This window comes from Schistocerca serialis, chromosome 3 (genome assembly GCF_023864345.2).
Source record: "Schistocerca serialis cubense isolate TAMUIC-IGC-003099 chromosome 3, iqSchSeri2.2, whole genome shotgun sequence".
Taxonomy (NCBI): Eukaryota; Metazoa; Arthropoda; class Insecta; order Orthoptera; family Acrididae; genus Schistocerca; species Schistocerca serialis.
Genome location: NC_064640.1, coordinates 675,995,193 through 676,067,281, shown reverse-complemented (window position 1 = coordinate 676,067,281; position 72,089 = coordinate 675,995,193).

The window sequence follows — 72,089 nt, the reverse complement described above, 5'->3', positions numbered from 1 at the left end:
ATTTTAGGGCCCTTACTTTTTCTTGTGTATATCAATGACCTTTCATCAGTAACATTACCAGAAGCCAAGTTCGTTTTGATTGCCGATGATACAAACATTGCAATAAATAGCAAATCAAGTGTAGTCTTAGAAAGGTCAGCTAATAAAATATTTGTGGACATTAATCACTGGTCCCTAGCCAATTCTTTATCACTAAACTTTGAAAAAACACACTACATGCAGTTCAGGACTTGCAAGGGGTGTCCCACGAGTATATGCCTTACATACGATGACAAGCAGATAGAAGAAGTGGACAGTGTTAAATTCTTGGGATTACAGCTTGATAATAAATTCAACTGGGAAGAGCACACCGCAGAACTGCTGAACCGTCTTAACAAATCTCTATTTGCAATGCAAATTGTGTCAGACATATGGGATATAAAAATGAAAAAGCTGGCATACTACGCTTAATTTCATTCCATAATGTCACATGGGATTATTTTTTGGGGCAATTCATCAAGCCAAGCTAAAGTTTTCTGGGCACAAAAACGTGCAGTAAGAGTTATATGTGGTGTTGACTCAAGAACATCCTGCAGAAGCCTGTTTAGGCAACTAGGGATACTAACTACTGCTTCCCAATATATTTATTCCTTCATGAAATTTGTCATTAAAATATATCACTTTTTCAAACCAACAGCTCAATTCATGGAATCAGTACTAGAAATAAGAATAATCTTCACAAGGATTTAAAGTCACTTACAAGGGGAGGCCGCCAATTGTGAAATTCAGATTCGATTCATACTGCGCATAATAAAAGCTCATGGCCAGAGGTGTGATGTGGCAAAGCACCAAGATGCACTTCTCAGCCGTTGTCGAGAAAATCGACAGTTAAAAGAAACCGTTGCGGTGAAATACTCTCTACGATTAATACTTCCCTACAGCGTCGTGGCGCAGCGGTAAGCGCTCGGGTTCGTAATCTGAAGGTCGCCGGGGTACAAAGGCTCAGAAAAGCTAAATTGCTAAACTACAACAATAAACGGTGCAAGAAACAACTAAAAAAACCTCTGACTGACAGACTTTTCGAAAAATATTAAAAAAATTAAAAAAAAAATACCAAATGAAATAATTACCTGGACAGTACAGTAACAGAAAAATAAAAATAAAGAATGGATTGTCTCGTCTCTACAAGTAAAATGTAAACTGTATTTTGTAAAACGAATTTGTTATTTTGTAAATAAAAGTCTATATACGTTAAAAAAAAAAAAGATCGAATCTCGCGCCATGCAATTTTTTTTTAGTATTGTTTTTCATAATTAAAAATTTTATATATATATATAATATATATAATATATAATATATATAATATATATATATATATATAATTCCCGGCAATCAGTTGCAACAATTATGCATATAATAAGTTGTTGAAAGTCGTTTGTCGTGGAAAAACTGGCGACTTCGAACATCATTATGTTCTCCGCAAACAAAGTTGTATTTCACAAATGTTATTGATTGTCTTCATAATGTTAACCACTTGTAGTTAACGGAAGACGCAGAAACGATACTCCGAAACGAATACGTATAGCGTAAGTCAAACGTTCGAATTAGAATAGAGACCCCACGAACACAAATTTGCTGTGGGGGTATGAAATATAAACTCCGTTACTCGCTCGTTACACTTGAATGACAGATGTTGAATGGGCCGAAACGAGCCGCCGCATAACAGCGTAGTTGCCTGCTAACTTCGAAAGAAGGTAGATGCGGTCCCTAGCGCAACTTATAACATTGTCGAAAATCAGTGCGGACGGGAGAGCTTTGGTACACCCTGTTAAAAAAAACGGAAAAATGGAGGCGGCACAATTGGAGAGCGATCCGCCTTCACCAACATGCATAAGCAATTCATTAATACTTATATATATATATATATATATATATATATATTTGAATTACAAAAAACTAATAATAAAAAAATTGCATGGCCCGAGATTCGATCCGGCAACCTATGGATTACGAACCCGAGCGCTTACCGCTGCGCCACGACGCTGTAGGGATTTATTAATCGTCGAGAGTATTTCACCACAACGGTATCTTTCAACTGTCGATTTTCTCGACAACGGCTGAGAAGTGCATCTTGGTGCTTTGCCACATTACACCTCTGGCCATGAGCTTTTATTATGCGCAGTATGAATCGAATCTGAATTTCACAATTGGCGGCCTCCCCTTGTTAGTCTTGTACAAAAAGGTGTGCATTATTCAGGACCATACATTTTCAATAACTTGCCAGCAGCCATAAAAAGCTTAACAACCAATGAATATCAGTTTAAGAGAAGCCTAAAGGATTTATTGGTGGGCAACTCCTTCTACTCCATTGATGAATTTCTCAGTAGAACCAACTTATATATATATATATATATATATATATATATATATATATATATATATATATATATATGAAAAAGCCGGCATACTATGCTTAATTTCATTCCATAATGTCATATGGGATTATTTTTTGGGGCAATTCATCAATATACACACACACACACACACACACTTATTTACAATGAACACATTACTGCACTGAAACTGTGCAGAAGTTATATATATAACTTCTGCACAGTTTCAGTGCAGTAATGTGTTCATTGTAAGTAAGTGTGTGTGTGTATGTGTGTGTGTGTGTGTGTGTGTGTGTGTGTGTCTGTGTGTGTAAGTACAATCTAACTTCTGCACCAGTTCAGTGCAGTAATGTGTTCATTGTAAATAAGTATTTAGTAGTAGTGTTACACGTTTATTACCTTATAAATAAATAAAAAACTTTTTTATTTTAAATTCAGTGCATTAGCATTTGTAAAATAATTCTTTCATACAGCGTTCATTAAAACGCGACGACCATGCCACTTGGGACCTGTGGAATGGTACATTAACTTATTTGTTTGCGTTGCAAATATTTGTCATGTATTGTTGTTTTTCTGGCATGTTCTACATCCTGGAGGACCTCCTCACTACGGATCATTTGGAATGAAAGTAGATCTAATCTAATCTTCTTCCTATTATTACTGCAAGTGCTACAATGCTGTAAGACGCGCCGGCAAATTTGACTCGGCGGCGACACGTGTCTCCCTCAGTCACCGGCCGCCCAGATGGCAGCACTCAGCTCGCAGGTCGACCGACCGGTTGGCCCTCTCACGGACAGAGGGCAGCGGGCGCCGGCCGCATTGACAGCAGATCCCGCTACCGACAATCCGGCTCGCGAAAGCGCCCATGCAGTACCAGCCTTTCTGACGGTACTCCGTAGAGATGGGCAAACTCGTTCACCCTTGGGAACTAGTTCCCTGCTGATCGTTCATTTTTGGAAACCGTTCATTTTTATTCGTTCAGCGTTCATTTGTGCTTGGTATATCGTTCTTATGAAAAACTGAAAACTAGTAGTGCAGGTGACTGAAGGATGGAGGGCACCAAGAGGGGGCACTTGCCTCCCCCCCGGAGTATAGAGTTTTTATTCATTATAGAATTCTTACACACTTTTAGAAGTAATTTCTGCGATTTTGCAGAACCTCTTGCGTGGCTGATCACAGGGAAATAATATAGGGTGGTTCACAGAAAACCGGCCCCGAGTACAGACTGCTCGCCAATTACGGAAGATGTGTTGCCTGTTACGAGCAGATACAACAAACAGACAAACATGTAATAATTAGGCAGTGAAGAAATAACAAGCTAATGCAAGCAACAATTGCGAAACAATCGATGACGATGTGTAGAGAGCTGGAGAAGAGAACATGAAAATCTCATGCGACGCGCATGGGCTATAGCTCATGTAGTCTTGTAAACCTGTTAATAGATCACAAGTGTCTTGTATAAAATTCTTCGTTTCGACTTCCACTACGTAGCTATGCTACGTTGTAAACAATAATCGTTTACACCCTATATATACTTAACATCGTCTCTGAGTTCGTAGGCGAAGTACTAAGTAGAGACTTTATGGAAGCACAAAATAAAATGTGGTTTTCTCATTCTTGAGTCACAGGCTTAGTAAAAATTAGGTTTTTATGTTGCATTATTAAAGTTAATGCAGCAATAATAATAATAATTAAGTTCGCAGTAATAAAGTTTTTGGTTTGAAAGCTCCTTCTGAAGAAATGTTTTTGAGATAATAAGTAAATACGATTTTATGGCACTCTATGTCTTTTCAAATGGAGAGGCACTGCTTTTCCAACTGAACCAAAATGACTCACAACCCACTTTTTTTTTTTTTTCAAAGAAACCAAACTAGCAGGTAATGCAAATTGGAAACAACCAAACTTAAAATAATTAGAGCCTTCCTAAATGTAATGTTTTTTATATGAAAGATACACGAAAATCGTTTTATATGAATTTTCTTACACTAAAAATTAAGCAAATTATTGAAAGTTAGCTGCTAAATCAAGTCGATAAAACCAAAAAATATATGAATAACAAGAAAAACTTGCCTTGTTATAAGTATGTCTTCTGCTGTTCATCGATATAATGAAGTGAGCTGATATGTCCTTTTGTTACCTGAAAAGAAGTACGTATTACATACAACGTAATTTTTATGTAATTTACGTAACTATAAAATACTTTTTGACTACCGGTCTTGCACGCTGAATAGCCAGAACCAAGTGCAAGAACAGTTTGGAACACTTGTAAAATAGGCGAGCGCAGTGAACGAAACGAACAACTGGATACTGAACTAACTAGGAGCAGTCGACAGTGGAACTGAGACAGGTGGTCATGCGAAGAACGACGAGTGTGGCCGAGGGAGACCGAGACTTAACCCTTTCGTGGTTGATGGGTCATATATGTCCCACTAAATTTGAGCGCCAGTTCGAGTGTCGGGATATATGTTACCCAGCTCTGCACGGTGCTGCCATCTAGGGACGACTGTACTGAACCTAAGAAAAAAATCGGGACTGCACTGTAAAGGCAATAGAGAAGCGGTGACAACTTTTGTTGACTGGCGTGTATATATGGCCGCTGCAACGCCACTTGTTTGTGTCATTCTTCAGTTTTCATCATTTCTCACTTTCCAGCGATGTCTGAAGTAAGTAATTCATCTTATTATTAACTTAATAATCATATTTTAGTACAAATACAGTGTGGAATGTACTTCTCAGCGACTGTACTATCTTATAATCGAAATAAAATTTGTGGGACACATGTGTCCCAGCAGACATTATTTGTAAAGATTAGCAAGACAATTGATTAATGGGTATTCATCCAGGAAAAAGACGGGATCAATGCCTACTTTCTTCCCAGCAAAGAGAGGAGTCTCTGTAGTGTGCCAGATGACGTCCGGTTCGTGAACGTAGGCAAACATGTACCGAAAGACAGTGGAACTAGGAAGCGATGCAGATTCTGCAGCACAAACTCTAAAGATAAGAGAACAAAAGTTGTCTGCACTGCTTGTGGTGTACCACTCTGTGCCACACCATGTTTTTCCAAGTTTCATGGCATGTAAAGTTTTGTAAGTATTGATCATGTATCATGAAAACTGAAATGTAATGAATATTTTTACACTGGCTCTACACAAATAAAAAGATTACATGCGGGTATAATTTGTAGTTATTTTATTCTCTGCAAAATCCTGTTTATGGCTAAAAAAAAATTACAAAATCAGTCAGCAGAAAAGGTATCTTGCGTTGGTTCATGGGACATGTGTGTCCCACTTCCTTTTGTGAAAAAATCGAGAACTTAAAAAATATTTTGGTGGTGAAAATATAATAATGGGACTGAAAAGAAACTGTTATCAATTTAATATTTTAAAAATCTGTAAAAAATGAATTTTATCCATGAAAGGGTTAAACGAGCACACGACCGAGGCTGGAACGAGAACTGCCGAAGTGACTGCCGCGACCGAAGTCAACTAGTGAACTATGAACCGATCGTTCCTCGTTCCCGGGTACTATAAGTAGACCGCCGCGACCGAAGTGAACCATGAACCGATCGTTCCTCGTTCCTGGGAACTATAAGTAGACCGCCACGACCGAAGTGAACTATGAACCGATCGCTCCTTGGAATACGTTGCTCGGTCCTTTCGTTCATCTTGGTGAACCGTTCCTTTGCACCCGTTCGTTCGCGAACCACCCATCTCTAGTACTCCGCCGACGTCAGAGCAGCAGCCGAGCGGCTTTTGCTGGTACCATGTCCACTTCCGCAACGAAGGGACAAAGTGTCGGCCTCCTTGCCTGCACCAAAATGCCTGACTTACGCGCACCCGACTGTAGTACAATATCAAGGCGTCTCTTCGTAGCGGAAAGGACCGGCGGTACGAATTACCTCACTCACACGGGTTCCGATTTGTCCGTTTTCCCCCGATCTAGAAGCCGGCCCCGTGGAAGATCAGTTTGCACTCCGGACAAATGTAGGAACACGCAAGACCATATTGGCACACATTAGCGAAATTTGGCCCTGAAACTGCTCCGCACATTCGCGTGGACGTTCACTGTGACTGACGTCAACGATCCATTCCTACACGCGGATTTCTTCGGCCACTACACTTTACTAGTCGTCATCGCTGACGCTCAACTGATCCATTCGACAACAAATTTGAAGACTGCGGCGGGACAGCGACGGCCGGCCGCTTTCTTCAGCGTTAAACCAAAGAAGTCCACTGGCCATACGCAGATATACTGGACAAATTTCCTACTCGTCCACATGGTGCACCGAACGACGTCAGAGCAGCAGCCGAGCGGCTTTTGCTGGTACCATGTCCACTTCCGCAACGAAGGGACAAAGTGTCGGTCTCCTTGCCTGCACAAAATGCCTGGACAAATATACTGGACAAATTTCCTCCTCGTCCACATGGTGCACCGAACGACGTCAAACATTCGACGGTCCACCACATAGTAACAGGTGTCCTGTAAATTGCACCCAGTGAAATCTGCACCCACTAAAACCCCAGTCCCAATTCCGCCAGTTTCTCGGCAGGTAGAAGAGCCGAGTGCCCGCCCTAATCCATCAGTGCTGGACGGTAGGTTCCGCCAACCAGTCACTCGAGTCGGCACACTGTGGAGATGGGTTGGCGAGACGGTCGGCGGAGCAGTTGGACTGTGAATGAGCGCCTTTCGTGGTGCACTGATAAAGAGGACTGGCGATGCTAGCATAATATCTGTAATGCCTAAATTTTTATAATCAGAAGTGGTTATAATTTTTTAAATTTTCTCTCAGATACAATAATTATACAGGGTGTTACAAAAAGGTACGGCCAAACTTTCAGGAAACGTTCCTCACACACAATGAAAGAAAATATGTTATGTGGACATGTGTCCGGAAACGCTTACTTTCCATGTTAGAGCTCATTTTATTACTTCTCTTCAAATCACATTAATCATGGAATGGAAACACACAGCAACAGAACGTACCAGCGTGACTTCAAACACTTTGTTACAGGAAATGTTCAAAATGTACTCCGTTAGCGAGGATACATGCATCCACCCTGCGTCGCATGGAATCCCTGATGCGCTGATGCAGCCCTGGAGAATGGCGTATTATATCACAGCCGTCCACAATACGAGCACGAAGAGTCTCTACATTTGGTACCGGGGTTGCGTAGGCAAGAGCTTTCAAATGCCCCCATAAATGAAAGTCAAGAGGGTTGAGGTCAGGAGAGCGTGGAGGCCATGGAATTGGTCCGCCTCTACCAATCTATCGGTCACCGAATCTGTTGTTGAGAAGCGTACGAACACTTCGACTGAAATGTGCAGGAGCTCCATCGTGCATGAACCACATGATGTGTCGTACTTATAAAGGCACATGTTCTAGCAGCACAGGTAGAGTATCCTGTATGAAATCATGATAACGTGCTCCATTCAGCGTATGTGGAAGAACATGAGGCCCAATCAAGACATCACCAACAATGCCTGCCCAAACGTTCACAGAAAATCTGTGTTGATGACGTGATTGCACAATTGCGTGCGGATTTTCGTCAGCCCACACATGTTGATTGTGAAAATTTACAATTTGATCACGTTGGAATGAAGCCTCATCCGTAAAGAGAACATTTGCACTGAAATGAGGATTGACACATTGTTGGATGAACTATTCGCAGAAGTGTACCTGAGGAGGCCAATCAGCTGCTGATAGTGCCTGCACACGCTGTACATGGTACGGAAACAACTGGTTCTCCAGTAGCACTCTCCATACAGTGACGTGGTCAACGTTACCTTGTACAGCAGCAACTTCTCTGACGCTGACATTAGGGTTATCGTCAACTGCACGAAGAATTGCCTCGTCCATTGCAGGTGTCCTCGTCGTTCTAGGTCTTCCCCAGTCGCGAGTCATAGGCTGTAATGTTCCGTGCTCCCCAAGACGCCGATCAATTGCTTCGAACGTCTTCCTGTCGGGACACCTTCGTTCTGGAAATCTGTCTCGATACAAACGTACCGCGCCACGGCTATTTCCCCGTGCTAATCCATACATCAAATGAGCATCTGCCAACTCCGCATTTGTAAACATTGCACTGACTGCAAAACCACGTTCGTGATGAACACTAACCTGTTGATGCTACGGCTCTAAGCGCTGCAGTCTGGAACCGCGAGACCGCTACGGTCGCAGGTTCGAATCCTGCCTCGGGCAAGGATGTGTGTGATGTCCTTAGGTTAGTTAGGTTTAACTAGTTCTAAGTTCTAGGGGACTAATGACATCAGAAGTTGAGTCCCATAGTGCTCAGAACCATTTGAACCATTTTTTTTTGCTAGTACTGTAGAGCAATAAGTCGCATGTCAACACAAGCACCGAAGTCAACATTACCTTCCTTCAATTGGGCCAAATGGCGGTGAATCGAGGAAGTACAGTACATACTGACGAAACTAAAATGAGCTCTAATATGGAAATTAAGCGTTTCCGGACACATGTCCACATAACATCTTTTCTTTATTTGTGTGTGAGGAATGTTTCCTGAAAGTTTGAACGTACCTTTTTGTGACACCCTGTATTTTAATTACCTATGACCAGATCTTCAGAAAATACGATGGAAAACATTAAAACCGAATTAAAAATACAGATTTTAAAAATCGTATCTCTTGTACTCGACAAATAAGATGCCTTGTCCTACTGAAGAAAACGCAATTTTACATGTGTACGGGATAAACCAGAACTTCACCGACAAAGTATCAGAGGTTGCTCAGGGATATTTTCCGAGTATTTTGGTGTAAGGGACCCGCGGTCTCCTGTGGTTCGTTACAGAGTAATTATATTTCACTTGATTTCCTAGCCCATGTATCGGCATTGCACTGTAAATATCTGCGCAACAGTACAAATGTGGATGGTATACACTGTGTGTCTTGTTTGGAAACAAGCTTGTTCCATTAACTCATGGTCCTCCCCGCTGACGTCAGTGAGGTCTATTTCACTATTGGTCCTTAAGTTTGCATTCAGTACTCCTCGGTCCAGACTCGAGCTGGTTTTTCCAGCAGCGTCAGTTGTATGTTATCAGTGATACACAATAGCACGGATAGATTTACTGTTGAAGAATCGGCCAATACGCACCACATCTGTGTTCACGGAATGAAATGGAAAAACAACAAGATACGCTGAGCTGTTCCCACAGCGACGGCAAACCCATAAAAGCAGTTGTTTATCTGTACAAAGGTGCCCATCATTAACTTGATCCTTCCATGTTATTACGTTTTCATGATTGCATATTACAGCCTTTTTCACTTTTGTGAAAGTATTTTCACGGAAACAAAGACAATTCTCATAACAAAGCCTATTAAGCCACTGCTTAAACTCCTCAATGGGCGCTGTAATTCATCTGTACCTGTGGGACCGATACGTACGGGGTTGTAGTACATTCCTAGATTTATCATTAAAGCTGGTTCTTCAAACTAACTTGGTAGGCTTTCTCGGGTTCATTTGACAGTTCAGTTTCATCGGCATCTCTGTGACACTTTCCCCTGGTCAAACAAACCTGTGGCCATTAGTGCTGCCTTTCTCTTTTTTTGTTGGATATCCCCAGATAGTCCTATTTGGTACAGGTCCCACACACTAGAGCAATATTATAGTATTGGTCGCACGAGTAATTTGTATGCAGTCTCCTTGATATACTGATTACATTTCCCTAGCATCCTACTAATGGACCAAAATCTGCCCCTACCTTATCTATGACTGAGCCTGTGTGATCCATTTCCACAATGTGGCCGGTGTCTGTCTCTATCCTGAACGTTGCAGTTCACACATGAAGACGACTCTGCAAGATGGATCCTATGGAGCGTCTCTCGAGTAATCTATTTTCTATTCACCGTCTAGTACCAGGTCGAACTTACGTCTGAATCTAGCGTTATCGCGTTGTCAGCACGCCATACTTCGAGGGTTGACTGAAAACTAATGCCTCCACGTTCGTAACTCTTCAACAGTTGGCAGCATTGGTGTGCGGCAGGTACTGGCTTATTCCGTAGCCTCTTCTCTACAGCTCCAGTTGGAGGGAAGCCTTAGTATTGAACGGTTGTGTTGTTACAGTGTAAAGTATGGAGCCCTGCGCATGCGGTTTAAGCAACGTGCCGTCATTGAGTTCTTGACAGCAAAAGGTGTTACCCCAAAGGGTATTCATCAGAGAATGAAAGCAGTTTATGGTGGTTGTGTTGATGTGAGTTTCCTGGTTCCAATAGACCTGTCTTCTACCCTCCATTAGAGTTAACGACTGACGCCCAGATTTCACAAGTTCAAAGCAACTCTCAAAATTTGTTGAACATTTGAGCCTTTTTATCCAATAAATACTGCGTTGGAAGATTGATTTTCTATTTATCATTCACAGTCATTCCCACTGTTTCAGTCCTCTTTAAAGCTAATAACAACTCTATATTGGGTGCTGAAGCCTGGCCAAACCTATTGTAACACAGTTTTGCAAATTAATGATCACAAACTTTTCTCTGACGTCATCATTGGAAACCCACTGCATACCAGTTGGGCCATAGGCTAACCCTTAAACTCGAGCAAACATTTAACCACATAGTGAAAGATTTCCGAGTGCCACATTATGTTAACATTTAGCGAAAATCCACCCCAGCCCGTAAAGTTTCTAACAGACTATCACATCTCCCATGCAGTTTTCAAGTCTTCCAAACATCCTGCTGTTGCTCATGCATGTATCAACGGTTATTGCAGTCTCTTGCACCTGAATGAATTCACATTAAAATTATTTTATGGACTGAAAAATTACAATTTTTGACAACCTTTTGGTGTGGAAACACTCTCTTTTCTTTGGTTACGAACTGAACTATTCCTAAGCAGAATGACGAAATACTAGAACTGAAAACATTGGTGAAGCTGCAGGAGAGGCTAGCTGTTTGGTATTTACATAGTCCTCATACATTCTTCTCGCTTACTACTGGTCAAAACAGACACCTGGCATACATTTCTGAGTAGCACAGAAATAAATACCATTAAATAACTAATACAACAAAGAGAATGGGAAAAGTCAGTGAAAAGGCACATAAAAAATTCTGTACGCGCAGTTCCGGTCCATGCTGTCGATCTTTCGTCAAAATGGTGCGATAAATTCGTATCAAGTGTTTCGTATTAACATGTAATTTAATTATCGGTCTCTTTAATACAATTGTTACATAGAGTAGTACTGAGAGTAGTAGCTTGAGCATTTGGAACATGACATGGAAGTACCTCTGTGACTTCACACAGCTTTGGGAATATTGTTAGACTTGCACACCTTACCGACTCCTTCGATGATACTTGATACACAGTCAACGACGATCTGGCAGTCCAGGTCTTTGTAACTATGGCAAGTAGGCCCTAATGTAATATGAACGCTCCATCGACAATAATACGTTTCCCCCACCCGATGTAGGTATGTCTTCAGTCTTCACCATTCTTATCTGACTTTTAATTTCTCTAACCCTGGATAAGGAACGGTGGCATAGATCGTCCATATATTTTAAGACTTCTGGACCTAGCATTTGATAATGAGAAATACCTGGTGGTAAACTCTTAGAACCCGAAGACATATTTCCTCAAATCATTCATAATATTTAAGTGCAACAACGAGAGACGAACATCTGTGAGGACTGTATCGCTAAGTGATTTGTGCAAGACTGCGGAAGTTGGTACGACGGGTTGGTGTAAATCATCACCAGGAGTTCTACAGATTCAAGAGTGTTTTAGTTTTGAGACGCTTCAGAGAAGAATACACTAGAAGCTTCATTTTAAGATGTTCATTTTATCAAATATTACATATGAATTGTACTCTTTTGATTATACCAGCTGATGCATTGAAGCAGAAGGACTCTTTTAGCTGTATGAAGATTTTTCTGATTGTGTCATTAGAATTTGCCTGCTCCTTGGGCGCATTAAAATTCTAGGGAAATCACCAAGCTGACATAATATCAAAATAAGTTGTTGGGGAAGTCACTGAGAGGAAATTATGCTCTCTGTAATACATAATTTTGCTGTTTAGTGAAAGGGTCAGTGCTCAAAAACGTGTCGAAAAATATTGAAGTACTGTTTTCAGACTACGAGTGTGATGAACTCTGTCGCGCAAAAACATACACCAATAAGCATATGACTGCAGTATATTTTCCGTCCCAGGACATCTACTGCGGCGGTCTAACAGTGAGTATATTGTCAATGTATGATCATGCTACACTAAGAGTTAAAAGTGCTGAGGGTAAGAGTATTTACATGCAGCACTCGACTGTTGATAACTTTTTCAATCTAGACTCAGCGATAACTAATAATTGATTGACTAAATAGATGGCTCCCAGCTGGTCGATGTGGCCCAGCAGTTCTAGGCGCTTCAGTCCGGACCCACGCTGCTGCTACGGTCGCAGGTTCGAATCCTGCCTCGGGCATGGATGTGTGTGATGTCCTTAGGTTAGTTAGGTTTAAGTAGTTCTAAGCCTAGGGGACTGATGACCTCAGATGTTAAGTCCCATAGTGCTCAAAGCCATTTTTTGAAAGGGTCACGAATGAAAAGGTCACTTGGAGGTCGGCATGCAATTCATCATCCAGATCCAGGACAAAAATTTATCTAGAAAAATCATATCTGGTGCATTTTGAAAACAAGTGTGTGAAAACGAGAAGCTGGACACACTGTCACATCGTGCAGCGCATTGGAATGTAGGGACGAACGTGTATCACCGCGCACTGCCCTCCCTACCCGCCGGCGATCACCAGCCGGCACGGTAGCTCAGCGTGTTCGGTCGGAGGGTCAGCTGCCCTCTGTAATAACAATTAAAAAAACTGCGTGAATGGATCAACGATTAATTTCAACGGGTGTTACGGGACGTCCCCCTCGAACAAATGCAACGAACAACCTGAGATAAAAAAAAAAAGAAGTAGACCGCTGGGACATCAACCTCACATCCACGATGGAGCTATGGTTCGAATCCTCATCACGTTACGTTTTTATTTTTTAGACGTTCAGTCCCTAGTTCTCATCGTTTATAAGAAGGAAATCGTTTTGTCACATGGCAATAGCCTATCACATGACAGTGGGATCCATTAAACTGCATGCATGTGTCTACAAACCACTCAGTGCACAACCATTACTGGTCCTGTCAAATTCATGTAGGGCGGCGAAGATGGAGGACCCAAACGATGAACACACCGTTATGCTTTTGCTGCTGAGTGCATCAGATAACCAGGCTGCTGCTGTTGCTCGTGATTATGCTGCACCGTACCCTCCAAGGCACCATCCCAATAAGAATGTTTTTCGCCACCTGCAGCAACGCATTCGGGAAACCAGTAATTTTTGTCGACAAGTAATCCACAGAGTTCATCCAAGGACTAAAGCGCTCGCCAGGTCTACGTCGTACGCGCAAACGACCACCACTTGCTCGTGGGCAGAATCTGCTTTCATCGCTATCCTCTGACGGCACCATTCGAGTCGTGCACGCCGATTGTTCACACGTCTGGGCTCACTTAAATGGTTCTCAGCCTTCCTGGACAATAATATCTTAAGCCAAATTTGTTTTGGACTTACAAATCAGCATTTTCAGTATGGTATAGAGATCTGGTGTGCTAGCTGTACGATCTGCCCTTACAATACGACGAACCTAGCGGGTGTCTGTGTTGCGTGGCCGTCCAGAACCTCGTCTGCGGGAGTGAAGATGTTCACGTGAGCACTGATACCAACATCGTCGCACAATTGACGCAGCACGTCCAAATTGTGTGGAAATTCCCCGAAAGGACTATCCTTCCGCTCGGAATGTCACAATTTGACCCTTTTCAAACGCGCTAAGTTTGTTGTAGGAAGCACAAGTGCTTCTCCGTGGCATGGTTACCGCTTGCTTCACACGTTTGCACCACACTGAGCTTTCTGGCTGTGAGCATTCCTATTAGGTGGTAGTAACAGATCTGGTAGCTATTCCACTACGCTGTTGGCGGACGTTGTTGAAGCTATTATCAGTACATCTAATATTCCCCAGGTGGTATATACCGTCACTGAATCAAAATCAACGTCGTCTTTTCAGGTGCACTAACTTTTCTCTCGCAGCATGCAAATGTTACTTCACTTAAACCTGCGTTAGCACTTAATAAATACAAATTTTTGGTATAAATGTGGATGAACACCTGTTATGGAAATACCATATAGATGATATTTGTAAGAAAGTCAGTGGAAATATGTATTTACTTAAATGGTTCTCAGCCTTCCTGGACAGTAATACCTTAAGTCAAATATGTGTTGGACTAATAAATCAGCATCTTCAGAATGGTATTGAGACCTGATGTGGAACACCAACAGTCTATACAAGCAGGTCAGTTAGACCACAAAAAAGGCAGAAAGAGTGGTAGCTATGCTAAACAAGAGAGAGTTTTGTAGAGAAATTTCCAGATAATATAAAACTCTTACCATCTACTCTATGTGCATCCTGCAAGCAATCATGTTTTTGAAACTGAATGCAACAACACAATGTAATGAACAGTTATGTGTATAACTATAACACACGGGAAGGGAAACTTTCACTGAATCAAAGTGATAAAAAGGCTGCAGACCTCAGTCCACGTACAATAGGGACAACCTTTTACAACTACCTGTGTTGTATCCACGGACCCAACCAACCAACCAACTCGCGCACGCGCTCCCTGACCTTGACATTGCTGGCCACAGTTCCTGTCGCGGCCGTCGGCGTCTCAGGGCGTTACCGCCGACGGAAGAGGTCGCGGCATGACAGCTCGGGTCGGCAGCGCCCTCTGCCTTTTGCATATAAGGAGGAACGCCGGCCCCGAGACGGAGTCTATTGTCGATTGTCTATTGCTAGCCTTTCGTGGTGTTTATAGCGGAGCCATTGAAGTGTGATATTTGCTATTGTATTCGACTAGGCTCAGTTCACGGATTACTCTTGGATATTACTTGGACTTGTATTGCTGGTGCACGTTTCGTCAGAAATAAAGATAAGTTATCTTTTCATTCTAGCTGGTGCAATTCTTGTCATTAATTATTTTTCGGCCAACAGACGTAGCTACATCCTGGTCACTACCCACGCTTTATACAATTTGTGGTGGCTGCCCCAAAAGTACCACCGAGGACCTTGGGTTAGGGAGCCGTCACAAAAACCTGATTTTAAGATAGCTAAACTAAATACCTTAAGAATAAAGTATATCACTTATTAATAGAGAAGTGGTGTTATTCAACAGATTATTTTGAGAGGTGCTAGTCTAGTGAACATGGGTTATATAATGCATCCTGCAGGATTCGCCCACTCCTGGGGTGGAAACCCCTACTGTTTATCATGATGAAGGAATGAACTTGTGTGGCGCCGCCAGACGCAATAAACAGGATTAAATACTGCTTCATTTATTTTTCTGAACACATTTCGTCGCTGATTCTTTGGCAGTGGCTGGTTGCTTAGCAAGCCGTCGAGGAATCTGCTGAAGCCAGAGGCTGGCTCAGGCTGCCGTCTCTCGCTGCATCAGCCTTGTTCCACGGCCAGTGAGCGGACCAGGCCAGTGAGCGGGGTACCGCCCACGGTGTGGAAGGCGCACCCCGATAGAAGCTCTGATCGGAGATGACGGTGACCAGGCTCGTATGTATTGGGTCTCACACGACGTTCTGGGGGTACTCTATCCCTTCCAGATCACTGCCCATGTTGTCCCATCAGACATCAGATGGACTGTGATGTCAGATGCTTTGAGATCACGTTGAATACTGATCCGGGCCCTCCGTTTCGATGACTGTCTGGCTCAAGTGATGCTGGAGTTTAGAGTAATTTGTTTCCCAGCCCAGGCTGGAACGGTGTTGGTAGGCCCCTGGACTACCTATAAGTGGCGGGCTGGTACTAGAGGCTGGCTTTTATCATCCATGACTATGAATCTGTGGTAGTCTCATAAGGTAACAGGAGTATGACTGGTACTGGAACAGTCTCATACACAAGACATTACAATACAATAACTAAAGAATCGAGTTTGAAGGACATGAATGACATCGAATTTACTGATTGACTGACTCTGGCCCAGAGAAGTGGAGTATTTATGGCGTCGCCGGCCGCGGTGGTCTAGCGGTTCTAGGCGCTCAGTCCGGAACCGCGGGACTGCTACGGTCGCAGGTTCGAATCCTGCCTCGGGCATGGATGTGTGTGCAGTCCTTAGGTGAGTTAGGTTTAAGTAGTTCTAAGTTCTAGGGGACTGTTGACCTCCGATGTTAAGTCCTATAGTACTCAGAGCCATTTGAACCATTTTTTTTCACTCTCGTAACTGCTTTGTCAAAACTCTGATGGGTGTTGCTGCACCCTCCTTAGCGCTTCTCCTAAAATGTTCCCGGTGAGCTGTCCGTCCCCGGTAGATGTGTGGTCAGCGCGACAGACTGCCAATCCTAAGGGCCCGGGTTCGATTCCCGGCTGCGTCGGAGATTTTCTCCCCTCAGGGACTGGGTGTGGTGGTGCTGTCCTAATCCTCATCATTTCATCCCCATTGACGCCCAAGTCGCTGAAGTGGCGTCAAATCGAAAGACTTGCAAGGCGAGCGGTCTACCCTACGGGAGGCCCTCGTCACACGTCATTATTATTATACCGGTGAGCTCGCCCGCACTCACACATAGATGTGTTAATGGCGCACTTTTGGTGGCCGGCTAACCGTGTAAAAGTGTTTTCACCTAACGACTAGCTGATGTTGATACTTAGGTGTGCTTAAGCAGTGCGATAGGTTTCCTCACGTTAAAGGTATCGCTCGGAGGACCGTTTTATGTTTAACCTTGTTCGCAATTGCGGTCAGTAGCATATCGTACACAGTGAGGTGTGCCATGAACTGTTCCTCCTTTGTGGGCTACGTCTCCATTTTATGCTCCACTTCTATTCCCCCATTATCCCTCATCAATTACAATTGACACTTAAAAGACTGTAATAACAGATTTTAATTTCTCCCCTTAAAAAAATACGGTGTGTGTTGAGTTTAAACGTGGTCGTCCTCTTTTTAATTCACCTGAGATAAGACTATGGGATATTGTTTTACATTTTATGTACACGGTGAGGTTCCTGTGTCTCTTAAAAGAACTAAAAATAAGATTTCTTAAAGCACTTGACACAATGAAGTGTTTGAATGGGAAGAACTGTGACGCAGATACAGCCTGGCTGCTGTAGTTTTATGAGTTAAGTCCACTTTCGTCTACGTTATGCTTGCACGGTGTATGACTCAGCACGACCAACATACTTGAATATGCGGGGCTCAGTACACCACAAGAACATCAGATTGGCCACAGGAGCTCACAGGACAAACCCTACACCGAGCTTATACGCAGAGGTACATGAGCCGCCATTATCCTATCAACGAAAGTTCCTTGTGGCTAAACATTTTCTGTGAAAAATTTTAAAATTATGTTCTTTTCATATTGTTGGGACCCAAAGGGCTAAACACAAGATTCCTACCAGCTACATACGGAAGATAATATTTGCGCGGGGAGAGCACGCGTTTCAACACTTATGGCGAGGCGATATTAATAAAAAAAAAAATAAATGGTTCAAATGGCTCTGAACACTATGGGACTCAACATCTTAGGTCATAAGTCCCCTAGAACTTAGAACTACTTAAACCTAACTAACCTAAGGACATCACACACACCCATGCCCGAGGCAGGATTCGAACCTGCGACCGTAGCAGTCCCTCGGTTCCGGACTGCAGCGCCAGAACCGCACGGCCACCGCGGCCGGCCGATATTAATCACTTAAGAGGCAGTATTGATCGCCTTTTTGTACGTGTTCGCATGTTACGGGAGTGTTATATGGCATGCCGTCGCGCGAGCGCATATCGAGTCTATAAATCAAGCATCAGGCAGTTGTTTAATTTTTGTCCGTTGCAGTCTATAGAGCGTAATAAAAGTGTACCCAAGACTGTCATATAATAACAGTTGATCTCCCTTTGAGTTAACTTCCATGGTTGTCGAATTGTCAAATGTACTGTTGAATCATTATGTTGAAACAATAATCTTGTTGGGATCATCAGTTTATCAGTTCACGAGGGTAAAAATCATTTGACACTGCAACAGTCACTGTCATAAACAGCTCAGATAGACATTCTCAAGACAAAACAAAAGAAGTGGTTACAACGAAAGTACTTACAGTTCTCCTTCACTGATCATAATTTGTTATTCCCGTCTTCTGCCAAAACGTCGTGAATTTTCTGGTAGAATGCCCTGTGCTATGCCAAATCTCTTATCTTCAACTCAAGTAAACTTTTTCTTGTGCGGATGAAAGTGTAGTTCGGAGTGAAATACATTGACGTGACAAAAGTAATGGAATACCTCCTAATAAGCCGGCCGAGGTGGCCGAGCGGTTCTAGGCGCTACAGTCTGGAACCGCGCGACCGCGATGTGTGATGTCCTTAGATTAGTCAGGTTTAAGTAGTTCTAAGTTCTAGGGGACTGATGACCTCAGAAATTAAGTCCCATAGTGCTCAGAGCCATTTGAGCCATTTTGAACCTCCTAATATCGTGTCGGACCTTCTTTTGCCCGGCGTAGTGCAGCAACTCAACGTGGTATGGACTCAACAAGTCATTGGATGTCCCCTGAAGAAATATTATTTAGCCATCCATGAAGAGCCGTCCATAAATGCGGAAGTGTTGCCAGAGCAGGATTTTGTGCACGAACTGACCTTTTTATTATGCCCCATAAATGTTCGATGGGATTCATATCGGGCGATGTGGATGCCCAAATCATTTGCTCGAATTGTCTGAAATGTTCTTCTAACCAATCGCGAACAGTTGTGGCCCAGTGACATGGCACATTGTAAACCATAAAAATTCTATTGTTGTTTGGGAACATGAAGTCCATGAATGGCTGCAAATGGACTTCAGGTGGCCGAACATGACCAGGACACAGTGCATTCCATGTTAACACAGCCGACACCATTATGGAGCCACCACCAGCTTGCACAATGCTTTGTTGATAACTTGGCTCCATAGCTTCGTGGTATCTGCGCCACACTCGAACCCTACCATCAGCTTTTACCTACTGAAATCGGGACTCATCTGACCAGGCCACGGTTTTCCAGTTGTCTAGGGTCCAAACAATATAGTCATGAGTCCAGGAGAGGCGCTGTAGGCGATGTCTCGCTGTTAGCAAAGACACTCGCGTCGGTTGCCTGCTGCCATAACCCATTGACGCCAGAGTTCGCTGTACTGTCATTAGATATACGTTCGTCGTACGTCCCGCTTGATATTTGGTATTCTCGGCACAGTCTTGACACAGTGGATCTCGGAATATTGAATTCCTTAATGATCTATGAAGCGGAATGTCCCATTTGTCTGCGTTCAAAGTGTTTTCATTCCCGTCGTGTGACCGTAATCATGTCGGAAATCTTTCCACGTGAATCACTTGAGTACAAATGACAGCTCCGCGATACTACCGCCATCTGTATATCAAGGGCTTATTTCAGTAGTAGTACATGTCCATTTTTGTTCATATTGAGATACAGAGTCCTAAAGTTAAATGGACGCTGAAAAATCTGCAGTTGAGATACCAGAAATATGCAAGCATATGGCTTCTTGCTAGAGATGAACCTTTATTTCTGTTTGTTTGGCTCATTAATTTCAGAAGCATTGTAGAAAGAAAAGTGGAGGTAATGGACTTGTACCACTATTGAAATAAGCCCTTTATATGTGCATATCGCTATCCCATGACTTGTCACCTTAGTGACTTTTTTAACTGTCCCCCATGAACGTCTCCATGTCAGTGTATTCTTACATCCATTTTTCTCCCCTTACTGTTTTATGTTCCCCTTTTTTATCGCCTTATGTATGTATCATTTCATTCTTGTTTTAGTTGTCGTGTCACTCGGCTGAAGAGCGGCGGATTGTGCCGCTGACAGCCCTCCCCTGCCCCATATGGTGCAGGGGAATGAAATCACAATAAAGAAAAAAAAAACTTGTCACCTTAGTGTAATTATCTCATGAAACGACTTGCCATCGGCAAAGTTGCTGCTGTTGTTGTCTGCAGACCGTCACTGACTAGGAGCAACTGCCTGTCTCGCCACCCGTAAGTTTTCACATGTCTGTACATTTAATGGAAGGCTGGGAGATTGTGCTACTTTAACTTTCTCTTTATCTCGTTTCTTGCGGTCCAGAAAGATTTCTTCCTTTGACGCATATCTATTGGTTAATTATGGTGCTTGAATGTTTATCGGATACAGTTATATCCAAATAATTATAAATACTACCTATGAGAAAGGTCACGTATACATGACAGGAACCGGAGTGGATCCAGTACGCTGTGGTATGGTAGTAGTGAGTTCGCTCCAGCCAGTAGATGATTGCTTAAGAGATCTAATGCAACAATCTAATGTGTTCGTGCCTTCTGCTCATTAAATATGAAGTCAATCAAATTATTAATTGTACCTCCAAATCACGAATTTACCTTATTCGAAAGGAATGCGATTTCGACGGTTAATGGCCTCTGGAAGACCACAGAAAATTTAATAGGAGGCGGGCTTAAGGCACATTTCGGAATGGTTTCTTCGAAAATACTGCAATCCATTCCCGCTTCCATTCTTGTACAGTCCGCTCTAATAACTTTGTCCTCGATGAAATCCTGATAAGTATGTTATACTGCTGATTAGGAAGTTACTAGAGACGGATTTAACAAGAATGGGCGAGGAAACCGGTCGTGGTATTTTCGAGAAACCTTTCTTGAATACACACTAAGCGATGTAGGAAAAACCTCTGAAAAGCTAAATCTACATGGACGCACGGAAACTAGAAATCCAGTTCCACCCGAATACGAGCCCAGCCCCAGAAATTCAAAATGGTTCAAATGGCTCTGAGGACTATGGGACTTAACATCCGAGGTAATCAGTCCCCTAGAACTTAGAACTACTAAAACCTAACTAACCTAAGGACGTCACACCCATCCATGCCCGAGGCAGGATTCGAACCTGCGACTGTAGCGGTCGCGCGGTTCCAGACTGAAGCGCCTAGAACCGCTCGGCCACCCCGGCCGGCCCCAGAACTTCCAGTGCGTTACATCACTCACCGAAAAAAAGAAGTAAATAAATAAATAAAATTCTTGGATTTTTAAGATTTCAATATTTACTCATATGGCTGTTTGGCAGATGACATGTCCTGTGAAAATGCTATTCTGGAATCTAAATTGCGTCTAGTATACAGGGTGGTCCATTGATATTGACTGGGCCAAATATCTCACGAAATAAGCATCAAACGAAAAAACTACAAAGAAAGAAACTCGTCTAGCTTGAGGGGGGAAACCAGATAGCGCTGACAAAGGTCAAATGGATATCAACTGCGTTTTTTAAATAGGAACCTCATTTTTTATTACATATTCGTGTAGTACGTAAAGAAATATGAATGTTTTGGTTGGACCATTTTTTTCGCTTTGTGGTAGATGGCGCTGTAATAGTCACAAACGTATAAGTACGTGGTATCACGTAACATTCCGCCAGTGAGGACGGTATTTGCTTCGTGATACATTACCCGTGTTAAAATGGACCGTTTACCAATTGCGGAAGTGGTCGATATCGTGTTGATGTATAGCTGTTGTGATCAAAATGCCCAACGGGCGTGTGTTATGTATGCTGCTCGGTATTCTGGACGACATTATCCAAGTGTCCGGATCGTTCGCCGGATTGTTACGTTATTTAAGGGAACAGGAAGTGTTCAGCCACATGTGAAACGTCAACCACGACCTGCAACAAATGATGATGCCCAAGCAGGTGTTTTAGCTGCTGTCGCGGCTAATCCGCACATCAGTAGCAGACAAACTGCACGAGAATCGGGAATCTCAAAAACGTCGGTGTTGAGAATGCTACATCAACATCGATTGCACCCGTACCATATTTCTATGCACCAGGAATTGCATCGCATCGACATTGAACGTCGTGTGCAGTTCTGCCACTGGGCACAAGATAAATTACAGGACGATGACAGATTTTTTGTACGCGTTCTATTTAGCGACGAAGCGTCATTCACCAACAGCGGTAACGTAAACCGGCATAATATGCACTATTGGGCAACGGGAAATCCACGATGGCTGCGACAAGTGGAACATCAGCGACCTTGGCGGGTTAATGTATGGTGCGGCATTATGGGAGGAAGGATAATTGGCCCCCATTTTATCGATGGCAATCTAAATGTATGCTGATTTCCTACTTAATGTTCTACTGATGTTAGTACAAGATGTTTCACTGCATGACAGAATGGCGATGTACTTCCAACATGATGGACGTCCGGCACATAGCTCGCGCGCGGTTGAAGTGGTATTGAATAGCATATTTCATGACAGGTGGATTGGCCGTGGAAACACCATACCATGGCTCGCACGTTCACCGGATCTGACGTCCCCGGATTTCTTTCTGTGGGGAAAGTTGAAGGATATTTGCTATCGTGATCCTCCGACAACGCCTGACAACATGCATCAGCGCATTGTCAATGCATGTGCGAACATTACGGAAGGCGAACTACTCTCTGTTGAGAGGAATGTCGTTACACGTATTGCCAAATGCATGTGTTCCCAGAAATGATAAGTTCACAAAGGTATATGTAGCACATTGGAACAACCGAAATAAAATGTTCATACGTACCTACGTTCTGTATTTTAATTTAAAAAGCCTACCTGTTACCAACTGTTTGTCTAAAATTGTGAGCCATATGTTTGTGACTAGTACAGCGCCATCTATCACAAAGCGAAAAAAGTAGTCCAACTAAAACATTCGTATTTCTTTACGTACTACACGAATATGTAATAAAAATGGGGCTTGCTATTTATAAAAACGCAGTTGATATCCGTTTGACCTATGGCACCGCCATCTAGCGGGCCAACCATAGCGCCGTCTGGTTTCCCCCTTCAAGCTAGACAAGTTTCGTTTTTTGTAGTTTTTTCATTTGATGCTTATTTCGTGAGATATTTGGCCCGGTCACGATCAATGGACCACCCTGTATATTCACCCATTTCAAAGTTCAGAACCTTTCCCTAAACTTAGAAAATATGTTCAGATTCTTATGGTCCTACCAGCCATAACACTGTAGTTGATTTTAGTGAGAGTAAACTCATAGATCGAAGTTTTTACTACGAGGTAGTACTCGTGGTTGCATTTAACTGTGTAGCTCGGTGACCGTTTTCACGCAAATAGGCGCAAGTGCCGGAACTCGCGGATGGGGTACTGAATTATCATGGAGTTATAATATGGGGAAATGGCGTTACCGACTTATGATGTACGTTGCCTGAAGCGGGCGCCGCTATTTTGGTTTGCCCAAAACATTAGCAGACGACTGCTTCTTGGCAAGGGCGCCCATACGATTGTTTGTAGAGTGAGGGGGAGTGAGTACTTTTAATATTTTGTAACACGAATGGCGACTTGTAAGTAGCCATAAAAAAGTACCAGTACTGACCCGGTTACCTGCGTAATACCGCCCGACTTTTAAATCAATTTCTTGAAAGAAGAACACCTGACTTCACTGTATTTTTTACTGAGAGCTAGGGGGGGGGGGGGGGGATGGAGCCCCTCCTTGCACTCAGGTATGGGTTTCCATACTTCTTAGTATTAATTTGTGTTTTTAACACAGAATGTTACAGAGCTTTCGTGAGTTATACACCATCAGGAAGGCATTTTCAGACGTTTTTCTGGTCTTAAGTGCCTATTTGATCCAGTAATACGACGCACTTCATGTAGTTGACGTAACTTGCTTTTTGATATACGTTCCGAATAGGCGAGAAGAGAAGTATGTGAAATGAAAAGGCTGCTTTGAAAATTTAGCATTATTCTTAATACTGACGAAACTGATGTTCAGTCAATGTCGTCTACCGCAAAATGCTGAGAAAATAATTTGCCGTGCATGGTTGGTTTCCGATTTTTCCTTCACATAGCATTCACAAGTGAAGATTTCGAGTTGGATTCATAAGAAATCTAAAGTTATATGACAGAAATAAAACCACTACACTAAAAGTAAACCGTGCGACTAATGTTCTTGCACATAAAACAAAATACTGCTTGAACGAGTCCACTTACGAATGAACTGTGATTCCTTTACATTTAGACTGTAATCAGAACGACTAGTACAACTGTAAATGATGCAAGGCTTCGTTTTTTTATCAAAACACTTCCACTAGAAGCTAATTTTTGGCACTACTAACATGGCGGACGTTGGCTTCAAGACTGTTACGTCGTGTCAACTACCCTTATTATACCACCATGGAAGTTACCATGAGTAGAGTGACTGGCCAACAGAGATGTAATACCGTGGCGTAAGCACCACCTGGGGTTTAGTGTGGCTGTTTTAAATGATATCTAGTCGGAAGAGTTTAGCAGTTTGATCAGTTTTTGCTTTTCTTAGTAAGGCTTTTCCTTCTATTCCTGAAGGCAGAGCGAGCTGTTTGAGTTTGTGAAGTCAGATTCTTTCCAGTTAAATACCAGGTGAGCTGGTCGTGTGGCGGAGGCAGTCGCAATTGGGAAGGAGAGCCAAGAGAAACTTTCCGAAAATCTCGGCAAAATTGTTGGATGAGACCTATTTTTTTATCTAATTCTGGGACAATTCGTCCTAGACAAAAAGTGAAAACCTAGCGTATGTGTAAGTATATTTGTTTATGTGTGTATGCAATATAGTCGATGGCTTGCAGTGTACCTACGTCGACTGCGATCGATGGCTTTAGAATTTTTACAATTTCTTAACCTTTCATTCTCTTCGCTAAAGAATGAAGATGGGTTGATTGAGTGCTTGCGGCTCTTTGTGACCTAAGTTCTTAAAAGTATGTCTATTTATTTCTTTTTTTAAACATGTGAATAGCCTGACAGCGTAAATGAAGCATGCAAAAGACATCGTTGGATGTCAGTGTACGATATAAAATACACTTGATTCTCGTACGCACCAACTGCTAGTATTTATAGGGGCATGCTGCAAACTTTTTACGTCTAAACTATTGAAGCTTTTTAAATAAAACAAACGTTATTGACATTCTACATCCATATTCTGTTTGTCTACATATTTATTTCTCAAAATAGTCAACCTGGCGACGAACACACTTCTTCCAACGAGACACCAGTTTGTTGATACCGTCACTGTAGAATGTTTCGCTTTATTGCTTGAGCTACAAACTCATCTGTGTTTGCACCACTTCATCACTATCAAAATGAAGTGAAGGTGTTCTTTAAGCATTGCAAACAGATGAAAATTGAATGGGGCCAAGTCTGGACTGTATGGAGGATAACTGATGACAGTGAACCGAAGCCGTCGAATTGTTGCAGATGTCACAGTGCTCATGTATGGTCTGGGACTGTCATGCCGAATGAGAGGATGCACCATGCGTGGATGAACTATTAGAATTTGAAACTCGACTACAACGCTGTTTCTCACGCAGCGACGTAGTTACGTGAGACATCATCATGTTATACGCTACAATTTGGATCCATCTAACGGCAGAGGGCTGCAAATATGTAGACATTAAGAATAGAATGTAAAATGTTAATAACCTTTGTTTTATTTAAAAAGCTTTGACAGTTTTCAAATAAAAATTCTACACCTACATCTACATCTACGTGGTTACTCTGCAATTGCCTGGCACCATTTTGTGCTTATTTCTATGTTTTACTATTTTTATTTTTATTTATGTGTTTTACTATTTTTATTTACTTAATTTTTTTATTTTTATTTATATATTTAACTATTTTTATTTACTTAAATAAAAATAGTAAAACATAGAAATAAGCACAGTTGTAAAATCAATATAAGTAATTAATGAGCCAAATTGCTAAGATAAATAACCTCTGTACAAAAGCATATCATAACCTGTGGAAGACCTATAATGTTATCTCTGTGGACTACCTGTAAGAAGATCTTTATAACTGTTTCGTTTACATAATATATTTTCAATGTGTAAAGTGTACAACAAGTTGTGTGTGATGTTAAGTGTATGTGAGACTCTACACAAATGGAGTATTAGAAAACTGTTAGTACAAATTCTTCCAAATTTTAGCCAATAACCTCACAAAAAGAGTTGATACCTAACTAAAAAATCGCGTGTTTCTTATGTATTGCAGTAAAAGTCAACAAAATGAAGCAGACTCACACACACTGACAACATCAAAAGAAATGGCTTATTACACACAAAAAACGCACTTGAAAATGGGAATTATTTCTCGGAACGCGTCGTGCGAATAGTAAAATAAAGAAAAATCGTGACTGGTAGCAGGAGATTTATTTATTTATAAACAAACCTAAATGTTACTCATTCAGACAGCGACAAAATCCATTAAAACTGTTGTATAGCTAGAGAAGGCCGAAATGCACGCGTTAAACTCAAGCAGACTGGCGTGAGGTCTGAAACAGGATACGTAATGAATGCTATAAAGAAAAGTACGTAGCTGCTGGAATACTTAACTTTAATCCATCATTTGTATACATCGTTCTTGACGGTACGTTATCAAGAATATTGACTGTAATGGCGCCTTGTTAGGTCGTAGCCATTAACTTAGCTGAAGGCTATTCTAACTATCTTCTCTGCAAATAAGCGAGGCTTCGTCAGTGTTGCATCGCTAGCTAAGTCGTCCGTACAACTGGGGCGAGTGCGAGGACGTCTCTCTAGACCTGCCGTGTGGTGGCGCTCGGTCTGCGATCACTGACAGTGGCGACACACGGGTCCGGCGTATACTAATGGACCGCGGCCGATTTAAAGGCTACCACCTAGCAAGTGTGGTGTCTGGCGGTGACACCACAAAAACTATAAAAGAAATAAAAATTGAAGAATAAAATATATATCTGACTTAAAAATATATATTCATATTTAAGATTAATTTATTTTAGTACATTTAGATATTAATTTTAACAGAAGTCAGTGCTGACTGATATACAGAAGAAAAACCTAGATATATGTTTAGGAAAGCAACAATAAATATAATATGTAGTGAGTGAAACTAAATACACTCCTGGAAATTGAAATAAGAACACCGTGAATTCATTGTCCCAGGAAGGGGAAACTTTATTGACACATTCCTGGGGTCAGATACATCACATGATCACACTGACAGAACCACAGGCACATAGAGACAGGCAACAGAGCATGCACAATGTCGGCACTAGTACAGTGTACATCCACCTTTCGCAGCGATGCAGGCTGCTATTCTCCCATGGAGACGATCGTAGAGATGCTGGATATAGTCCTGTGGAACGGCTTGCCATGCCATTTCCACCTGGCGCCTAAGTTGGACCAGCGTTCGTGCTGGACGTGCAGACCACGTGAGACGACGCTTCATCCAGTCCCAAACATGCTCAATGGGGGACAGATCCGGAGATCTTGCTGGCCAGGGTAGTTGACTTACACCTTCTAGAGCACGTTGGGTGGCACGGGATACATGCGGACGTGCATTGTCCTGTTGGAACAGCAAGTTCCCTTGCCGGTCTAGGAATGGTAGAACGATGGGTTCGATGACGGTTTGGATGTACCGTGCACTATTCAGTGTCCCCTCGACGATCACCAGTGGTGTACGGGCAGTGTAGGAGATCGCTCCCCACACCATGATACCGGGTGTTGGCCCTGTGTGCCTCGGTCGTATGCAGTCCTGATTGTGGCTCTCACCTGCACGGCGCCAAACACGCATACGACCATCATTGGCACCAAGGCAGAAGCGACTCTCATCGCTGAAGACGACACGTCTCCATTCGTCCCTCCATTCACGCCTGTCGCGACACCACTGGAGGCGGGCTGCACGATGTTGGGGCGTGAGCGGAAGACGGCCTAACGGTGTGCGGGACCGTAGCCCAGCTTCATGGAGACGGTTGCGAATGGTCCTCGCCGATACCCCAGGAGCAACCGTGTCCCTAATTTGCTGGGAAGTGGCGGTGCGGTCCCCTACGGCACTGCGTAGGATCCTACGGTCTTGGCGTGCATCCGTGCGTCGCTGCGGTCCGGTCCCAGGTCGACGGGCACGTGCACCTTCCGCCGACCACTGGCGACAACATCGATGTACTGTGGAGACCTCACGCCCCACGTGTTGAGCAATTCGGCGGTACGTCCACCCGGCCCTCGCTCAAAGTCCGTCAACTGCACATACGGTTCACGTCCACGCTGTCGCGGCATGCTACCAGTGTTAAAGACTGCGATGGAGCTCCGTATGCCACGGCAAACTGGCTGACACTGACGGCGGCGGTGCACAAATGCTGCGCAGCTAGCGCCATTCGACGGCCAACACCGCGGTTCCTGGTGTGTCCGCTGTGCCGTGCGTGTGATCATTGCTTGTACAGCCCTCTCGCAGTGTCCGGAGCAAGTATGGTGGGTCTGACACACCGGTGTCAATGTGTTCTTTTTTCCATTTCCAGGAGTGTATTAATTGAGGGTGAAGATAATTTACATGGTTTGATAATAACCACAAAGAAAATGCAGGAAAAATGTAGTTTTAGTCATTAATAGCTGCGTGTTGAGGAGCCCGCACTTATTCGTAAGGTGTACAGGGTGGTCAGAAACAGTCTGTAAAGCTTGTAAGGGTATTGCAGGGTAACTTGTGCTGAGAAGCAGTTGTTAAGAAAAAAATTCGACACGTTGTGCTGTTTCCGAGTTAATTAGCGTTGAAGTTAGACAATCAGGCCGCTGCGCGCACTATTTCATGCGTGCGCCACATGCGGTTAGTGCCTGTTGCTCTCATGGCGCAGATGACGGCGCACGAGATTGCACAGCCCTTGGCTCGGGTTCGATCCTTACTACTGTCCCAGATCCAGTCTTTGTATTGCTCTCTTGTCTGGTTTTAGGAAACCAAATGAAGAGCACGTTGGTCGACACCGTCTCTGGTGGACCGCTTGAACTTGAGCGTAACGGCCTGATTGTTTAACTTAAGTGCTAATTAAGTCTTAAACGGCACATCGTTTCGATTTTTTTTTGTTAACAATTATTTCTCAGCACAACCTGCCCTGCAACTCCCTTACTAGCTTTTCGGACTGTTTCTAAACACACTGTATATATTACGCAATTGAGGTGGAGAGAGGGGAAAAGAAAGGAAAGGGAAGGAACTGATGATATCAGCTGCATCGGGACTTTATGCGGAATTAACGAGTTAAAATGTGTGCTGGACCGGGAGTCGAACCCGGGATCTCCCGCTTACTTAGCAGTTGCGTTAATCACTGTGCCGTCCAGACACAGTGTCTATCGCGAACTACCTCACCACACTCCCCGGCCGACTCACATTTCAAGCGAGCTCCAACTATCCGCAGTCGCCGTCCATGGTACAACGCATTCATATAACAGCCTGTACATGTTTTATGTCTACATTTACTTTAGACTGTTTTAATTTAATGTGGTATTTGAATGGAGTCGCGAACATAATGGTGAGTATTGTCACTTACGTGTTATTTACGTCTTACTTACTTGCTGCCATTTGCGTAGTGAGGTCCAAGGTGAGGGGGTAGTGATACCTGTTGTGTCAGAGTGAGCACTTCTCCCCTGGTGTCCTCGTACGCTGAGGTGACAGAAGTCACGGGATACCCCCTAAAAACGTGTTGCACCTCCTTTTGTCCGGAGAAGTGCAGCAACTCGATGTGGCATGGCGTCCACAACTCGTTGGAAGTCCTCCGCAGAAATACAGAACTCCGCTGCTCCTATAGCCGTCCGTAATTGGGGAAGTGTTGTTGTCGGTGCTGGACTTTGTGCACGGACTGATCTTTCGACTATATCGCATAAATGTTCATTGGGATGCATGTCGGGCGATATGGGTGGCCTAATCATTCGCTCGAACTGTCTAGACCAGTGGTTCCCAACAGGTGGTCCGCGGACCGCCAGGGTTCCGCGAGCTATGCCAGAGGGGTCCGCAAGATGCTATTAGAATAAAAAATTTACTAAATATATTTCGTATGATAACATATTTTTTGTTTTAGCCGCTTCCTGCATGAGCAGAGCTTTAGCTGAGCATGAGAAATGATGGCTAAATTGAAAAAGTTTTAAGCTCAATATTTTTTCAATAATGAATATGTCAATGTTTTTTCTAAGTACCAAAAATAGAAAACGTATAAAAAGACTCTTAATTTGGCTTTTTTTAGGTACTTGAAACTGTGATATGACAAGGTACCAATCATGCTCGATGAGGGGGTCCTCGAGAAAATTTTGTTGGGAAGCCCTGGTCTAGACTGTTCTTCGAACCAATCGCAAACAGCTGTGGCCCGGTAACATGGCACATTGACATACATCCATAAAAGTTCTATTGTTTGCGAACATGACGTCCATGTATGGCTGCAAGTGGTTTCCAAGTGTATTCGATGTAAACACTGCCCACACCATTACGAAGCCACCACCAGCTTGCACAGTGTGTTGTTGACAACTTGGATCCACGGCTTTGTGGGATCTGCGCCGCATTCGAACCCTACCATCAGCTGTTGCTAACTGAATTCGGGACTCACCTGACCAGGCCAAGGTTTTCCAGTCGTCTAGGGGCCAACCAACATGGCCGCAAGCCCAGGAGAGGCGCTGCAGGCGAATTCGTGCTGTTAGCAAAGGCTCGCATGACGGTCGTCAGCTGCCATAACCCATTAACGCCACATTTCGCCGCACTGTGCATGGATACATTCGTCATACGTCCCGCATTGATTTCTTCGGTTATTTCACACACTGTTGCTTGTCTGTTAGCGCTGGCAACTCTACGTAAATGCCACTGCTCTCGGTCGTTAAGTGAAGGCCATCGGGCACTGCGTTGTCCGTGGTGAGAGGTAATGCCTGAAATTTGGCATTCTCGACACAACCTTGAGATTGTGGATCTCGGAATATTGAATTGCCTAACGATTTACGAAATGGAATGTCCCATGCGTCTAGCTCCAACTACCATTCCGCGTTCAAAGTCTGTTAATTCCAGCTGTGAGGTCATAATCACGTCGGTATCCTTTTCCCATGTATCACCTGAGCACACATCACAGCTCTGCCAATGCACCAGCCTTTCATACCTTATATATGAGATACTATTACCATCTGTACATGTGCATATCCCTATCCCATGACTTCGTCACCTCAGTGTATTTTTTGCTGGTTTGGTACATTTTAACTGTCGCGGGGAGATGAAATTTCATCTTTGATTGATTGGCCGTCTCGTTTCTGTATCGGGGTGCCGCCTACGTCTCGTCTGGTCGTTAGAACGTGTTTCCCAATCTGTCACGAAGAATCAAAAGTCTCATCGGTGGTGGAGTCACATTGGCTTCCATGTAGCTGTCCTCGGTGGGGATGTGTAGGACACTTCGCAGCTGCCGTCGTTCGGTAGCACTCAGTCGTTCTGTAGTTGGGCTCACCATATTAGCCAAGGGAGTGGGTGCACAGTCTATCACCCGTCTTACATGTCTTTTATGTACTCACGTGCATGATGGGTTGTCCAAGACGTACGTATTAGCGTTTGTCTTTTGTGAACTCTGTAAATGGTCCTTTATAAGTACAGTATGTTTTCCAGTTGAATTATTTGTCTACATCCATCTCTAAGTATTTTGTGTTGTGCGATAGTCTCAGTGGAACGCCGCAGAGGTGTAGTTGTAGGTGTCTCATGTCTTGCTGTCTTTTCTGGTATAGGTTACAGTATGTAAATAATATTGTCTGTGTCTCGTTGGGGATCGGTGTTATTCACCACTGTCTCTTTCATTTGTGAAGTGAGTCAAGATATTGGTTTGTCTGGAGTTGTCCGAAATGTGTCGAATGAGCCGAGAACCAGTAACCAGTGACTTCTGTGTAGAATGTTAGTTTTTTGTTAGTCGTGGTGGTTTCAGGAACGTCAGTGGCGTACGGAATGTATAGGAGAGGAGACACGATGCAATCCACTTGTTGTCTGATAAGGTCTGAGATGGCATCCTTTACATGTTCTCTGCGTAGTCTGTCTTGCAGTAGTTTTCGTGTGTTTAGTACAGCTTTTGTTGGTATTTATACTTTTGTCAGCTTGTATAACCGTTCTTTATGCTAGACATTATCAAATGTACGCTCTATGTTTTGAAAAACAGCTAGCATGCAGTGTCCGATTTTGATAGATTTTGTTTCATTTATATAATTATGGAAATGTAGTTCTGCCTTGATAAAATACAAATTCTTCTTGTTTAACATCCAAACATGTTTCAGTGAGATTTCACCCTCTTGACTGGGTTCATTTATTCTCTGTAAAAAACACGTGAAGAAATTTTACATGACAATGCATTTTTAACAGAAAAATTATATAACTTAGTATCACATACTGACATTTATGTGACTGACTGAAATTTGTAGTGTAGCTGATATTTTGCTCTACTTTATCATCTGCAGTTATCAGGATTTCTAAAAACTATTAAGTTACGTATACCTTAGGCCTAAAATAAAACTGTTTCTTTTTCTCAGCTTTGCAAATGTTAGATTATTGTACATCTGACATTATATTTCATTCTGTTACCAACATTGATTCACTGTTTTATTCTTTAGGTATCATTTGTTTGGTTACAGTAACTGTTTTCGAAAATATTATGGGGATATTTTGGTTATGAACTAGCGTCGTAAATTATGACGTAGAAAGGTGGACTTGTGTAGTTACTTTTTATTGATTCCGATTTTTCATGGCTCTATAGGGTATGCAAACTGTGCTTTCTAAAGCGCACTGTCACTGTTTGCCAGATATGCACTAGTTCTGCCATCTTGTTTTATGTGTTAGGGGTGGAAATTCCGAAATTTGTGATGACAATAAGCTTTGGTCGGGGTGTCTCGTGTTAGAAAGCACGGTTTACATTCCCTGTAGAGGCGTGAAAAGCAGAATCAACAAAAAGTAAGGACACTCAATTTACGAACACTCACCAATTTACAACGCTCATTCATAAACAACATATCTCCACAAAATTTTCGAAAATTATTACTTTAACCTAACCAACGATAGTTTAAGAATAAAACAACGAAACGCTGTTGACAGCAGAATATAATACGAGGGCTATCCACGAAGTACATTGCGTTTTGGAATTAAAAATAAATAAAGTATTGGAAATTTTTTTTATTATATACAGATGAAAGCCACACTTAAATACTACTTTTCTGCATAGTTGCCATTTAAATTAAGGCACTTATAGTAGCGATGGACGAGCTTGGAAATTCCTTCGTCGTAAAATTCGGCCGCCTGCGCCTTCAACCACGTGGTTAATCAGTAATCCGGTAGAAATACGATTTTTGTGGATTTCCTGGAAAGAGGCACTACAATAAACTCTCAAAGGTATTGCCAAACTCTGCTCAACCTCAGAGGAGCAATACAAAATAAGCGCAGGGGAAAGTTGGGCTCAACGATCTTGCTGATTCACGACAACGCCCGGGCCCACACGGCAAATGCCACTCGTGTAGTTCTCGAATCTTTTAAGTGGGAGTTGTTTCCTCATCCGCCGTACAGTCCCGACCTGGCACCGAGCGACTTCCACTTATTCCCAGCAATGAAGAAGTGGTTGGCTATGCAGCGTTTTGATGACGAAGCACAGCTTCAAGAAGAGGTAACCACGTGGTTGAAGGCGCAGGCGGCCGAATTTTACGGCGAAGGAATTTCCAAGCTCATCCATCGCTACGATAAGTGCCTTAATTTAAATGGCAACTATGTAGAAAAGTAGTATTGAAGTGTGGCTTTCATCTGTATATAATAAAAAATTTTTCCAATACTTTATTTATTTTTAATTCCAAAACGTAATGTACTTTGTGGATAGCCCTCATATTAAGTTGGTGCATAAGTTCGTAGCGTTTTTGTTTTGCGTCTTGGTATTCAGATTGCTACGGGTTTATTTATCGATTGTCACTTTTATTTGTAGTTCACTGTTGCTATTTGAGTTTACATATTGTCATTTTGTCATTTGGAGATAGTGAGTGGATCTGTGGACGATAGAAAATTAAGCACCAAGTGGAGAAATCGAAGCATTTCTGACTTATTCTTCTGTTTAAGATCAACAGACTGGTGACAGCAGTGGAGGAGGCATCCAGATAACATTTGTGCCGAGTATGGGGATAATTCTTTTTGACAGAGCACAGAAAGAAAATTGTTTTCTCGATTTAAGGAGGCTCGCTTTGACATTAATGACTCTCCACGTTCAGGAAGACCTTCGGGGTTTGATGAATATCGTTTGAACGCATTAATCCACAATGATCCACGTCAGTGTACTTGAGAACTTGTAACTTCGATGAACTGTGATCATTCCACCATCGTACAACATTTGCATATTATGAGGAAGATTAAGAAATCTGGTGTATGGGAACCGCATGCTCTAGGTCAAAATCACAAAAATCAGCGGGTGGCCGTATGTTGCACCCCTGCTTGCTCGTCAGCAATTGGCTCCTGAACAACACCGATCATTCCTGTCGTTTATCGTTACTGGTGACGAGTAATGGTGTCTTTATGCTAACATAAGAAAAAGGGAGGACTGGTTGAACTCAAACGAAGCAGCAACTTTCCGTACAAAGACCTGTGCGCATCCACAAAAGATAATGTTACGCATCTGGTGAAGCAGCGACGTTGTGGTGTACAAAGAACTGCTTCTTCGACGTGTAACTATCGCTGCTGACGTTTATTGTCAACAACTGAGACGTCTTGCACTCACAATCCAAGAACAACGACCAGGAAGGTTCTGTGAAGCGATGTTGCTCCACGATAACGCTCGCCCGCATTCTGCTAGATTGGCGATAAACAGTGTAAAGGAGTTGGCTTGGGAAGTCATTCCGCGTTCACCTTATTCACTTGGTCTTGTGCTCTCAGATATTTACCTTTTCCGCTCTCTATCGAACAACCTTCGAGGAACTTCCTTTCCAGATGAAAATGCGCTACGAATATTGCTCGACAAGTTCTTCGTCTCAAAACCACGTGATTTCTACTGTCGCAGAATCAAAAAGTTACTCCAGACTGTTGTAAATAGTGAATCAGATTATACTATTGATGACTAAAATCTCTGTTATGTGTATCTGTTGTGTTTATTAAACTTACAAAAGAACTCTACGAACTTATGCACCAACCCAATATAATGACAGAAGAACTACAATACAATCTAACATTAGCAAAGAGGGGAAACAGCAATAGCTTCAACTTAGGCCTAACTTTTTGATAAATATATGTAAAATAATATTTAAAAAACTGATTAATTTCAGATGCCAAATTGGAGCAAAATATAAAGAAGACGTAAGACAGACACATGAACATCAGTAAACATCACTAAAGTATATATTTTTTCTTTTAATAATTTTATAAATGTAAATATTATACTCTCATAACTTATGTATTATCGTGCCAAATTTCTTTACATGTTGTTTAACAAAGAATAAATGAACCAACTGACGATGGAACTTCACCGAAACATAACTGGATGTTAAAGAAGAAGAATTAGTGTTAGGTCAGGGCAGCACTGCATTTTCATAATTAAATATTTGGAAGAGAACTCAGACAAAAAAAGAGAGCTTCTACCACAAGATGAATATTCGTTACATCTGTTTTAAGTCTTACTAAAATGTCATTATCGATTTGAGTTTTCTGATACCATCTTTTGTGTTTGGTAGGAGGCGGTGCTCTTCAGCAAATTTAGTCAGTCGATTAGTGACTGTTCTTTCGAATGTATTTCTTATGACGTCTAGAAATGGGATAGATCTGCAAGACTTCATGTCTGTCAGTGGCTTGTCTATGCTAGCCATTGTTTAGATACAACTTTTACCTGTCTTATACAAAACTCTAGCAAAACAAGTAATGTGTTCTAGTAAGATATAACTTACAAGTCTCGAAAGACGAGAGTACGGAGGAGCAGTTACCTGGTTTTGATTGTTACTGAGGCACGGATTTTAGCTCTTCGCTAGACGGCTATGTGCCCAGCGGACTTATATATTGGCTATTAGCGGCGCAAGAGACGCTACCTAGCGCAGATTCTACGAGCGCTGTTGACCACAGGTATTGGCAGCCTTTAGTGATGGATCGTTTCTCCCTAACACACGTAATTTTAGCTGCACAGTAACTTGACGATGAATATTGACTTTTGTGGTTGGAGTCTGATGTGTTGGCAGAAGAGCCAACACTGTGTTGCTAGAGGAGGCCGAAATGCACGCGTTTAATCTCACGCAGACTGGCGTGAGGTCGGGAACAAGGTAAAGTAATTATCCTATCAAGAAAAGAACGTAGTTGCTTGAATACTTAACTTTAATCCATAATTGGAGAACATCGCTCTTGTTGATACATTAATTATAATCTCAATATAAACTGGTAATGGCGCCTTGCTAGGTCGTAGCAAATGACGTAGCTGAAGGCTAAGCTAACTATCGTCTCGGCAAATGAGAGCGTATTTGTCAGTGAACCATTCCTAGCAACGTCGGCTGTACAACTGGGGCGAGTGCTAGGACGTCTCTCTAGACCTTCCGTGTGGTGGCGCTCGGTCTGCAATCACTGACAGTGGCGACACGCGGGTCCGACGTATACTAATGGACCGCGGCCGATTTAAAGGCTACCACCTAGCAAGTGTGGTGTCTGGCGGTGACACCACAGAGTCAACTACTTCCGTTCTGCTGTAGGAGGTTTTCCAGTAATGTCAAGATTCTCCCACAATAGGTGGGAAGTAATATTGCAAGAATTCCTACCAAGAACCAGCGCGTCTACCTCAGTGTAACCGCCATCTATTTCCATAACGAAGCTCACTTTGTCTTCGATCATTTTCCCACCTCAGTTTAACCTAACCACTCTCCTACCATCGCGTGGCAGCAGTGTGCAATGGCATACTGTTGGGTGTCTATCAACACATCCCTCCCTCTGCAAGCACTAAATGCCTTTTCCCGCGTAATTCCGATCGCCTTTCCCTCCGGGACCGTGATTTCAGCCCTGAAATCTACCCTTCTTTCCAACTACAACCTACCCTACCCATCCCATCCCAAATGAAGGGTCTAATCCAGTGGTCGTCAAACTTTTTTGCTCAAGGGCCAAAACTAACAGTATGATGTGGCACCTCGGGCCGCAGATTTCCAGGTCTTTTTATTAACTGGCAAACCACGAAATGGTGTGTTATGAACCTCCCATAGACTAGCTATAGTAAAGAAGCGAGAGGTTTACCACTGACTTTCTAGCACTTATCGTTAAAGTCGATACCATTCGGACCGCTACGTGTAGAATGTTCTCTGTTTCAGAGTATTGCCACCCTCAATGACCCGTAAATTGTAACGCTGTAATTGCTCGACGAAATGTTGCTGCGTTGTCTTTCTGAACAGATGGTTAATAACAGCAAATGGACTTATACTTAAATGCATTATGTAACATGAAATACGATCACAGTTGTTTTCTACATGTTTTGAAAGTCATTTTTCTTCAACTCACTTGACTGAACTACAACAGCCTTAATTTTATTTCATACTAGATGAGATACCTGGTATTGGATAGATATGTATTCATCCCAATCCTATGTTATTCTGTCTCTTCCATCCCTCAGTCTCTGTCGTCCATCTCGACTTTTCTCTCACTCACCATCTCTTCACCCCTTTATCTGTCCATTTCGCACTCCCCCTGTATGTGTCCATGTCTTCCTCCCCCCTTCTCCCCCCACATTACCATCCCCCGCCACAATAAGATGTTGCCTTTGCTTACCCCACAATATTTGTGGTTGAAATCGATCCGAGGGTTTAGGAGAAGTGGAGGATAAAAACACACACACACATTTTTAAGAGCTAATGATTATTTCTTTTAACAAATATGTACCGCATATGACCGTCTCTACAATGCGTATTCATGAATCCAACGCACTTTCATTTAAGATTGATACAGTAGCAGATAATTGGTACGAGGCACACGCACCCATTTGTTGTCAGCACTGAGAAACAAGCAAGAAAACATTTCCATTATTACGTCCCCTCCCACCGCAACGACAAATCTATCTGCCCCTGTACCAAGTGGCACCTGTAAAGGTGATAGAATAACTTTACGCGCTCATACTTACACTTCTTCCAGTATATTTTTCATTTGACGAAGGAGACAGGTACAGCCGACAGCTGCAAATCATTTATTCTTTACCGGATTTGGATATATATCATTTATCGTTCTTCAGAAACTGTAAACATTAGCACCTGTTAAGATGAAATAGTACTTTCGGAAACAAACCACTCGCAACTGTTGGATGTATGTGACTCCTTCGCCAAATAACATTGCTGTGCATTGCTGACAACAATGAGCCATGTTTATGACACTGAAATTCTGCAATACAGGGAAAAAGAATTTTAAATACCCGTCCTCCGGTTTGACAACTATTAGATTATGAGGGATATATTCGTAGGAGACATACGAGTTAGTTGTGTTACATTGTCAACAATTACATTTTTAGTCAGTATTCACAGGAGTCAAGTGTTAAGACCGACTGGAATAATCGTTGTGGTAGCATGAGCCAATGATGACATGTGCCATTCACGGACTTTCACAGAATGACTGTCACCGTGTTTACGAGTGTTGAAAACTGCATAAAATGCTGCGGATCAAATTTCAATAAACTGGAAAAAAGCATACAGTGCATCTGACTAGTCCATTCCACTTTAATTACCTCTGTGAAAATAAAATTCACATGACTTGCATAATCTTACAATATTCATGTAGCTAGGCAGGAGCACATGAAGGGTGAAGAGAAGGAAGGGAATCATTAGTAATTTTGAGCCAAAAATCTGGGATCAGTATATCTTGTTCCTGAAATTTATTTTAAAGTACTTTCATGCAAGATGAGATAGATGTCTTATTAAAATATTATATTACAGTATTCAAATGGCCACAAAAACTTTATTATAATTGCATTAACCTCAAACTTTCAAAAAATGTAGAAATAAATAAGAAATTTAAAAAATAAGAAAGCTACAGGTCTTTTATTGAAACTGGTTTTTATTCATTATAATTGCAAAACAAATTAAAATACAAATATATAATTTTTCATTAACGTGACTTGTGATGTCGAACTTTTTTGGCTATGTCGTCTATATCTGCGTCGTTTGGGCTGCATGCAATCCTCATTGGGTCTTCTAAATGACTGGACAACCGATTACGATATTTATTTTTCAGGTACTTCATTTTTGAAATTGAAGCTTCACAAAGGTAAGTTGAAGAAAATAGTGTTAAAATGAACTGTTCACAGTCTCGTACATTTTTATAATTGTTAGGCACACATTTCCAAAATTCAGTGTTCTGTTGTGTTTCACGATGTTCTCTAAACAGAGCTTTAAGCTGTGTGTCATGCTGAAGTTTGATTACTTCATTTAGCAAATTACACTACTGCCCATTAAAATTGCTACACCAAGAAGAAATGCAGATGATAAACGGGTATTCATTGGACAAATATATTATACTAGAACTGACATGTGATTACATTTTTACGCAATTTGGGTGCATAGATCCTGAGAAATCAGTACCCAGAACAACCACCTCTGGCTGTAATAACGGCCTTGATACGCCTGGGCATTGAGTCAAACAGAGCTTGGATGGCGTGTACAGGTACAGCTGCCATGGAGCTTCAACACGATACCACAGTTCATCAAGAGTAGTGACTGGCGTATTGTGACGAGCCAGTTGTTCGGCCACCATTGACCAAACGTTTTCAATTGGTGAGAGATTTGGAGAATGTGCTGGCCAGGGCAGTAGTCGAACATTTTCTGTATCCAGAAAGGCCCGTACAGGACCTGCAACACGCGGTCGTGCATTATCCTTCTGAAATGTAGGGTTTCGCTGGGATCGAATGAAGGGTAGAGCCACGAGTCGTAACACATCTGAAATGTAACGTCCACTGTTCAAAGTGCCGTCAATGCGAACAACAGGTGACCGAAACGTGTAACCAATAGCACCCCATACCATCACGCCGAGTGATACGACAGTATGGCGATGACGAATACACGCTTCCAATGTGCGTTCAACGCGATGTCGCCAAACACGGATGCGACCATCATGGTGCTGTAAACAGAACGTGGATTCGTCCGAGAAAATGGCGTTTTGCCTTCGTGCACCCAGGTTCGTCGTTGAGTACACCATCGCAGGCGCTCCTCTCTGTCATGCAGCGTCAAGGGAAACCGGAGCCATGGTCTCCGAGCTGATAGTCCATGTTGCTGCAAACGTCGTCGACCTGTTCGTGCAGATGGTTGTTGTCTTGCAAACGTCCCCATCTGTTGACTCAGGGATCGAGACGTGGCTGCACGATACGTTACAGCCATGCGGATCAGATGCCTGTCATCTCGACTGCTAGTGATACGAGGCCGTTGGGATGCAGCACGGCGTTCCGTATTACCCTCCTGTACCCACCGATTCCATATTCTGCTAACAGTCATTGGATCTCGACCAACGCGAGCAGCAATGTCGCGATACGATTAACCGCAATCGCGATAGGCTACAATCCGACCTTTATCAAAGTCGGAAACGCGATGGTAGGCATTTCTCCTTCTTACACGAGGCATCACAACAACGTTTCATCAGGCAACGGCGGTCACCTGCTGTTTGTGTATGAGAAATAGGTTGGAAACTTTCCTCATGTCAGCACGTTGTAGGTGTCACCACCGGCGCCAACTTTGTGTGAATGCTCTGAAAGGCTAATCATTTGCATATCACAGCAACTTCTTCCTGTCGGTTAAATTTCGCGTCTGTAGCACGTCATCTTCGCGGTGTAGCAAGTTTAATGGTCAGTAGTGTAGTTTTAGGAAATCCGAATTGGCAGAATGATTTGAGATCATCATGTCCAATATGCCAAGGGTTCTCTATGAAAATGAAACAGTTTCGAATATTTTTATCATCTGCAAATCTGTTTTTTATTTCTTCCAAATAGGCTTCCAAATATTCTTTCATGTTTTGGTAAATAGTTTCGGCGACAGTTAAGCCTGATCGGAGCATAGCGACAGTTAGAAAATCAGACAGATCTTTTACTTCGAGTTAATTTATATATAATTGCAGTTTGGCTTCAAATGCAAATATTTTGTTATTCATTTTCCCTATTATCTTGTTTGGTCCTAGTAATTCCAAGTTAAGTGTGTTGAATTTTTGTGTAATATTGGTCAAGAAAGCTGTAAGTAACCACTATTCATCATCATCAACTCCAGAATAATTTTTGCCACTTTGTTGTAAGAATAAAATAATTTCAGATTTCATATTGACAAACCGTTCCAGCATTTTTCCTTTGCTAAGCATCTGACAGCAGTATGTAGGAGAGCATAACCGTAACAAGCTTGCAATTCCTGCAGAAGTACTTTAAATTTTCGGTGATTAAATTCATGGGCATGAATGAAATTTCAGCAGTAGGTAGGAGAGCATAACCGTAACAAGCTTGCAATTCCTGCAGAAGTACTTTAAATTTTCGGTGATTAAATTCATGGGCACGAATGAAATTTATAACGCTTATAACCGTTTGCATAACATTCTTCATTTTGGTATTTGACATTTGAGACGCCAAACTTTCTTGATCCAGTAAGCAGTGATGGAGAGTAAATTTGGCAAATTTCATTCCTTCTTAATCAGTGTTATCAAACCATTGTTGACACCCGTAATTGACGGACAACCATCTGTACAAACTGATATTAATTTGCTCATAGATAAGTCTTTTTTTTTTTACAAATTCTTTAATTGCATCCACAAAATCACATCCTTTTGTGTGGCCTTTCATGGTTATAATTGCTAAAAAATCTTCCTCTATTCCCCTTCATTTGTGCAGTAACAAACAAATAATGAAAACTGAGCCATCGAAGCTAAATCTGTACCGGAATCGCATGCAAGACTGAAGTATTTGCGAAGTTTGACTTTATTAATTACTGCCTCAAACATATATTTTGAAATATTTTCTACACGACGTCGACAGGTAGATTCTGAAAGTGTGAGCTTATTTATTCCAGCTGATAATTGTTTACTGTTGGAGAAATTTTGAAACAAAGTTTCAGAAACAGTCATCATACATTGCTTCACTAATTCAGCATCAGTGAAAGCTTTCATATTTTTGCCAGAATATTACATACTTGGTATGATGCTCTTGTGACAGCCTCACTTTGCCCAACTGCTGCTAACATAACGTTTTGTTGACGATGAATGGTAGATTTTAGATGAGCAATTTTTTCCTTTCTTTCATTTGAATTTAAAGGAAAAGCTACTGTAAATGAATTGTGCTTACTTGTGTTGTGGCGAAATAAATTGTATCTCTTCAGTCCCACAATCGTATACCGGCATATTAAGCAAGAAGCAGGACCTTCTTTGTGTCCACTTATAAAGCAAAACTCTTCTTCCCATATTTCTTGGCCGGCCGCGGTGGTCTCGCGGTTCTAGGCGCTCAGTCCGGAACCGCGCGACTGCTACGGTCGCAGGTTCGAATCCTGCCTCGGGCATGGATGTGTGTGATGTCCTTAGGTTAGTTAGGTTTAAGTAGTTCTAAGTTCTAGGGGACTAATGACCACAGATGTTAAGTCCCATAGTGCTCAGAGCCATTTGAACCAGCCATATTTCTTGGAAACTTCTTTTGGCCGGCCGGGGTGGCCGAGCGGTTCTAGGCGCCTGGAACCGTACGATCGCCACGGTCGCAGGTTCGAATCCTGCCTCTGGCATGGATGTGTGTGATGTCCTTAGGTTACTTAGGTTTAAGTAGTTCTAAGTTCTGGGGGACTGATGACCTCAGATGTTAAGTCCCATAGTGCTCAGAGCCATTTGAACCATTTTTTTGAAACTTCTTTTCTCTTCACGTATTTTCCTCGTAGTCACTGTTCTTGAGGGTACATCTGACATTATTTATTCCACTAATAATTATATCAGCAAATATGAGCACAAACACACTCAATATGCGACGAACGCTCAGGGACACCGAAACTTAGTTCACGACTGACACACTGACACGACAAAGCTAACAATGAGGCGGCTGCGGGACAAGCCCGCCGCCGACAAACGAGCGGCCGTGGGCACGCGGCGCGTTTGATGCACGGCTCACATTGTTGGCTAGCAGGCCGCTCACGCCTTTAGCGCTAGGAAACACCGGCAAGTGACGCGTGAAATGAAAGTGGTGAAGGGTTTTCAGTTACCTAATTACTTCCCCGACTTTAATCTCAATTCTACGCAGTTTCTGTAAACAAAACAACGCTACGCCAGACAAGTAGATAACTAATGCTACCAGTGCGAAGCCGAGGAGGGTCGCGGGCCGCACGAAAACACGATCCGAGCCGCACTGGTCTAATCGATCCTTTTCTTGCTCCGCTAGCATTTTTTGATGAAATGAGTGACTAACTAACGAAATAACAATCGGAAAACGACCGTGAATAAGTAAAAAAAAATTTGTTGAAATGGCGTTTCAGATATGGCAAAACTGGATAAACTGCCTTAATGATGCAGAGACCTGATTCGCTAGTGCTGGAACAGCAAAACAAGCTTCTGATTGGCCGAAACTAACGGATTCATTATGCTGCTTGTATTTTACTAATAAAAAATGTCACATACTCGGGAAGAGAGTTTAAGGGAGCAGATGCAGAAATCCTGCATCGCCGTTCTAAGCAAGGGCCTACTAGAGGTGGTTTGCCATTGTCTTCCTCCGACCTGTTATGAAGTGTCAAGTGTGTATATGTCACGTGCGGATGGCCGTGATGAGTGCTTATACAACATAACGTTTATTTTGTGTTGTGAAGGTTGAAGGGAAACGAGAGGGTGAAAACCAATATCGGCACATAGCCTACACCTCTCGAATTGCACCAATGGGACCCGCAATCTTATCCTCTGCATACAACGGACGGATCATCATCAGCAGTGTCGCATGTACTCTCTACATGAGACACCGCGGAGAGTTCTGGAGTTTAATTCAGGACAATGATGCAAAGACTGGTGCTCAGGGACTTTGCACCACCACACCTTCTCTCCTCGTGGCCCGAATACTGGCAATGAAAATTTACCACCATCAGATTTGAACCAGCTTATCTCCGAGTCGAGTGCCACCCCACAGGCGTGTGGGAGCGACCTAGGCTAGGGAAGCGGGGCATTTTACTTCATGTAAGTATTAAAAACGGTTGACGTGTTTGAAAATACGCACCAATAGAAGAGTAAGGTTTAAAAGCAATAGAAAATACATACTTAAATTAAAGAAAGGCAAAGGTAGAAATAAGCTGAATATTATGCGAATAATGCAGGATATTTCAGAAAAGTAAATAATAAAAGAAAGAAAGTACGAAGCTGAATTGAATCAGTTCTCGCATTTAACCATTAGTATGAAAAACAATGTAACTACAGAACTAGTTTCCACGACTAAAAGCTGTTTCAAGTTACTGACAGTGGATTTAAGAATCGTGGAACGAACTATTCATGTATTTGGACACAGCAATGAGAATTGACATTCTATATTCATGAAGATGCAAAGCTAGTTCTTTTTGCTGATGATACAAGTATAGTAATCACACCCAACAAACAAGAATAGGCTGAGGAAACTGTAAATAAGGTCTTTCAGAAAATTATTAAGTGGTTCTCTACAAACGGACTCTCACAAAATTTTGAGAAAACACAGTATATACAATTCTGTACAGTAAATGGCATAACACCATCGATAAATATGAACAGAAGTCTGTTGCTAAGGCAGAATATTCAAAATTTCTGGGTGTGTGCATTGATGAGAAATTGATGGAAGAAACACATCGGTGATCTGCTGAAACGGTTAGGTTCAGCTACTTACGCTATTAGAGTTATTGCAAATTTTGTTGATAAACGTATCAGTAAATTACCATACTATGCCTATTTTCATTCACTGCTTTCATATGGCATCATATTTTGGGATAATTCATCATTAAGAGAAAAGTATTCATCGCACAAAAGCGTGTAATCAGAATATTAGCTGGAGCCCACCCAAGACCGCCTTGGAGACATTTATTTAAGGAAATCGGAATATTCACAGTACCTTCGCAATACATATATTCACTTATGAAATTTGTTATTAATAACCCATCTCAGTTAAAAAATAACAGTGAAGTTAATAGTTACAACACTAGAAGAAAGGATGGTCTGCACTATCCTGGGTTAAATCTGACTTTGGCACAGAAAGAGTTGAATTATTCTGCCACAAAAATCTTTGGTCATTTGCCAAATTCCTTTAAAAGTCTGACAGATGGCCAACCAACATGTAAAAACAAATTAAAAGAATTTCTGAATGACAACTCCTTCTACTCAGTAGCTGAATATTTAGGTATGATGTAGTAACTGCAATAAAAAAAATTATATTGTGTAAAGAAAACTTATGTTAAAGTGACACGTTCCACATCATTACGAAATGTCGTATTCATGATCTATGGAACAAGCGTTAATGTATGTATGTATGTAGAAGTTATAGGACTGCCGCAAAAGATTCATCCAATCGAATTATGTAAAGAGGGAGAGAGAGAGCGCGATTAAACACCTCATTACTATAGCGAGAACGTCTTTTAGTAGCCAGAATGTTCAATGCAAATCACTCTGTAATGTAAATGCACGTGTACTCCTGAAATTTGACATGTCAGGATGTAGTAAAAGATGGTTGTTGGTTAGAGTCATCGCTCTTTGCGGTGAGGAAGTAATTTGCTCGGCCCGAATAACAAAATGTTTACAAATATCACCAAAAGATTAATTTGAATTGTTCAATACTCGGTTCTGTCACCCACATAGTGCTTGGTTTACGTGTAATATCATAAAGGAAAACAGTTCTCATGACGCATCGTTTAGTCTGAAAGTGGTAAGCTACAAACAAATTCAGCTGTGGGTGGCGAAAAATAAACAACACGTAAAATTTGTTTAAGCGTCTGATACACAGTTTTTGTACTCAGAAAAATTATTTCACTTGAAAACGTTTTTTAGCTTACAGTCTACATTTGGACTGGTGATTATTAATTCGTTTGACACTTACAATAGCAACCAACACGAAAAACACGTGTAAGCGTCCGCTTCACAGTGCGCAGTAAATAATTCATGTTTTTTTAAGCCTCATTCGTTTTGTGACAGTCTGCATGTTAATTCAACTCGAGCAGTAATAGTCGCAGCCACTGCACGAAACACATGAGAATGCGTGAATCATTGTTCACAGCATTACAGATAACGGTTTATTTGAAACGTATTTCATACTGTACGTGGCACTCCGTATGTCACTAGAGGAAGAACTTGTAATATAGCTACCAGAGTACAAATCACAAGCAAATGTTCAAATCACAATTCGTTGCACCGCCAAAACCTTCCACGTAAAAGTGGTGCTTTTATGTCACAGTTTGTTCATACTAATTCATGTAATAATTCAAGAGAGTTTACGATGAACACACAAAAAACACACTTAATCATCTACTTGTAATTCTGTGCTTCACATGTAAATCAATATACATTCTCCCAGGCGTGTATGTTTCACGCACAATATCTCACCCACTCACGACAACAACGACACTACGCACTTCTGTCCAGACTGCTTTGTAGCCTCTTCACACAGTGACCTATCAATGTACACTGTGTCATGGAATGTATCCGGACACCTGGCTGAAAATGACTTAAAATTTAGTGGCGCCCTCCATCGGTAATGCTGGAATTCAGTATGGCGTTGGCCCACCCTTAGCCTTGACGACGGCTTCCACTCTCACCGGCATACGTTCAATCAGGAGCTGGAAGGTTTTTTGGGAAATGGCAGCCCATTCTTCACGGATTGCTGCACTGAGGAGAGATACTGGTGTCGGTCGGTGAGGCCTGGCACGAAGTCGGCATTCCAAAACATCCCAAAGGTGTTCTGTAGGATTAAGGTCAGGACTCTGTGCAGGCCAATCCATTACAGGGATGTTATTGTCGTGTAACTACTCCGCCACAGGCTGTGCATTATGAACAGGTGCTCGATCGTGTTGAAACATGTAACCGTCATCCCGGAACTGCTCTTCAACACTGGGAAGCATGAAGATGCTTAAAACATCAATGCAGGCTTGTGCTGTGATAGTACCATACAAAAGCAAGCCCCCTCCATGAAAAACACGACCACACCATAATACAACCGCCTCCGAATTTTACTGTTGGCACTACATACAGTGGTAGATGACGCTCACCGGGTATTCGTCACACCCACACCCTGCCATCGGATCGACACATTTTGTACCGTGATTTGTCACTACACACAACGTTTTTCCACTGTTAAATCGCCCAATGTTTATGCGCCTTACACAAAGCGAGGCGTCTTTTGGCATTTATCGGCGTGATGTGTGGCTTATGAGCAGCCGCTCGATCATGTAATTCAAGTTTTCTCATCTTCCGCCTAACTGTCATAGTACTTGCAGTGAATCCTGATGCAGTTTGGAATTCCTATGTGATGGTCTGGATAGATGTCTGCCTGTTACACATTACGCCCCATTCTGCTTTCTCACGATGTCTAATGACTACTGAGGTCGCTGATATGGAGTACCTGGCAGTAGGTGGCAGCACAATGCACCTAATATGAAAAAGTATGTTTTTGGGGGTGTCCGGATACTTTTGAGCACATAGTGCATTACAGAGCTCGTATTTCTCGCAAGATAACTTTTCACTCGAATATACAATTTTTGCTCGCAGTAATATTTTGCTCAAAAGGAACATCATGTTATTAAATGTTGGAGCAAACAAAAGCATAAAATAAAAAATAGTAATTCCCTAGATGCCAGTTACAGAACGTACATAGAAGGAAGCACAAAACCTGCGCTATTGCAATTCGATCTTGAACACAAAAGGACAAGTAGAAAACATTATATGAAATTATGGCAGAATTTCACACGTTCCACTCATAACACATACATCCCAATTATTATCTATGCAATGTCCTTTCCATACTTTCTCCTTTCGTACCCACAATTACCAGGAGACACCATTAAATAATCCTCATAAAAGCTGCCCTCTGTTTCAGCTGGCGGCACGTATGGTGAAGGGCTGGATGTGGAGGGGGCCTCGACCTCGCTGGGCTGCTCTAGTCATCAGCTGACAGCAGATACACAAGCCTTCGGGGCTCGGCCACGGCCCTGGCATTCCCAGGGAGCGGAGGGTGTGGTGGCTGCACTCGCCCGGACAGCAAGGAATGTGGTGACCCGCGCTCACTCTGCTCACCAGGCAGCTCATGTCGACTGCTCCACGAATTTCAGCCGGTGTTGTCCCAGTGTCCTCTATCACTCTCCACAGTGGAGTGCCTCACACCATTTGAAAATACAATCCTTAGACCATATATATATACAGGGTGTTTCAAAAATGACCGGTATATTTGAAACGGCAATAAAAACTAAACGAGCAGCGATAGAAATACACCGTTTGTTGCAATATGCTTGGGACAACAGTACATTTTCAGGCAGACAAACTTTCGAAATTACAGTAGTTACAATTTTCAACAACAGATGGCGCTGCGGTCTGGGAAACTCTATAGTACGATATTTTCCACATATCCACCATGCGTAGCAATAATATGGCGTAGTCTCTGAATGAAATTACCCGAAACCTTTGACAACGTGTCTGGCGGAATGGCTTCAAAGGCAGATGAGATGTACTGCTTCAGCTGTTCAATTGTTTCTGGATTCTGGCGGTACACCTGGTCTTTGAAGTGTCCCCACAGAAAGAAGTCACAAGGGTTCATGTCTGGCGAATAGGGAGGCCAATCCACGCCGCCTCCTGTATGTTTCGGATAGCCCAAAGCAATCACACGATCATTGAAATATTCATTCAGGAAATTAAAGACGTCGGCCGTGCGATGTGGCCGGGCACCATCTTGCATAAACCACGAGGTGTTCGCAGTGTCGTCTAAGGCAGTTTGTATCGCCACAAATTCACGAAGAATGTCCAGATAGCGTGATGCAGTAATCGTTTCGGATCTGAAAAATGGGCCAATGATTCCTTTGGAAGAAATGGCGGCCCAGACCAGTACTTTTTGAGGATGCAGGGACGATGGGACTGCAACATGGGGCTTTTCGGTTCTCCATATGCGCCAGTTCTGTTTATTGACGAAGCCGTCCAGGTAAAAATAAGCTTCGTCAGTAAACCAAATGCTGCCCACATGCATATCGCCGTCATCAATCCTGTGCACTATATCGTTAGCGAATGTCTCTCATGCAGCAATGGTAACGGCGCTGAGGGGTTGCCGCGTTTGAATTTTGTATGGATAGAGGTGTAAACTCTGGCGCATGAGACGATACGTGGATGTTGGCGTCATTTGGACCGGAGCTGCAACACGGCGAACGGAAACCCGAGGCCGCTGTTGGATCACCTGCGGCACTAGCTGCGCGTTGCCCTCTGTGGTTGCCGTACGCGGTCGCCCTACCTTTCCAGCACGTTCATCTGTCACGTTCCCAGTCCATTGAAATTTTTCAAACAGATCCTTTATTGTATCCTTTGGTTACATTAAACCTCCGTTGAAAACTTCGTCTTGTTGCAACAACACTGTGTTCTAGGCGGTGGAATTCCAACACCAGAAAAATCCTCTGTTCTAAGGAATAAACCATGTTGTCTACAGCACACTTGCACATTGTGAACAGCACACGCTTACAGCAGAAAGACGACGTACAGAATGGCGCACCCACAGACTGCGTTGTCTTCTATATCTTTCACATCACTTGCAGCGCCATCTGTTGTTGAAAATTGTAACTACTGTAATTTCGAAAGTTTGTCCGCCTGAAAATGTACTGTTGTCCCAAGCATATTGCAACAAACGGTGTATTTCTATCGCTGCTCGTTTAGTTTTTATTGTCGTTTCAAATATACCGGTCATTTTTGAAACACCCTGTATATATATATATATATATATATATATATATATATATATATATATATATATATATATGCTTAAATACGATACCATTGCTTTGCAGGGGTATCTTACAAAGAAAACAAAACACATTCGAACAAATATTGATTTGACTTTACATGAGATTGTAATTATATAATGATTACTTGAAATATCTTCATTTGCCACTTAGGGTCCTCCTGTGTGCACGTGTATTCGAGAAAAACTTCGAGCTTGCCATTATATAACACGTGATTAACAAGTAACATGAAAATTAACTCGGTGCAACATAATATGAAATGGCTCCACATAATGGAAAGGGAGGCCTGTTGTCGAGATAGGCGCTGGGTCGTTGAAAAACTAACAACATCAGCACCCTGATATCATCAAACATGCACTCTGCTTGGAACACCACATGCCGCATTGCTTTCTCATTATTTCCCTTTTGCAATGACGCAGATCAGTACAGATCGTCGTTGTCTATTATTGTACCGTCTCAGGTCTATTTACCGCTGAGTCGTCCTTACAGTCAGTTACGTGCAGAGTTTCATTCAACTACATATATGACGAGTCACCATGGGCCTCCATAGACAAGACAAGATAAGTTTCCACCGTATCCTTTTCCAAGTGACATTCCCTTCATGGTCTTTCTTCTTTTGACTAAATCGCTTTCCTAGACACTGTGAACATATTTTTTAAACTACACAAATGGTTAGATATGACACGAAGTAGTACAATGAATGGGAATATTTTTATGGGTAACATAGATACTAATACGTACCTCGTTGGAGAAAGATAAATCACATTATTACTCTCGAAGTTCTTCTGTCTCTTCTCTGCCTGTTTTCCTTATCACAGGTCTGGTTGGCTTACGCATGGCAGCTTTATCATGGCGTTCTGTGTCTCTCTTCCATTAATATTGTGATTTCGATGTCCTGCTTATGGTGCATCATACATTGTCACTTCTCAAAATACCACACTACAAGCAAAGAAAGTACTACATTGTCACTTCTCAGTATAGCACACTGCAAGCAAAGAGAGTACTTTTCTCTGCTTGTAGTGTGGTATTTTGGGAAGTGACAATGTATGATGCACCATAAGCAGGACATCGAAATTCACGGGTAGTCAACACTCCTGAGTTCTATGGTTTATCTCTGCTCGGGCAGACAAACAAGAGACGTCAACTACCTTACCTCTGCATCCACACGCAGGCATTAAAAAGTTTTGTTCAAAGCTTACTTTGACAGCTGGCCTTTACAATGACGGAAAAAAAATCCCAGCAGCAAGATGGAGTTGTGGGAGATAAAAGGGAAGTTGGTAGGTGTGTTTCTACGTCTGAAAGATGACGTATACATAAATTTTGCACCAATCACATAAGAGTGACGCTAGAAGTTCCACTATGAGAACGCAAATCTGGTTTGCTTTAAATGTATATTCGCTGGCTCCCTTGATAGCGCCCAGTCCACAATGAACATGAAAACTCGCGAATTTTAATAGTCTCCATCACTGTTCACAAAGGGCGTTTACAGTACTATTGTAACACGTTGGCTGGGCGACCTTGTCCCTGCTGTGGCTAGTGGCACCTAACAAGTAGGTCAAGGTAGGCCATTTTTCGCCTCTTCGACCAAACGCATTGTCCATACACTAACGCGAGAAATTCTTGAGCCAAGCATTTTGTTCCTGGTATACGATTCGAGATGTTCCTTTCCCTAATAGCTCCACATGGCTTTCAAGCCCCAAAAATCCACTACAAGATTTACTGTTAAATGACCAAACTGCCTGCTTGTTCTCAACTCTCGAAAAACGCTATTTGAAACATGACGATCCTAAAGGTCCCGCATCCCCTAACAATGTACATGCTCCTACCAGTGGCTGCTCATAGCGATAACTTCCTCTCGTCTCACAAATACGATGTCTTGGGTGTAAAATCAACATTAAATTGTACCCTTGAATATGGAAAATAGTGAGAGAGTGACTCGTCCTCTCTCAACCTTTCTACGGCCTAGATGCACTGGACCTGCACCTGGAGTTAAGGTCTGGGGTGCGATTTTGAATAATGGCCTGGAGCACTCTCGTGGTTATCCCATGAACTCTGACTGCAAATTTGTACATCAGTGTGGTGATGGGACCTGTTGTGCTGCCATTCATGAACAGCATTCAAGGGGGTGTTTTCCAGCACGACAACGCACGTTCACGTACCGCATTGTAACCCAACATCCTCTACAGGGTGTCGACATGTTGTCTTCGCTTGCTCAATCACCAGACCTGTCTCCAATCGAGGGCGTATGGGACATCGTTGGACGACAATCCAGTGTCATCCACAACCAGCATTAAACATCACCGTACTGCCTGACCACGTACAACAGGCATGGAACTACATTCCACAAACTGACATCCGGTACCTGTCCAGCACAATTCACGCACGTTTTTATGCTTGCATTCAACATTCTGGCGATTACACCGGTTATTAATGTACCAGCATTTCACATTTGCAATGGCTTTTCTTGCAGTTACATTAATCTGTGATCTTGCAAAGTTAATCACTTGAATGCGTTACCTAGACAAATGTATTCCCGAAGTTTCATGACTCTGCATTAAGTATTTCTTGGTGTTTTTTTTCATGAGTGTATTTCCGATTACTCCATCTGAAATACTCCTCCTCTTCAAACAACTCCTAATTGATCGCTATTCGTAAGTGTTCTTTCCTACACATCTGTGTCAAGATTCCTTGCTTCACGGCTCAGTTAAACCAGCAAAACTTGCCCGCATCTCGTGGTCGTGCGGTAGCGTTCTCGCTTCCCACGCCCGGGTTCCCGGGTTCGATTCCCGGCGGGGTCAGGGATTTTCTCTGCCTCGTGATGGCTGGGTGTTGTGTGCTGTCCTTAGGTTAGTTAGGTTTAAGTAGTTCTAAGTTCTCGGGGACTTATAACCACAGCAGTTGAGTCCCATAGTGCTCAGAGCCATTTGAACCAAACCAGCAAAATAAATACAGTAAACACAGGTAACTTAACACTAACTTGTACTTAACCAAGATGTTAGCCTACCAGGCCCTCACTTATAGAGACACATTTCAAATTTCTTAAATGAGACATGAGGTCTCGTTGGGCATAAGAATTCTACTTCCACTACATTTGGGTGCAGGACTCTATGCATCCGAAACGCGCCACCATACATATTAATAAACTTATTACAGAGGAACTTTTTTTTTTTGTTTAAAAGGCGATGAGCCTTAATAAGTACCTTGTCCCATCATCCAGACGCGTATATTGCGTATTATTCTTTTCTAGATAGCTTTCCTTCTGTCTGCAACCCTTCTAATACGAGGGCTATTCGTAAAGTAAGGAACGATAGGTCGCGAAATGGGAACCACAGTGAAAATCAAAACTGTTTTATTTGCAACAGTTAGCTACAACTTCCAGCTACTTATCTCCATAGTCGCCTATCCGACTTAGAAGTTTGTCGTAGCGTTGTACCAACTTTCCAATACCCTCGTTATAGAAGGCAGCCGCCAGTGCTTTCCGCCAATTCTCTACGCTGGCCTACAGCTCATTGTCTGTGCCAAAATGTTGCCTTCGTAGCCAGAGGTTCATGTGAGCAGAGATGAAACTCAGAGGGAGACAATTCCGGGCTGTATCGTGGGTAATCAAACATTTCCAATTGAAAACGATGCAGGAACATCTTCATTGCCCCTGCAGAATGCGGCTGAGAATTGGCTTGAAGAAGAAAACGCACGACAGTTATGTAATGTTGGCTGCATAGCTTCAGGCGAAATTTCTCAGTATGTCCTCGTACTTGGCGGGAGACTCTATTGTTCTAGACATCTTTATGTGCTCCCTATGTGCTCAGAACTAAACAGAACCATTTAATGCGATCGACGGGCATACTACAGACACTGCCAAACACACATGCGCAAAATTTCATCGGATTTTCACTGTGGTTTCCATTTCGCGACTGAACGTTCCTTACTTTCCGAAGAACCCTCGTACTTTCATGTGATCCATATGACCTCTGCATGCCTTTCTCTCCTAGTGGGCGGAAAGCTGATGACTTCTGTAGTATAGTCTGCTGACATTTTCAGGACTAGCATGTTGTGCCATCCAAGTTGCTCCACGTGGCAAACCATTAATGACTTCCTGGATATCATCCATGAGGACATCCCAGCTTCTATGTTGGATGTGACAATAAAAACGACATATCGTCCCCAGTTCGAGCATTTTGTGCTTTGTGGGACAAATATAGAGTAACTTCCTCTGTCGAAGCAGACTTTGGAAGTGTCAAGACCTAAACTGGGGCTGATTGTCTGATATTAGTTCATTCACTCTTCCCATATCTTTCAGGAAACCTCCAGCAAATGCTTTGACGTTGGCTGTAGCACTCTGGAGAGGGGTAAAGACGATGTATTTTGACATCAATTTACCAGTGACCAATACGTGTCTATAACCACGCCTTGATACCATCATTGGAGCAAATAAATCAGTGGCCGCAAACTCTCGCAACCTCAATGGTACTGTTTGAAAGAGTAGCATCTTGTGTAACACCGTTGCTGGCTTTGCACTTTGGCGCATCTCGTAAGTCTCTAAAACCTTCCGGATTCTCAACTCTTATACTTTAGAAATATTTTGACTTCCCTAGCTAAGTGACGCACTTCTTCGCGTCAAAATGCTCGTAACTGAGGTGCACATTCCATATTAGTTTGTTAATAAATTCTTCTGGTATGGACAGCAGCCAGTTGTCGTCTGCTAGATTTGTTTTCCTGAATAGTATCCCGTTTCTGATTAGGCAGTACTGTCTAATCAAGACATCATTCATGTCTCTCTACTTGGTCCTTATATCTCGTAGTACTGGATCCTTGTCTTGTTCCCTGGAAATGTCAGCGTAAGTCCAAAGAAATTATCGAAGAGTGCCCATTTTAGATATCTGATTTCAGATACATTCTCCTAAAACTACGCTTTGTCCTCTATATTTTATCCTGTGGGAGCACTTGATAGAGCATCCACTATCCCATTATTCTTTCCCGGAACATAAACAACACTGAACTTGAATTCCTGGAGGTATAGTGACCACTACACTAAACGACCATGTGTAAGTTTGACATTCATGAGAAACGACAGCGCTTTGTGGCCACAATACACTTTCGTATGCCTCCCAGACAGGAAATACTGGAACCTCGTAAACCCTCACACACCCGCAAGGGCTCAGCGTTCTATAACTAAGTAGCTACACTGGGACAGTATTAAAATTCGACCCCAAAATGCGGTTGTCTGTATTGTCGTCTCGCCATTCCGTTAAACTTCCTGGAAAAAATGGATGCCTATCCCATGAGCTGTCGGAAGCTAGACAGAACTCTTACTTGAGGTCCAGATGACCTACTATAGGTGCAATGACTGAGACTTCCTTTAGTGCAACGAATTCTCACTGCACTTTCTCGCCAAATTACAGGACGATGTTCTTTCCCGTGAGTTCGCAAATGTGTGACGTTGTCGCGCTCATGTCAATAAAACGCTTATAAAAGTTTTCTAGGCCTAGGTAACGGCAAAGTTGGCGCTTAGTCCTAGGCAGACGTAATCCGTAATTGCTTGAAGTTTCTCAGCATCTGGCTGAATTCAATGCTGAGAAATTACGTGACCCAGAAAATTAACTTGCTTGCAACCGAACTGAGATTTCACAAGGTGTACCATTTCACTGCAGCCTGAATACTTTTAACAATTTCCTTAGCAACCTACTGTGGTCATCCCAAGGTTTCTCTGCACAGTGTTACCGTCTTGTACATGTCTTCTGGAATGACATCGTTCAAACCTCTAATAAATGTGGCCAGTGAGATGTTAAGCCCTAATGGTAGCTTCCTTTATTGGAAACAGCGTCTGAAACATAGGAAGGCAGTGTATTGGCTACCTGCCATTAGCGCACCTTCAGTTCGACAGTTCGACAGACATGAGCAACACCACCCTGTGGAAGCATTGCAGTAACTCACTGTTCCATGGTCTCAGAACGACCGCTCACTGACTCGATAATAGTATTAATTTAGCGCAAGTTGAGCGCCAGCCAAATGGAACCACCCTTTTGAATGATGCACAGGAATGGGCTACTGTAGGAGCTGGTTGCTGTTTCAATAATCCCATCCGAGACCATAGATCTTAACTCCCCTTCTACTCGTTCCTTATATTTTAACAGGATTGAATACAGTCACACGAAGAACGTCTTGTGTGGTTCAACTATGAAGCGGTACACAAAAATCTTAATTGTATCAGGTGCTTCGGAGAATGCTTCATGATATGAAGTTAAAATTTCTCCAGACTTTGTCTCTCTGTTCAACTCCAGATATCCTTGTTTATCATTTATCAACTGATTCAAATCTATTTCTGGATGATCTCCGCGACGCTTAACACGTTCTCTGCATAACACATCTATGAGCCCAAGAGAGCAATCTTTCTCAAATACATCATTTTCAACTACTCTTCAAGACGCAAGTTGAAAGTCTCATTATCAGTCTTAGCTATGATCAATCTGAACTGAAAGTAGATAGATGTAATAGTTAATAAAATCAAGACAAGAATACATCCACTGTGAGGGGTGATATGATCAGAAAATCCGCCGATATTTAATGTAACTGACACATGAAAACCATACTTAGTTGCCTCTTCACCTCTACTGTCTTTCTGGTAACTGATTCCTTAATCTCAGTTTTCTGCATCGAGATCTTGGTCTATGCTCTGTTTCTTAAACACTCTTCATAGACAGACTCATTAATTGCCAACACTGGAGTACTGGTGTTGAGGATACAGTAATACACTAAACTTCTCTATCACTAACCCTTGTCCTAAATATAGGATAGCCCAGGTTCTCCAGGACATCCTCCTCGCTCAACAGAATCTCTCTCTCTCTCTCTCTCTCTCTCTCTCTCTCTCTCTCTCTCTCAGTTCCTGAAAATAAATGTACAGGGTGCTGGGTAGTACAGTGCTACTTGGCCTACTATTTCCCAGACAATTTCTATTCCTAGCTTCCCTCACACTCGGACAGCTACTTTTTGGGACCCCAGTATGCATTTCCACAGTTTCTGTGGGTGCATTGTACCTCTCTCGATTCTCATAAGGGGCACTCTCATCTCCCATTATAACTACTGCGACGGGACCAACAACCTCTCTGGTTATTATACTGCCACATGTTGCAGTTCCTTTGCAGGGAGTGACGTGGTTACTATCCCCTTGATTCTTATGGATGATGTTCTGGGCATGCAGAATTACCCCGTGGTGCGACAGGCGCTCTTGCCTCATTGCTGAAATCACACCCAAGTTCCTGAAGTAAAGACTAGACTGTGTGCACGGCGTCTATATACTGCATGGCACTCACCATCTCTTGTCGAAGATACTGAGGCACTTTAGCCAAACATATACGGATGAGTTCCGATGGTTCATATGGGCTAGAAAGGTATTGATTCCTGTTATCAATTTCTTTGAAGTAGTTTATTGGGTTGGTGAAGTTGAATTCGTTGTATGGCTCTAATATTAGAATGCTCATTTTCACCCTGTCTTGCTGACTCCTTGAGCAGAACTCGGATACAAGTGCACGATTTAAGTATCGATACTGAGAGGTGGTAAGCCATTTTGTCACTTTAACAACACTGTCAGTCATATTAACACTTTGCCATCGGCACGTCTTGTACAAATTTATTCGCTTGGCGCCGGCAGCGCTAATTCGGATTACTTGGCTTGTCGCAGGCCATTCTTGACATTATCGAGAGATTATCAACTGTTAGGTTTTACTAATCTCATCGTTAGTTCTCAAAAGTTCTCACCCTGTTCCCCTACTTTCATGAAATTTTGAAGATATACATACGTAAATAACTACAAAATTTGTTGGTTCCATATATTTGTTTATTTGCATTGTCTTTGGTACTTAGTAGTTCTCTTTCCTATGATATGCAGCAAAACGGTCTCCAAGATGTAACGCAACTCCATAAGACGTGCACATTAAGTTTGTTGTTCTTTTTTTTGTTTTTGGAACATACATGACAGTTTCTTCGTTTTCGTTTCGGAAATACGTAGGCCCATTACTTGGTGTTGCTTTAGGTGACCAGAAAGTCTGTCAACCAGATCATGATGAGACGTACGCGATGTGGTGGCAACCTCCACGTTTTGCTCCGCGCATTCATCGTAAATAATCGTATCGTCTCTTTCGTCTGCCATGATGAAAGGGCACAAGTACTTATAAAAACAAAAAAAAAAAACTTGTTGACGTGTGTAACTTATTGTTACCTAAACAAAACACCAACAGAATGCAAAAGATATTAAAGTACTGTCGCTGGTCACTGAGCGATACTATGCTGACGATACCACTGTGGTATCGCCGGCCACTGAGCAATACTATCCACACGACACCACTGTGGGGTTGCCGGACGGCAGAGTGTTAATATTCATATTTTACATCATCATCTCGGTGTTCCCCAGTACTGCATTTGGTATATGTGGTTTGTGACTATTTTACATGAGAAAATTGTGGACAGAAGGTTCATATCAGTGCATGTGTAACCTGTAGAGAACTTGTACCTGACGGGCTGTAGTGGAGGAAACGGAGAACAGGAAGAGAGATGGATTGCAGGCTATAAATGCTGAGTGCAGCGACCTGGATGTGCGAGTGATTCTGGGAAGCAGCGCTCTGTGGATTGTACCTGCTGAGGGACTTTGGGCCATGGCACTCCCCTCTTTCCACTTAGGGTCAGAGCAGGACGGCGTCAGTTTGCAAAAACATTTTACCTGGACCAGGCGTCAGTCTGTTGCGAAGGCAGCCAGTTGGCGGAAAGCGGGTGGAGGAAGACATTTAGGAGAGACAGCCCTAAACTGAGCTTTTGTGCAAACGGAGGGGAGGTCATAAAACTCCATGCATTCTCATATTATAAGCTGGGACAACACAGACAGAGCGGCTGGTGCACGCCTTTAGAGGAGGCAAGACTGTAACTCGCCTGACGCCAGGAAGTCACCAGGGTCTTCTAGCGAGCTGCAAAAACATGTACAGTTCACGGGCGCGTCTGTCTGGCAAGCTTAACAGCCTTGTTTCAGAAACTTCAAATGGTCGGCCTGGAAAGATTGGATTTCTCTGTAAACGAAGGACTGCGGTCCAGTCTAAGTAGATATTTCCTTTTTTTTTTTTTTGCCAAAAACAGGGCTATGCTTACTGTGAGAACGACGCCTCCCTACCCTAAAACCTCCTTTTTTCAGACAAGAGAGATTTGGAGTCGTTGATTGGCTCCTCTCAGGACGTGCAAAGTAGAGGCTTGCTTCTCCAGCGTAGGCGGCCCAGTGATGTGTCAGGATTGTCTACCAGGCCAACAGAACAGCCAAGAAGACAGATTCAATGAGGGGAGGGAAGTTCGATTGGTCTGTACAATGTGGGGGCTGTCTGGCTTTTGCTAATTCGGCTCCTGTATCGAGGCTTGTAGGAAATTGGTTGTGATTCTTTGCCTTCTTCGTCTTCTGGTCCTCCCCTGGTGGAGAACTTCAGGTCTTTCCCTAGTGGGTAAGATTTGTGGTGGCTAACTTGTGGTATACTAAGGGCCAGAGGCAGTTTCCAACTGCACCTACAGTGGAGCTGCATATCACATCAGACATACCGTTTGTCATTAGGGTGAACTTATTCATCCTGATTCGGCCATCTGATGTTTAAACAATTCCAGCACGAACCGTCGTGACTTTGAGTCAAACTGATCTGGCCAGACCAGTGATCGGGTGCGCCTCACATCGGAATTTGCTGGGTTTCAGCGTTCTGATGGGGAAGTTCCCCACATTGAGATAATCAGAACGCCATTCTGCGTAGTTTGAAAATTTTTGTGGACGCGTCAGAACATTACAGCTGTCACAACGTGCAGCTCATCGCCCGCATCGCGCCGTTTTCTGCCGCCGCTGGAATCAAGGTGAAGGAGTAAAATAATGCCTGACCGGCGTAGGGTTTATAAATGAGATTCACAGCTCCCTGTTCTCCGGTGAACGATAGTTTGTTATATGCTTGGTGGTAGTTGATTACATTTGAATAGAGTTGGGCCTCAAGTGGATTCATGTAAACAAAGTCAGATTGCGTCATAAAAGGGATTAATTCAGGGGAGAATTTGTATATCTTCCACCCGAATGGATGCTTTTCCAATCAAGCACCATCCATTTTATGATTTGTGTCTGTCATTTTTTTGTGTAAGATTTATCAGCTCGGTGTAGTTATAAATGGATTAATAAAACTTGTCATTATTTTTGAAAACTTAAGTATGCCACTGTCCTTATTCATAATCCCTCAACCATTCACTGTTTTTATTTTATTGTGGTGATACATGGGTGCACAAGCAGTTCAAAGTTCAATCTTATTAAATTAATTAATCTGAGTTCTGAAAGTGACTGCAGACATAGGCAACAAAAACTCCGTGAGTAAATTCACTAATTTCATACACAAAAATTATGGGTGTTGCTCACGATTTGGAGATTATTGAGAAGATACTACTTTTCTTCACGTAAAGTTAGTAACATTTAGCATCACTCAGACATACATTTATGATTAAAAGCAAGCGACAGCTTGCAATGTGTCCAGCAGTTATTCGTGAAAACAGGCATCCTCACGACCGGCTCATCATGTAAGAGCCCATATGCAAAAGTTTCGTTTTTAGCAGATCATTCCAAATCACTGACAGACAATTGAGAGAGCCACGTAACCGGATGTGTATCAGTTGTCGGAATGGGAAAATAGCATACTTTCATACTGGCACAAACGACGTTATGCCTTATCCTCTTCAAAATCAATTGTGGCTGTCTCATCATTCGTTTTACTCTGTGCTGGCTCTACCCGCAGTTAACAAAGGTGCATCGTTAGTTTATCAAATTCTCCTCTTCATCCCTTGTTCGTTTTGTTCCATTTTGATTCTCGGTATTGTTATCATGACTGTTCGCCCACTTAGCTGATTGGTAACGTGCTTGCCTACCATTCCGCGGGCCCGCGTTCAATTCCCGGCGGGTTTTCTCCGTCCTTGGACTGGGTGTTGTGTTGTCCTCATCATCACCGACGCGCAAGTTGCCCAATGTGGTGTCACCTGAAGTAAGACTTGCACGCGGCGGCCGAACTTCCCTGGACATGTCCTCCCGGCCAACAATGCCACTCGATCATTTCATTTCATTATCATGACTCTCAGTAGTCCGCCAATGGTCTACAACTCGCCAAAGCAAGTGCTATTCTTCCTAGTTCCTCTTACTTAACTCTGCTTGAACCTGTTTAAAATTCAGCAGTGCCTGAACTTCAGGGGTGTCTCCTACCATGACAGGACACGTGCATTCGGATACTTCCTTCGCAGGCATCGACAACTGCTCCAGACCCATGGTTAATTGTCCTACCTTGTTTGACGCTTCCTCTACTTTCTTCCCTCGTTGCTTCAGGATCTCATCACGTTGCAAGACTTGGTCAAAGACAGTCTGTAGTAGTGCTGTTTGCTCATTCATAACTTAACTGATGATATCACTCGCCTGTGCTGGAGCGATCAGAAAAGTGTTGCTCCTTGCGACTAACTCTCCTTCTAACACGATAAACCGAATGAGGTTTTCACTCTACAGCGAAGTGTGCGCTGATATGAAACTTCCTGACAGATTAAAACTGTGTGACGGACCGAGACTCGAACTCGGGACCTTTGCCTTTCGCGGGCAAGTGCTCTACCGACTGAGATACCCAAGCATGACTCATGCCCCGTCCTCACAGCTTTACTTCTGCCAGTACCTCGTCTCCTACCTTTACATATTTTTGGAGGAGGTAATATGAACCAAAACAAGAAAAATGGTCCAGAAAATATGGAATGTAAAATGCATACCTTGAAATCCATGAGCACTTGTCAGTAGAACTGATGTATTTCACAGCAGCGAAGATGAACAAGTACTCATAGCTCTTATGGTACGCACTTTATAGCCTATGTTCACTGGAGATTTTTTCTTGTTTTGGTTCATACTATCACCTCTAAAAATATGGAAAGCAAAGAGTTTGCAGTAGACAAGATTTGTTTCACAGTATTGAAGATGTAACAGTGCTCATAGCTCTTAAGGTCAGCATCTTAGAGCCGATGTTTACTAGACTTTTTTGTTTCGAATGATCGTTCCTCTCATATCTCCAAATATTAGCCATTCCTCCTGGGACACCCTGCATACGCATTAAATGTAGCTACTCCCTAGCATCTAACACTTTCCAAAAGACCAGCGTTGTATAAAACATCCTGGCAGGGTCGATAGATAAAAACCACCCACTGTCTATAAAATACTGAAAACGTCTAAATGTTGGTGACTGGTACTTCAGTGGGACCCACTTTTGCCATACAGCATCGCTTTTTCGTAGCCTCGAGATTTGTATTGAACAAAATGGTGCTTATCATTCTCTAGCTTCCACTGAATGCCAAATCTTTTGGCGTAAAATTAACACTAACTGAATTTACCTCTGTGTTCTGTCACAAGGAAGCCGTGCAGCAAAAATTTAATTATCAGACTTCAGACCAACCGATAAGGTACTGAACCTTACTAAATGTTTCCTGCTATATTTCTCTTACAAAGTACATGAGGTTAATGACCACCGGAGGTGGGACGGCGTGCTGCTATGCACACTGGGCAAAGTTTAACGAACTAAGGTGATTCCAAATTGGCATTTTTTCGTAGAATAGAGGTACTCCTGAACTGCAATAAACATTTATCACGTACAAAATACTAACACTATCGTTCTGCAAGGGGAAACTGTCGTATTAATCACCATTATTCAGCGAGGATTAGTTTGAATAAGGAACACATCATGGACGTTCATGTGCTTACACACAAAGATCCAAATATTCACAGGATAAGAAAAGGCAAAATTCATCATTATCTTGTGAAGGTTGAGTCGACAAAACTGGCTTGCGACTCACAGTGAAAAGAAACACGAAACGTAATCGGAGCAACGACTGCCGAGGTGAATCGTGATCATATAAGAAACCAAGTGGGCCTCATCTGAATACAGTTAAATGGCAGCGAAATTATGATAATGCTCCTGATAAATGACTTTAAAAATGATAGAAAGTTCCTAAAACGAAAAACTTGAACTAATTCCCATCCCAAATCACTTTCCAAGTGCACACAGAAGTGGTAGGTTACACTCACCAGACACCAGCACACCGACTACTCAATGACTAACGCAACTTTGAATAAAATTCTAACTGCCGCACCTGGATTCATAGAGACCGGAAAAACTTGAGAGGGTCGAGATGATCAATTGACAAGACGAATTCTTCTGTGGTACCAGCCGTCTTATCCAATTAGAAGGTAGATGCAGTTTTAGGACAGGGTGCACTGTCATGCTGATACAGTCATCATCTCCGAACTGTTCTTATGCTGTATGTCGTACACAATGCTGTAAAATGTAATCATATCCTTTCACAGTTAGCGTTTTTTAAGCTCAATAAGGAAACCACGCCCTAACCACGAAAACTACCCCCTACATGGTAACACCACCTCTTCCATACTTCACTGTAGGTACTACACATGATGGCAGATAACATTTTTCAGGCATTCACCAAACCCAAACCTTCCCATTGGAATATCACAGGTTATAGCCTGATTCATCACTCCAAACTACTCAAAAATGGTTCAAATGGCTCTGAGCACTATGGGACTCAACTGCTGAGGTCATTAGTCCCCTAGAACTTAGAACTAGTTAAACCTAACTAACCTAAGGACATCACACACATCCATGCCCGAGACAGGATTCGAACCTGCGACCGTAGCAGCAGCACGGTTCCGGACTGAAGCACCTAGAACCGTTCGGCCACAGCGGCCGGCTACTTATGAGGAGCTGCTCGACTATTTTACCCCACTCTTTTTAATTCCCTCCGCACAGTCATTGTCTAGGTGCACTGCTGGCATCATTTTAGAGTTCACGAACGATTTCTTCTGCTGATTTCGTGCGATTTTTGCAACCACCCTCCGTAATGATCGACGATTCCTGTCCGACAGTACATATGGTCTGCCTGATCTTAGTTTAGCTGTAATTGTTCCTTCGCGTTCCCGTTTTGCAATAACATCACCAACAGCCGCCTTGGGCAGCTTTAGAAGGGTTGAAATGTCCCTAATCGATTTATTATTCAGGTGACTTTCAGTGATCAATCCACGCTCGGAGACACTGAGCTTTCCTGACTGACCCATTCTGCTATTACTGACAACACAATACTCTTTGCCTCCTGTTATTCAGGCGATTCCGTCTCTCGTGATATCTAGTGGTCAATTCCGCATTACACTGAGATCTCCGGATACTTCCGATCTGATGGTGTGTGTGTAAGTTATCATAGAGGAGGCTCATGTTAACCACAGTAACACACCTAGTTGTATTACTTTGCGTACTGAAGCTGTGTTTAAGAGTGGTAATCACTGCGTCCGTAAGCTCTCATCGTATTCCACTACAAACACCAGTATAGAATTTTCTCGTGCTGGGTTTATCTATAGGGAAAGTTGAAATTGTCTATTTGTGCTAAGGATAATTTTGTACATCATCGTTACTTCTTTCGTACTTTCCTCCTCCGTGTGATACATGAAGCTACAGCGTTCGCTTCCGATTGCATCAACATATCTCATTCTACCTTTTTTCTAACTGATATATAGTTCAATATTATTTTGGAATTTATTTATAAGTTCTCTTTCAGCAGAATATACTTTGTTTTTGTGGCGATAGCTGCAGTACAACATTTTGACATCATCCTCGGATTTAATAGAGCGCAACATTATCCTACCACCAACAGTTCTTCTCGAACACTTACAAGGAACAGTGAATCATCAGTAAATGCCACCAATCCAGTGTCATACAACCTCTTATTTTGGGCTGTGGTGCTGCATCTTAAAACTCTGGCACTTTTACTGATAATTGGAGACAGTTCTTCCATATGACTTCTGTAAAAGTTAATGATACTTCTCTGTGTGTTAAGCAGATAATCAGCATCACCGGACACTCCAGTTCCTTCACACGGTCCCAGAAAGACAGGCCGCTGAGGCTGTCGAACCCGTTTGTAGTACGAGTCGTCATTGTTAAGAGTGTAAGCAGATGGGGCGTGAGTCGCAAGCGAGATCACCTTATTTTTTTTGCGTCTTCTGTTGAAATGCTCCTTTTACATTCGTACTGCTGAGTTTTCATTGCCCTTAGAATTTTATGCTTGTTTTGGGATAACACTTATTACATAGGACCACGAGATTATACGAAGTATCTATATTCTTGGTCACAGTTTGCTCTTAGAGAGTAACAACAGGCCAACAGAACAAACTGGAATTGCAAAGCGTGCCATCATAGAGCCACTTCCACGTCAAGTGATGAGAAGTAGATATTGCGATACGTTAGTGACTTTGTACGGTATGTCTGTCTGCCACTTCAAAATATACAAAATATGATCAAACATAAACATGTCTTTCCAAACTCCGCTTTTAAACTGAAGTGGTTCAGGTCAGTTTTCTTCAACTTCATAACCAATTACAAAACGGAGGCGAGGAGAATAGAAATCGGACGTCATTACCAAAAACAATATTGAAAGTAATTATTTTGACATCTTATTTCTTAAAAATTCTCTCTATTTTCTTCATGCTGTAGGCATAACAGTCTTCAGATATGTTAGATTTTTGATTGTTGCAGAAAGATATTGGGTTCATCTAATTTTCAGTATTAATATGAAAAATAGAAGTAGCAAGTGTTCACAATCACTGGTAACACATGTATTCCATATTTTGCGAATGATTATCTCACCAACAAGCAGTTGCAGACACAATGAAACATGTGCATAGTGCAAAACCAATTTTCACATCTCACTTTTCGCCAACAGGTGACTTCCAACATCTAGCCAAGAAGTACAAAGATAATACACGTCTCAAAGAAACTCTGTTATATAACAAATGAGTTAGTTGTCGATTATCGTGTCTGAAGTTCTTTCTGAAAGTTTATAATTATCAATTTTAATTTTAGTAACTTCAAACGAAATTAAAAAAAATAGATAACCAATTTTGAAATAAATCCAATGTTATGAAAAATAATTAAGTTTTTTGAAAAACAATAAAACTATTATTATTCACATTAAATTCATGTTTGAACACATATTCTGTAAATAAGTGTACAAAGCTATTTTATTGATGTCATGAAAAGTTAGAAACTTTACGAAATGCGAGATTAAAATTTTTTGAGCTTGTCTGTATGATATAATAAATTTATGGTGTGTATCGAATCTATTTCTTTAAATGTATTGACAAATACAATGCGTAGCGAAAGATGAGCCATTGATCAGTACCATTACAGATGGGCAAAATAAAACTGGACTGGAAAATATTTTATGCACCTTAAGACAGGTAACACAACTTACATCATCGACATCTGCGTTGCCTGTCTTAAGGTGCATAAGTATTTTCTGGGTCATTTTTATTTTTCTCACCCTGAGTATCATATTTAAACAAATCTTGTTACTGGAAACAAGAAATAGGATGTTAAGCTATTGAAGGAATGAACTCTGATGTCGCATTAGTTCGACTGCAACCCTCCTGAATGTCCGGTAGTGGAAACAACCCAGGACTGGTTTAGCCCCTTTCTTACTGTTTAAACAGTTATTTTACTATCATGCCTTCTACGACATAAGATTTTGGAACATGTCATTGGAAAACAGAAATATAAAAAGTGTTGTTCAACATAATGACTAAAAGAGAATAACAAGAATATAAATAATAATAAACATTTAGCACAATAATTTTACAAAGGCTGATAGTATATAAGAGGAGCTTAAAAAGAAACGAACCGGAGGCGTAATTACAGAAACTAGTACCTGTATGTTAGAAGTATTGACCCTGGCTGTTGAGACACTTGTCCCACTGTGACACAAGGAGGTGAAATGCTGGCTCATAAAATTCCCGGGGCTGCGATGTTAGTCAGTTACGCACATACAGCTGGACGTCGTCGTCCGAGGTGAATCGTTTTCCCCTAAGAGCCTTTTTATGGGGCTAAAAATGGCGTAATCACAGGGAGAGAGGTCCGGAGTGTATGGCCAAGAACCTCCCATTTGAATTTCTGCAGGAGTGCAGCGACTGTATTGGCCGTATGAGGTTTTTCACTGTCGTGGAACAGAATGGCCCCAAGGGTGAGATTACCTGGTCGTTTTGATTTGATCGCTTGGCGAAAGGTGGTCAAGGTTTGCGAGTAACGCTGGGCATTCACTGTTGTCCCGTGCTGCAGGAAATGAATCAGAAGGTGGCCATCTTGGCCAAAGAAGAACGTCAGCATAACCTTTCCTGCACTCGTGTGGACGACGACGTCCAGCTGTATGTGCGAAACTGGTTAACACCACAGCCCTGGGAATTTTATGAGGCAGCCATTCACCGCCTTGTGTCACAGTGGGACAAGTGTCTCAGCAGCCAGGGTCAATGCTTTTAACACACAGGTACTGGTTTCTGTAATTATGCCTCCGGCTCGTTTCTTTTTGAACAACCCTTATACCAGGAATGGATCCAGTGCCGACCATGACTTATCAGTAGCAAACATTCCAGAATTCACCTGCTATGATTTGGTAAAACACGGAAACGAAAATCATTATGACTGGATCAAGTAAATACGCTGAGTTTCTTTGCATAGAAGGCACGTCCTCTTTTGTAATACAGTTTAGTGAGTCGCAATCAACATGAACCGATTACATTGAGCTGAAGTATTTATGCAAGAAAAGGTTTTATGATCGTCCATTCATTTTAATTAGTTAGAATTACCATAACAAAACTATGTAAACGGTTTCCCGCAGAAAGGAAAACGAGTTTACCGAGACAAAAATTTTCCAATTTGGAATGAAAACCTACAACTTTTGTGCAAGCATATCGAAAATGTGTGTTACTCAATACAGCATACGTTTTTGAACAATAATTAAAGATGTGCTCGCAAAATAAAGATCATTACAGAGTTCTGGGGTAGAATATAACGTTTTGCTGTTCCTTTTAAACAAATTTATGTCAGACACAAACAGAAGTAAGTACGTTGTAACCTTACACAATTTGTTTCATTGTCATAAACTAATTTTTGTATTTTTGTTTACTTATTTCTTCACGTGAGTCTGAATGCCTGTCGATGGCAAGTACGCGACACCAGTTAAGATAATATCAAACAACTGAAAGAATAAGGAAAGTATATCGCTAACCTCTAACAATCGAGCGTAGAGAAGCAGTGTTCTTGCTTTAGCTGTCCGCATTCATAGTACTTCGTTGTGGCCCTGGTGCTGTGTAGTCATGGTAAAAAGTTGTGTAAGCGTACTGTGTTGATGGTTCGATTAATATCTCAATTAAGAGAGAGTAAATCGAACTGAAAATGGCGTCGTACATTCGCATCAGAAACAGTAATATCCGCTTGTGGCCGCTAGTACTTGCGTCTCCTCGAAACGAATATTGTGGTTCCCTGGCAGGAAAGAATGCTCCGCAACAGCTGATCGTTCCGTTTCTCCTCTTCTACAATTGCCCTTGTGCTCTTCCAAACGTTTAGAAACAGTTCTTTTAGTGGTACCCACATAAACATCTCCACAGCTGCATGGGATCCTATACACTCCAGCTTTTTTCCAATGGTTTGCGAGCGTCCTTGGCAGGCTTAAGGTATTCCTGTATCTTCCTGCTGGGCTTGTAAATTACGGTAATATTCCGTGTCGTCAAGATCCTCCCTATTCTTTCCGTTACATAGTGACGTACAGGCTACTGCAAAATCTCAGGTTTTCCTGCCGTTTCTAGAAGAGGAGAAACGGAACGATCAGCTGTTGCGGAGCATGCTTTCCAGCCAGGGAACCACAATATTCGTTTCGAGGAGACGCAAGTACTAGCGGCCACAAGCGGATATTACGAAAGGCTCTACAGGGAGGCAATCGAAATCGCTAAACACCCTAATAATTTCCATCGAAAGGAGGAGGGCGTGAAATTAAACGGTATTTGTATGCCGGTGTTAAAGAAGATGTGTACCACCCGTCCACTACTGGTTGATGGCAACGGCGATCGACGGCAACGGACAGCGGCCAATTGCACTGACGTTTTCGAAACACGTGACGTCACGTCATTGCAAAGTCAATGTGAAAATCCATAGCTTGCTAAACATGACGTTCGGAAGTTAATAACTCTAAAGCACGCACCATTTAAGTAAAGTGTTATCTAGGAAATGTTCATGTTTGATGTCCTGCCAAAGATTACGATATGGTTTACACATTGCAGTCATGAACTGACAACTGAAGTTTCAGTAATGCCATTAATATCTTTATTCTCACATTTAATTTGACTGAAAATTGAACTTTTCTGTTGCTTCAATGATAATTCTTAATACCTATATTTTTTTTTTTTTTTTTTCTGAAGTTAAAGCATCCTAAAAAAGAAGCTATTTTGAAACTTCGACTGTTTGTCACATTGGAAAACAATTTTAATTAAATGCAATGAACGTTTATGTGAATTCATTATATTCAACTTCTAAGCCGTTTGCACTTTACTGCTGCTGCTGATGTTCGTTGAAGAACTAAGTAATAGACTCTACTGCAACTGGGATGGTCACTACCTCAGAGACACCGACCGCTATTCCAATCACAAGGTCAGCCAGATCTCATCACTGGTGGCGCTTCGTTCCACATGCTTGAATCAGAGTGGCACAGTAGACAACAGGTAGCCTCTGCGGTCGCTTCAAATGCAATTAGCTCCACTAGACTTTTATGTAGGCGTTCTTGACCTAGATTACTAAGCCTGGGTAAAATTTGTGATTGCATCTGGTAGCAATTCACGAGTCTCACCAATCTAGTATTGTCAGTATAGGGTGTAAAACGGGACATTTTATACTTATTATGTCTGCGAAAAACCACTAGAGACCTTATAATTGTAACTAATTAGTGAATAAACTATAAATTATGGCTTCCTTTGAATAAAACATGGCTTAGTAAACTTTACGGTTGTTAATAACAGTGTAACATTTCCCCCTCCCCCTTCAGTGTTCTAGGGTTAATGGCCATCAGGTACAATCAGCCACTTCTCCGGTGACAGCTACTGCTATGCTAAAGGGTTTGCTACTGTTTGGTGTGTTGGCCAGATTCTCGCCTGCTCTTCTCTGACGACTACCCCTGTACATGTACTTTGTGTAAACAGTTCTTGCGCATTATGTTCAGTAAACAAGATGTGGACCACGCCTGCACACTATAATTTTCTTGCATATGAGAGTGTTCTCCGTCTCGAACATTGAAATCGACACCGCACAATGATGAAAATCGTAGGAATCGCCTTTACACTAAATCTGTCCATTAATGAGCCAGCCATGTAGATAATTTCTAAAAGTTGTTACCGCGTATTCTTGCTGAGACTTTCATAGTTTAAAGTAAATTAAAAAAAGAAAGTAAACATTCTTCTCCCTTTTTTCACTGATGAATTCACAGTAAAGTCAGTGCTGAGGCTTCTGTTTATAGTGTCATAGTGATACTATAAGAGTAATTATAAGCTAACCATGTTTCAAGTTTTAGTAACGCACTACCAAGGTGTGGGAGTGCTACGAGTCGGTTTCTCAGAAACGGCGATTGCCCGTAAGGAGCTAGTGGTTAACGGCGAAGACTGATGAATTACCAGTCTGAAAAGACAGACCGAGAGTAATCCAAAATGCGAAAGCTAAGAATCGTCAACAGCGTACAAACAAAGAAGAACCAAGCACATACTGGTAACTGTTGTAATATTTTTATAAAAATTGTCTGTATGTGAGGAAACTGAATGTACTGATCTCAAAAAACTTTCTCCTAATGTAACGTGTGCTTTAGATATCGTATTCAACTGCTGAGCAAACTAACAGTTGGTTGACCCTGTGTTGCGCATGTGAACAGTGTCTGAAATAAAACTTTACACTTCATGAAATGCAAAATTTGAAATAAAGAAAATTAATCTAATTAAATGCTAAAAGAAACTAATTGTATGCTCAATAAAACCATATAACTAAAACTGGGTACCAAAGCATATTATGAACGTTGCGTGATATTAAGTGCAATGTTTGACTTGGAATATCCATAAAACCAATCACTATTCTACTCGGAAGAAAATAACTGTTTGAAATCATCAACGCTGTTCACTGAAAATTAATCTACTTGCTGGCACGACACCTAACAACCCAGCTGCACACCGTTTTCAAGAATGCAAGGTGAAATCTGCCCTGAAACAAAAGTGACTTACCTCTTGCTCAGCATGCTGCTTTTGGGATCAGGAGTACTGATTTTCTCGACTCCAAATACAAATCAGCAGATGCAGATAAACTACTCACTACTAATTTGTTTCTTTTTGACTGACAGAAACAATCTGTGGTGCAGACGTGAAACCAAACAACTCTGGATAGCCAAAGCTGGTGCGTCCATCGCGATCTCTATGTCCGAGTCCCACGAGGATACTAAACAAGTTCACCCAGAAAGATCCACAATTTCTAAATAGAGGATCTATAAATCAAAATCATTAACAAATTGCTTGTAGTAAACTCGGAACATTGTTGCTGTAACACGTATTCACTACAAAATTTTGAAAAGTCAGCGTTTCCTACGGGAGTGTTATATTTAGTTTAAGTGTTAACTCTTCCAAGGAATATTGGCAAAGGTTCTTCCAAACACAATTCAGGGTCTGTGGCACTCCATTTTTTCCGCGAAAGGTTCAATACTTCGAAGTGAGGTTTGTGGCAAATGATAGTACACACGTGGGGCCTGCAGTTTTGTTACATGGTTTTGGTCTTAACTTTTGCATCGAAACTTCCTAGTGAATTAAAACTGTCAGCCGGGCCGAGACTCGAACTCGAGACCTTTACCTTTCGTGGGCAAGTGCTCTACCGACTGAGCTACCCAAGCACGACTCAGAGTTTTACTTCCACCTGTACCTTGTCTCCCATCTTCCAAACTTCACAGTCGCTCTCCTGTGACACTTTCAAGACTAGTACTTCTAGAAGACGGGATATTGCGGAGACATGGCTTAGCCACAGCCTGGGGGATGTTTCCAGAACGAAAGTCTGTTTCCAGAACGAAAGGTGCAGAAGGAAACCGCAGCGCTCTCTCCAAACCTGGACAAGGACCAAGAGGGATTCGTCATCTCCAGCCGTAGGCGCA